Source organism: Pithys albifrons, chromosome 21, assembly GCF_047495875.1.
Source record: "Pithys albifrons albifrons isolate INPA30051 chromosome 21, PitAlb_v1, whole genome shotgun sequence".
In the NCBI taxonomy this organism is placed as follows: Eukaryota; Metazoa; Chordata; class Aves; order Passeriformes; family Thamnophilidae; genus Pithys; species Pithys albifrons.
Window position 1 is genome coordinate 5,742,802 of NC_092478.1, and position 60,948 is coordinate 5,803,749.

Consider the following 60,948-nt stretch of genomic DNA (forward strand, 5'->3'; position numbering starts at 1 on the left):
ATCTGGACTTGGGGATTTTCTGAGCTTCAACAATCCCATTATAACCAAAGCAATGCAATTTGCCTGTAGACAAGCTCTTAATGTCATTTACAGTGATTATACCTCTGTTAAAATTACAGTATTGGTTCAGAGCAATGCCATTATTTTAAATGATCATTTAAAACAATTGTAAAAAAATTGGTCATTCTTTTTAATAACATTACTTCCAATATCTTTTCTTCAAATAATTTTCCTCTCCTCTTTGATATATTGGTATTTCGAAGCCTCCTCTTGTTCTCTCTCAGTGACTGTCAAGTCAGACTCACCTCATGGCAGTGTCACAATATTGTGCACATCAGACTTAGCAGGGATGGAACCAACCTGCTTGGAGCTGCTGGGAGGGATCTGTTGGCAGCTCAGGCTTTCCTGGAGCATGAAGAACACTGAGCTGCTGGCAGGGCCATTCCCATGGCTCACAGGGCTGAGAGCTGGGTCAGGACCCATCGTGTCACCTCAGGGAGCACTGGAAGGTGACCTTGTGTTGGCGAGTTTCCTGCCTGTCTTGGGATCCCTTCTGTCAGTGCTGCTGTGAAAGGGTCTTGTTCTTGGAGATAAAGAGCTCATAAAGGTTTCATAGAATGTCAACTGGATAATTAAATGCTTTTCTATTTTAGGTTGAAGAAGTGTTGAAAAATCATAGTATTAATTTTACAGTAGGAAATAAATGCTCAAGAGTACGTACCATCAGGAAAATGGACCCGTCCCCATTGCATCAGTTCTAGTTGGGTATTACAGACTTGAAAGCAGTTGCCCCCAATTTGATTTTTTTTTTTAATTGTTTTGAGAGCTGGTGACATTCAGGTCTGGTGCTTTTAATTTCAAAGTTATTTGCTAGTGGTTATCTACATGTCCAAAACAAGCCATAATTTATATGTTAACTTTATCTAGTTTGTTTTTATAGATTTTGTCAGTGACTGTTTCATTGCCATTGGTGGGATATTCAAGTGAGACTTCTTTTTGGTCCTGAGCACCATTATCAGCTGTTTCTGTACTTCTTTACAACAGATTTCCCCTCTAGACCTTATGAACTGCAGTCAGTTTTACCCCAAGATAACTCCCTGTCCCTGCACAGGCAGGATTCACAGCTGGCAGTTCAGGTGTCTGTTCTGCACCACCTGTGACTGGTGCCTGGCAGGGTGGTTGGGACCTCACCAAAATGGATGGGTTTAACAGTAAGGTTCCCATCATCTAACCTGTAGAGTTGGATTATTTACTGTCATTATTACTATTATTATTACTATTATTTTCTGGATTTTCCATGTTCCTTTTACACTCCTTGCCTTCTCTAAGGATGGATTCTCCATTACCTTGCACTTGTTCCCTGCTGTTACACTCTTTCTGGCAAGTTGTGCTCACACCCTACAGTCCCCTTGCCAGAGCAACTCTTCTCACCTCTTGGAGAAACAGATCTTCTGGCCTTGAACCCTGCAAAAAAGAATATGAGATCATCTTAGCTATAGGTACTTTGATATTCAATACTTGAAGATTTTAGGAGATAAAGAATAAAAGTTTCCCTTTCTCCTCTCATAAGTCAAGAGCACATTGTTACAGCTCCTGGTTTGGACGTTTTGTGTTGCTGGGACGCTGGACACAGTTTGATAAGAGAATCAAATTTGGAATCGACGCTCTCAAGGCATCTGTTTGCACTTGAGGCAGCTGGCTCTGGAACCCTTTGCGGGGATGTCCATGGGAGGGAGACAGGGAGCCGGAATAGGATGGGCTCTTCATCCCGGGAAAGCGCGGCCAGGGCGGGCCCGGGAGCGCCGGGCAGGGAACTGGGCTCTGCGAGCCGCTTCTGCCAGGGAATCACCAGGACATGAATTACTGCCAGGAGAGGAGTGGAACTGAGAACACGCGAGTTGTTGTCAGCTTCGTTAATGAGTCACCGAAAGAGAAAAAAATCTAACCCGTATAAAATCAGGCACTTCTTACACCATCAACTTGTCAGAAGCGTGAGACCTGAATAAATGCTTTTCAGCATCTGAAGAGATGATCCCTCTGCGGTGCGCTCGGTTTCACCCCCTCTTTAAACATTTTCTAATGCCAAACAAATGCCGTTTGGGTTTATGTGCTCAGACTAACAGTGACATCCAGTGGCTGAGCGACCCAACCACGGGAACAATCACTGCGGATGGAGCGGCCGAAGGGATCAGTTACGGTGATTTAGATCAAATGGAGTTTGTAGTGAATATGTAATATGCCATCCTCGAGACTTTGTGTTACAGACCAACCCCTTTCACCTTGGCGCTTGTTCTCTTGGGAAGATGGCAGTGAAGCTGCAGTGTCTGGAGGAGAGATGGCTTTGAGTTCTCCTGTGGTGGTGGAGGCTGTAGGAACAAACTGACTCGTGGTTGAAAAATCTCCTTTTATCTCTCTAAACGAGTCTCACCAAGTCTGTAAGCACTCTGGGCATGAGCAGAAGTGATGGTTGTTCTGAGAGCTGCCTGAGCACTGGGGAACATTCAGGGCTGCAGCTGCAGTGCTGATAGAAGATGTGGAAGATTGTTTGATGTGCTCCTGAGTTCTCCAAAGCCTTTAGAAGGAAAACACATTCAGAAAAGGTGATTAGAACTGATAAACATATAGACTCATAAACACTGTTGGTGTTTTTCTTTTCCCCTAGAGCATCTGATCAGGGCGTGTGCAGAGTGGAAGGTTTATTTATTACTTAAAGGTAATTTCTTACTGGCCTTGGGCCCAAAGGCCGCAGCTGGAGCCACCACTGCCAAATCGGACTTTTGTGGCCATGGGCACATCACAGGTGAAGGATAATCCATTTCTCTTCGGGATGGCTGCTGCAGCTCTCCTGATGGCAAACTGCAGCCATCCATCCTCCTCTCTTCCTGCTCAACTTCTTGAGAACCATTTGTGTCTTGTTTCTGGTTTGCAAGTTAAGGGAGATGTTAATGACGTACAATTCACAGAGCTTTAGGACAGTAATTACGACAGCAGTGCCTTGTTCTAGGAACAACTTGAGTATTTCAGAGAAAACTCGCACAAAAGCGGGAACAGCTCCCAGAAGTCTTCTGGCATTAAGCGTACAAATAGCTTGATAGAATAAATGGTTGCTTCTAGCATGAACTGTGCTAATTTTAGACAGGAGTCCCTAATGTGCTTGTCAGTGCTTCCAAATGAATGATTAAAGATAAAAATAGATTTATCATGTTTTCACTTGCTCAGGGCCTGAGATCTGTGGGCAATATGGAATCACCTGCTGCAAATACCCGTGTGAGCCTTTCTTAATGTACTCTGGAAATGATTCCAGTGTCCGTTGAGCACAGCTAATTGCATTGTCACAACTGGAGACATTCCCATCCCAGTTGCAGTTACAGGAAGCACCTGGTAAATTTGTTTTGACTTTGCTGTCTCCTGGTTAACTTAAAAGTGCTGGTGATGTAAGGCCTGTTCAATGCGATGCTTCATTTTCTCCCAAGAGCCTGACAGTGAACTGCACACATGATGAGAAATGTGCTTTGTAAGGCTGATCTGAACATAGATGTTGTCTTTTGCTGTTTGTTTTCCTCTCAAACCTTTGTTTATTTTAGTGGTTTTGTTTATTTACTGTATAATTGAATTTTTGACGACAGGGTCCATTTAGAAAAATTTTTCTCCTGAAATAACTCCATTTCACTTGCATCTGTCTTGTGGCCTAATTTCTAACAAATATATCAGAAATATATGTTAAAATATTCATAGTACCAATAATACAGAAATATTGCCACAATATCATTGGAAACCTTAAACATGCACATTTGTAAATTCTGTCCATGTCACAGGAGTGCAGTGTGCCTGTGGCAGCTCCTCCCTGAGCATCTGCAGGGGCTGACAAAGCAGCCTTCCCAAAATACCTGATGAGAAAATACCTCCATTACACCTGCTCAAGGGCCAAAGGATTTCACCCTTTTTATAGTAACATTATTTATCAAAAAAGTTAACAGATTTTGTATTTAAGTGTTTAATTAGCAACTAAAGAGTAAGGCCAGAAACATCAGTTCATTATTTGTCATGGATACAGAGTACATTTGCCTTCACTATGTAGAGTAATACATTTATAGCAAGACTTTATTCTTTCAAGGTTCACGGGTCAAGATTAATCAGTTGTGACCTTGGCACACAGCTCTTCTCTTCATGAAGTAAAAGCTGAGCAAGGGAATCTGAAACAAGGATCTGTATGTTTATATAGAGGTGGGTCTGATTAAATGGTTGAAATGTAATTGAACAGCAAAAATAACATTCCTTTGCAGAGGGAGAATTAAAGACTTTTGGAAAAAGAGAGGTGAAATATGAGTCATTTTTCAGTGAAGGGTCATTATGAATTAATCTCTAACATGGCTGAGGTTGATGGTTATAGTTCCTTTCCCACCATAATCCTTTCTCCTGAGCAGTTCTTCCTGCTTAAAATATTCAGAGAGAAACATACACACAACAACATTTGAAATGTGAGGTGCTTTGGTGACAGAGTGTTCACTGCCAAACAGAATTCATGTTTGTTTCTGCTTGGCATCTTTATTTACAGAAACTTCTATTTTTTTATCTGTTTTGTATGTTCTGTAGTAGCAAACCAGACTGTAGCAGGGTAATAGGCTTCTGCAGTCACCCTGGCAGTTCCATCCACAAGCAACTCTGCCTGCACAGCCAGGACTAGATTCCCTATGTCTGAACTCCACTGACACTTTCCAGGAGAGCAAAGCTCATGTCTCAGCTATCTGAGTTCACAGGTGTGTTATGACCAGGAGCAACTTTGGTCTATTTCCTGATAGGGACTTTTCAGTGATTATTTATCTAAATAAACTCTACTCTTTCATGCTTCTTTTTTTTATAACCCCCCTGGGCATCCCAGACTTCTGCCCTGCTGCACCAGTGTTGTCTTCCCTTGACAAGAGAGATTGTCAAGGACTGTCTTTGGCAGTTTAAGATTATTTTGTGCTCCTTGTCAGGCTTGGCACGCCAGACAATCTTGACCTGAGAGTTTTGATGATTTTTATTTGTGGCTCCATAAACAAGAAGTCTTTCTAGTTCTATGTGTAATCCTGGCCTGAAAGTCCTTGTGCTGCTCTGGGTCTGGGTGTGCTGATCTGTTCCCACTGTGGTACTCAATTCTCTTCATAACTGTTTTCAATTTGTCCACTCTACAGTTTAGAAAATCTTCACCTATTTCCACAGATGTAAAAGCAATTCCAAAAGGGAGTATTTTTGCTTAGTGATGTAGTTTTCTCTGCCCTGCTCTATTCTACACATTATCCACTAAAGTTTACACATGCCTACATAGAAAATGCATGACTGTCACCATCAAGAGGAATTATTTTGAGCCACAACCTTTCTTCCTATTTCCTTCTGGTTTTATGAGCTTCCCTGCCAAGACTAATCAATATGTAAACCTCAGCACGTTTGTAGCTGGTCTCATCTTTGTATATTAAAAGTTGTATTTCATAGCTTCCAGGTCTTGTTCTTTTATCACAGCTTCCATGATATTTACCTTTTCCTTAACTCCTGCAGGCAAGGGGTTTGTTACTTTAAATATTCTATTCATTTTTGCAGTTATTGACAAAAACTTGCAAATCTGACCCTGCAGGCTTGAAGATTTCTAGGGACATTGAAAAGTGCAAAAGCTTAAAATGAGGCACTCTTTTAAAGCTTGACTGGAGAGAGCCTTCATCTTGATTCATGGGTTTGGAATTGCAGGACTCTTTCTGACCTACTGTTCATCCTCTCTAATATTTTGGGTACTGGAATGGGCTACCGAGGGAGGTGGTAGAGTTGCCATCCATGGAGGTATTTAAGAAGAGACTGGATGTGGCATTCAATGCCATGGTCTAGTAGATGAGGTGCTGTTGGCTCAAAGGTTGGACATGATGATCTCAGAGGTCGTTTTCAACCCAGTTGATTCTGTGATTCTGTGTGATTTTGTAACGATGTTCCAGCCAGAAGAAGGACTTAGGAGTCAGCCTGGCGGGGTTGGTGGTTGCTCTGGGGTAGCCCAGGTGCAGTACCTGCTCTCCAGCCACTCAGCCTGTGCCAGTGGTGCCACTATGAACCTGTTGGGCACTCCAAGGTGTCGGCATGGCCAGGGAGAGGGACAGGCACTGGGGAGAGAACTCGGGGACATGGTCACATCTGTTTGGGTTGCTATTCCCTGTGCCCAGCACTGTGCTTGGCAGCAAGAGCTGTATCATTACACTGATAAGTATTGTTTGAACCTGGACTAGGATTTCTGCTGCCTTTTCATAAATCCTCTGAATCATTTATATTTGTATTAAGGTTTATAATCTTGTTTTTGAAAAAGAGCACTGACCTTTGGCCGATGTCATTTGCTAGACTTCCTCCAAGCGACGCTGTCGGGAATTACAGGGATAATGAGGTGGAACAATTTATTAATCTGTCATCCCAGAGCAAATGGACTACATTTGTTTTGGAGCCTTAATGTAATGGTCATGGGTTAACCAGCTTGTAAAATCTCATGGGCTTTTCTTTCCAGGTAGGAGTAAACTGGAATCTTCCTGACTTTCCATATATCAGGGAAAATAAGGGGTGAAATCTATAATTAGTGTAAAAACTTCATGGATTTTCATAGGGTCAAGAATTCACTGGTGCTTTCAGTGCTGCAATTCATTGCACCCACAGAGCTCTAGAGTGGCTTCAGCAGTACTCCAGCCAGCACCAAAACCTGCAGGTCCAGGAGCTCAACTGACAGATTTCTCACCTGGGTCTGATCCCAGAGCAGTCGGAGTTCTCAGACATCATTCCCATGATTAAAGTCTTCATTGTATAGTTGAATTTTTTAACTATACTTTTATATCCTTAAGTATCTTTAATTGCACAATTTATTGTAATTCACACAAAAATAACTGTGGCATTGACTCACAGCTTTTTAGTATTACTCAGTAATTTGGAAATTATCTCAGAACAGAGTTCATTGTGACACAGGCTGAAGCAATACAATACAATCCATCCTAATACACATTTAAATATTCATTCCACAAGGAGATAATAGTCTTGAAGTGTTGGCTAGCCAACCCTGGAAAGTACAGTTTGCCTCAATCTTATAGCAAATTTGTTAAAGCATTTGGTATTTTTCTGTAGGAGAGTAGTGATGAGCCAATGTTTGATACCAGCTGCTTCCTTGACATTTTTTTCTATTAACTGTCCTGAATTGTGTATGTGGTGGACAATTGTGCACAAGCATAATTCTTACTGTCTCTTCAGACTAAACTTGTAGGTTGTAGATCTAATTTTCATTGGTAATTTAACCAAAATCCCCACCAGAACTTTTGGCATGAGAATATTTTCATGTGTAGAAAGTTTCTGATCCTCTAACTTCTATCATAAGAGCTTGTAGGTCGTGCTTTTGGCTGGTGTGAGACTGAATTTCTTCAGGAACTGCCATTCCCCAGTAAGTGTCCTGAGTTGAGGCAGAGGAGCTGTTTGTGTGTGAGGTCAGTGAGAAACTGCTACTCCACAATTAGAATGCAAGGGCAAGAAATCAGCAAATTTGGCTTTGAATCAATGCCATCTTCATTTAAGGCTGTTTGGCTGTTCCAGGTGCACTTGCTCTGCCCTGAAATGCAAATCTACCATTAGAAAGATACAAGTGTTTTTAGATTAATCAAAATTCCATTGTACTTTCTTCCTAAACATCAAATGCTCCTTTTCATCACCCATCACACACACACACACACACACTTGTTTCCATTGCACATTTTCAGCTAGTATGCACAGAAAGAAAATTTCATTATGCAAACCCCTGCTAGGAGTCTGCTCTGCTGCTCCCAGGGCATGCCCAGGTCTAATCCAGGATTAGCTCCTTCCCAGCAGCTGCTCACTAAACTGCTGTTCCCAGTCTAGACCGCGTGTCCCACATGTTCTTGGCTTGCTGAGTCGGCACAGGAGCAGTGGCTGGCTGGCTCTGGGCCTCTCACTGTGCCCTCCAGATGCAAACCAAGTGTCTGATACCACTTCTGGCAGCAGGACCTGCACAGTCTGGTTGCTTAGGCACTATTAGTCCTTGTACTCTAAATCTTTCATAACAGCTATTGAATACACTCCTATTGTTTCACAACTCTACACCTTCTCCTTCACTGTTTGCCCTGATGCATGAACAGTAGAGAGCAGCAGCACATTTATGTGCTAACAGCCCAGATAACAGACAAGATAAATAAACATATAAAAACCTGGAAAAACTTAATGCAGAGCCTTATTTAATTTTTCTTGTGCATCCAAAAAGCAACAAAGATTTTGTCAGTCTCTTGTGACCTCCTACCTGACATAGTTCTCTTTTAGTTTAGAACTATTTCTTCCTCTTTCCCTCCTCCTCTGGTCTTCTTTTCAGAGGACCACCTTGGTAACTTTTAACTTCCTCATTAGCTAAGCTGCTGCAAGGACAGCAGAGGAAAGAATTCCACAGGGAATTATGTGTGCAGACTTTCTCATTTGAAGAGGTGATTATCCTGCAACAGCCTCTGACCACTCCACATTTGCCATCCACTGACAGTGCTGCAGGAATCATAGTTAAATGATATGGTAGAATTCTACATCATGTCACTCATTCTTCTAAAACCAAACTGCCCTTTGCAGTGAGCAGCTGACACATACAGCCATATGCTGATCTGTCTCATAGTGCAATGTAAGCTTTTCTCCTGGATTTGCATTTTTGAAGGTAAATCTACAGATCCCTTCACCTGAGCAGACTCTTCACAGAAGCTGCAGCCAGTCAGCAGAGTCCTTATAGCCTGACTTAGTGTTTTCCCATTTGTTCTTCCATCTGACTCCCAATATGCCTTGTCTGGTTTTGGTCTGCTGTTGTATTTTTTCTGAGCATATGAAGAACCAGAAAATCACAGTCTTGCATTGTAGTCACATCCACCTCTCATCCTAAAGAAACCAAAATACTCCGTGGTTCATCTGCATTCTCCTCCCCACCCAAGTGACCGAGGGCAGAGCTGACAGCCCTCACAGTCCCCCAGCCTTTCCCGGGAGGGCTCTGTGGGCCCGTGTTTCTCACATGAGCTGTTCCCATGCCATTTTCAATTTGGCCAAGACTGTTTTCCCCTGCTTTGAATCTGAGATGGATCCAAGGCAGTGGCACACTTGCCAAGCCCAGGCTCGGCCTGTGTCATGGCAGATGCTGTGCTGATGTCAGGTTGGAGTGTCACCCACCTGAGTGCTGATGAGCACTCGTGTAGTTCTCTCCCAGTGCTTTCCCAGTGCTGCTTAGGGCAGAGAGAAGGTCTAAGTTAGGATATCGCTGACACCACTGCTGTACTGCAATTAAAATATGGCTTTTGATTAGTAAACAGATGGATTTTGATCTGCATCATGAGCTTGAATGAATTTGTTGCCAGTTCTTGAAACGATTTGTGTTCTTGGAATCAAACCACCAAACAGTAACAGATGTGAGTACATTGAGCTGTCAAGAGCTTAATGAAGTAAAACCGAGATCACTACTCAGTTTCAGAGAAGGGTTTAGGGGATCCCTTTTTTAAAGATAATTATTTAGGACAGCGCACCTGTCATTAGGCTGCAGAAGATACCAAAAATTAACCATTATCTCACATGAATTCTCGCTCTGCCACATGTGGTTGAAATGATAGACAGAGTTGTAGCTCAAAATTAATTGAGCATTCAAATCAGGAGAAAGTGGGAGAAGAAATTATCTAGGATTATTAAAACCAGTTAAAATTGCCAGCACAGCACAGTTTACAGAAGTATGAAACATTCCATTTCAATTATTAGTAGTGTAAAGACAATTTGGTACACAGAACACTGACAGTTAAATCCAGCACAGTACATGCAGCCAGACTGAGACATCTGCTTTCAGTGTGGTGTGGGAAGAGCAGAGCGTGGCCTTGCAGGGAGGTGATGGCAGGAATACCCGGGTTTGGGTCTGCTTGGGGCTCTGGCCGTGGGCAGGTCACTGTGTGGTGACTGGAGGATGACAGCTCCATGCCTGTCTGCTCTGGGCTCTGTGCTGAGACCTGGCAAAGGCTGTTGGAGTGTTTGGAGAGTGCCCAGTGTCACCAGGCCTTTGCTCAGCCGAGGGCTGCCTGGAGTGATGTCCGTACACTGTGTCAGGAGCAGAGGTGGTTTCTGCGCACAGCCCTTTGTTCCATCAGCTGAGTGAAGTGGGAGCTCCATCAGTGGTTACATCTCCCCACTGGATGTGCCAGGATGACCCAGGCCACAAAACTCAATGAAGGCAGCAGCTGCTCCTTTTCCCTGACATAAAAATGCACATGTGGAGTCACAGTCAGAACTGTGAAGATGCCGTCTATCGCTTTTTGTCCCAAGTGGAATGGGATGTAAAAGCTCAGCCTTGGGTCAGGCTGCCCAGAACCCCCCCCACTTAATCCCACAACACACCAGCTCCTGGCAGGAGCCTCCCCTCCTCTCCCTTCATGTGGTGTGGAAGCACCAGCCAGTGTGGCTGGGGTAAATCACCTTCCATCAAGGGACACTGATATTTGCAGTGCTTATCTGATCACAGAATCACAGAATATGCTGAGCTGGAACCACAAGGATCATTGATTCCAGCTCTTAGCCCTGCACACAGGACCATCCCTAAGAGTCACACCATGTACCCAAGAGTATCATCCAGATGCTTTTGAACTGTCAGGCTTGGTACTGTGACCACTTCCCTGGGGAGCTTGTTCCAGCACCCAATCACCCCCTGATCCTTCCAATGTGAACAATTTATGTTAATCACCAGTCTTCATTAATAATGTTGCTGTTGTAAAAATAACATTGTGAGAAATTAGTATCTATGCAGGATTAAAATCTCCTTTTCTGAGTACTTTGCAGAGAGCAGTGTTTCTGTAGTTGTGAGGCTGGCGATCATGGCAGTGTGTGCCCGGGGATGTGAAGGCTCTGATGGTGGTGGTGGGCTCAGGGTGGGGATTCTGTGGAAGTTGCTGTATGTGACTCGTTTCACTCATGCAATTTGTGCTATTAAAATCAATCATCTGGTGCTCGCAAACAAAGAAGCTCTAAAACCCAGGAAAAGAGACACAATACCTGGCAGGGAAAGTGCAAAAATAAGGGAGAAGCCTTTGTTACTCTGCCTTTCTGCAGCACAGAGGATGCACAGTGCTGACCCCAGGGCTCCTCTGCAGAACAGCAGATTTATTATCCCTAGGAGAGTGCTGCATTTTTACAGGAGATTTGGGTGGGTCCATAGGAGCCTTTCATCATTTAGCATCCTACTGATGCCTGCTTTTTCTCTCCACAGGAATCCTGACCCAAAATGATTGTAAATTACCAGGCAGAAATCTTTGATCACTCACCAATTAGCTCCCTTCCTTTCAACACATAAAGCTCTGTATGAGGGAGCTCTGGCAACTTCAGTACGGAGAGTAAAATTTTAATTCGGCATATTGGGAGGTTGGTTACCTGTTACTTGTTCCTGAACTGAAAATTTCCTCTGTGGTTCTTCTTCTCTAGTGTTCTTTTCAATGTAAACACAAACCCAGTGTGTACATATGAATACTGGTACTTCCTACATCTGCTTTTACAAAGACTGAAGTGGCACTGTCGGCCCCGTGCTCGGCTGGAGCCAACACTCTCAGGGATCACAATCCTCACACGTTTTTAGAGCTGCAAAGAGAAAGATGTGCTTTCCTTTCACATGGAAGATTTTTCAATTGTAATTCTGCACAATTTTCATATTTCTAAAGATTTAATTATACTTTCCAAGTGACAAACTTCATTTTTAAGGCTGAGTGTCAATATGGCTTCAGCCAACTCCTAAGGAACTGAAGGCACCTCTAAGTTGCTCCTTGCTCTGAGCTGGGGTGGGGCTCACAAAGTGATCTTGTTTGCAGAGATAGATTTAGTGCTTGCAAAATTTTAATCTTCTATAAACCACTGTTGAAGTTTAGCATATTCTTGTAGTAAGTTTAGGACTTCTACTTTTTTAACTCTACATTGTCTTGCTTACTCCTTCCCAGCGGGAAGTGTCCCACATACTGAATCCAGCAGTGGCAGCCACAGAATTAGATTCTCTCTTCCCCTGTGAAAACATTGCAAAGTTTCTCTTCAATTGTGTTCTACTTTTGTTAAACCCATTCAATGACTTTTAGCTGTAAAATAAGTTTTGCTGACTCTTGGCCTCCCAAAGCAGACATCTAAAATAAACTCAGTGATTATTAGCTTGCTGTGTTACGGGAACTATTAAAAACCAGGGGGGATATTAATGGCACCACTGATACAGCCAGATCTTGTCATGGAAAATAAGCTTTCAAGATAGAAAAAAAACAAACAGCCCAAAACAAATAGTGTCAGGGTAAAGAGAGGAAGTTGAGAAGTCCCTTCCCCAAGGCCACAGGAGATCCAGGAATGAAGCTGGGTGCCACTCTGGAAGCAGGTTCCTTGTGCCCTGCAGAGCTCTGCAGGTGCCTTGCCAGCTCTGAGGGGCTGCCTGGGTATGAGGAGCTGCCTGGGGTATGAGGGGCTACTTGGATATGAGGGGTTGCCTGAATGTGAGGGGCTGCCTGGGTGTCAGGGGCTGACAGGATGCAAAGGATTACTGGGATATGAGGGACTGCTGGAGCGCAGGAGCTGGGGAGAAGCATGGCTGAACTGCCCCCTTCTGACATTTTTTTAAAGAATAAAACAATTCCATTAGTTCTTTCTCTTTCACTTTTTATTTTACAGAAAGAAGCCTTTTCCTGCTAGGATGTCTTAAAGCAAATGTGTTGTAGGGATTTGGTTTTTATGGATAAGTGTTCATTCACAATAAGTAGATAATTACATTAAACTGTCTTTACCTGGAGAGGTTTGAAAATCATAGTAAACCCAACAGCCACATCACTGCCCAAATGACACAGATCACTTACAGACTGAGATGCTGCCTTCTTCCCCCAAACCAAAAGTCCATTCAGAGGAAAGGTGTTACCACCCACCACCTGTCTCTCCAGCTGTCAAGATCTTGAGTCCATTCATTAACGACAGGCAGCCCCTGATTGTCTGTGTTCTGATGACTACTGAGCTGAGCTGACAAATGCCCTCCCTGTGCCAGTGGTGTGGGTGATGGGTCCCACTCTGGGGGAAAAGGTTTTCTCCATCATTTTGGTCCTGCTTCTTTAACTCTCTGTGATGGAACCAGTGCTTGTCACAGGGCACAGGGTTGGCATGGGACCAGCTCTCTGTTGTCTTATGGCTGTGTTATCCTGTGCTCCAAGAACCCAGTGGGTGATCCTGTCCAGTGGGCAAAGCTGAGCACTTGGTTTACACTGGTCTATGCCCAAATGCAAAGCTACAGAGGTCTATTCTCTTTGGGTTTTTTTTTTCCTTAGAACTGAGCCACAAAAAATTAAAGGTAAAAATAGGGGGAAAGTAATTTTTCTAGATTGATTTTATTTATGGTCCAGTTACAGCACAACAGCCCACTGAATACCCAGGAGTCCGATGGGCAGCCTACAAGAAAATGAAATCCATAAGCAAAGGAGCAAGGAAAGAAGGAAAGTAACTTGCCCTGTGGTACAATTAAAAGTGGACCCCAACAATAGCATGTGCTCAGGGAACACAATAGACCAAGAGCTGGTTCAGTCACGATCGCACACATCACGTAACCGCTGCTCTCGGAGCATCCCAGAGGGCACTGTGCACATGGATGACCCACACATGTTTTCACCCTGCCAAGGGCTCACCCTTTTTCTATGGATGAGAACAGGAATTTATTTAAATCCAAAGTGACTCAAATAATTCAGCACAAACATTCCATTTCAAAGCCATTACTCCCACTCTTCCTCCAGCCCTCCCTGCCAGCAGTAGGCCAGGGAAGGTGCTGCTTGTGGTGGGTTTGGTCTGCCATGCCAGGGGCTCTTCCTGCTATGGTCAGATGGCTCCTTGTCTGGGGTCCCCCAGCAACAGCCTGGTGCTGGCTCAGTGGTTGTGCTGTCTCTGTCCCTGTGTGTGCCCACGTGTCTGTGTGTACAAGGGCACAGCAGCAGCTTCCCAAGGTTGTGGGGCAAGAGCCTGTCACAACTGGGGGCAAAATAACTGCAAGTTGCTGATCAAGCCCTGGGACACAGCGGGCAGCAGCAGCCAGAGCAGGAGCCAGCTAAGCAGAAATATTGGCCTACATTTTTTTCTCTGCCTGGTGGAAGGCATGCGAGTTTCTATGGCAACTTGTGTTTTCTGTTCGTCAGGCCTACTGACTCACTTCTGGGGGAGCCGTGGAGAAAAAAGATTGTTTTCTTTCCCTGCCAAATCAAGTGGCTCCTTTCCTGCAGCCCAGAGCACTCATCTGAGTCTTCTGGTTGGAGTTTGTGGCTGGTGTGGCTTTGCAGCATCAGTTTAGGGCCACAAGACAAGACAGCTGAATGTGACAATATCCTCATCCCCTTGAGAAATCATTGACAATGAGTAGAGTTTATCTACATTACAAGAGGACTGTCAGACCAGCTGAAGCCCTGGTACAGTCAGGCTGGTGCTGATGGCAGCGCAGGGCTGTACAGGAGGGCAGAGCAGTGGCTCCTGGCATGGGGCTGTGCCATGGGGCCAGAGCAAACACCTGGGTGAGCTTGTGACTGCTGGTGGGACAAAATTACCAGAGAGGCCCAAAGGAGACATTGCTGAGGGTGGGTTTTTTTGGGGGGGAATCACAGCTGGCACTGACACAGCTCAGCAGGAGGACTGGAGCCATGTGCAGAGCCCAGAGCCATGCAGGGCAGAACATGTTTGTTCCTGAGCACCTTTGTAGCTATCAGTCTATAATTTTTAATCTACCACTACATTCTGATTTATTATCAGCCTTGCTTTAACAGCTCTACATCCTCTCAGAATAGTATCTATTGCTAAAATATCTCATTTATGGCTTTGCAGTGGCATCTTGAGCTTCCCAGATCAAACCTTCCATGGGAATGGGGCAGCATGGACAGGCCTTCCATAGTCTCATCTCATCACCCCAGCTTTTCTAATTGGGAAACTTTCCTGGATAAGTAAGCTTGATTTTCCAGCCGAGCTCAGAAATGCTGAGTAACCATTTTTCCTTAAAATGGAGGGGGTGCTTTGCATCTACTTCTCTCAGGCTCCACTGAAAATTCCAGCTATTATACCCTGGAGAACACTGCAAACACTCGCACAACCAGCAATTCTTCTGAAGTTTTTTCTTTTGCCTAATCACAAACATATGGTACACTTTAGGGGAGATTATCCTTACATTGTTAGCTTTAAAATTTAGCTTTCTTCCAGCTTTCCAAGGTCACAGCAGCTATCCAGTTAAATGCTAGGGCAGAAATAAAACGTTAACACAGCATGACCTTGGTCAATCAGTTAATCTTTCTCTACCCTATTTACTCCAGCAAAATAAAAATCCATCCCCACACACTGCAGAGTGCTTTGAGATCCTGGGGTGAAAGGTACATCATAAGCCAGAGTATTAATTATTGAAGCTCTGATAGTGTGCCTGGTGCTGGAGGGAATGCAGATGAATTTACTCTTCGTGTCTGTCTGTTTGTGCATGGCCCTGATGTCCATCAGTCACGGTGGTCCAGCCACCAGTGGGGCCCCTGAACGACTGTGGTGTGTGAGGGCTCCAACAGCAACAGCACTGCTACTCCAGGGAGTAAGAACAGTGTAAAAGGCTTTGTCAGCATTTGATATAGAGCACCTCATTAATTACCCTGCAAGGGGAGGTCAGGATGCAGTCAGCTCTGAGGCACAGGGTCCGCTGTCACCCCAGTTCATCACACACAGAATGGTTATGTGGGTACATGTGGTAACATGAGTGGGCCAAAGCTCCTGCCTCTTGTTCCCTGTTACTATTCAGTCCTTGGGGTTTTGTGGAAAAACCTAATCTAAAATTACTCATAAATGGGTTTTCTGGCTGTTACATTAAGCTGGATTACGTGGCATAGAGCATTGATTTTTAGATTTGAGAGTGCTGAATAATTTATATGCACGTTGCCTTCTAAAACAGACTGTAGCTGTTTGATGGCTCTGGCTCTTCCTAGAGCAGCCCCAGACAATGGCTGTGGTAGGATACAGTCAAACTTCCAGCTCTCTTACTTTTCAGTGTCTGCTTTTAAAAAGAGGGATTGATTCTAATATAGTTTTGTTATTGAAGTTTTATTTTATAGTGTTGAGTACTGCTATCCCACTGCAAGAACAAAGCATTGTTTTAGAGCTGCTGTTCCTTAAAAACAGCTTTTGTTATCCTTCCATTTTAATATGGCCATATATTACAGTATTGAAATGTTCAATACAAGCATCAGTACATAGAGACAGAAAGGGAAAATTGTCTTTTTATGAACCATGCAGCTGTTTATCATAAATCTAAATAAAACCCTTTTTCAGAACTTCTGTCAAATTGAATTGGCTTGTGCCATTCAAACACTTCTATTTCCACACATGTGTATTGTGAATGCATTTAAAAATAAAAAAACATGTTGGCACAGAAGTTATTCAGCTGGTGTTTGCACTGCCCTTATGCAGAGACTCTGTCTCTGAAGAGCTTAATACACTTCTGTGTGGGTTTAAGTCATGTTCAGATGTTGATGATAGGTTTGTAATTTCTCTAACAGCTTCATTTTATTTTTAATATTGTGCATCTTTACTGACTACAGCAAACAGGGTGGAACGCGTCGATTTTCCTCTCGCACTGGGTCAGCTTTGGTTAACTCATCAAAGGCAAGAAACATCTATTAAGTGTTCTTTTGCTGAGTCCTCAATTTAAATGAACTTGCAGGGAGCAGCAAATATTTTTCCTCGCATTTTCTGTAGCCCAGTTCCTGCGTCCCTCAGAGGTCACAGCCCCCTTCAGAGAGCAGCCTGACGGCTGAGAAACACTGCTCCAGACAAGTCCAAATGCCACTATTCAGCAGCCCTGTAATAATCTCCCCTAAATACACCAACCTCCATCCATCAAATGGTTGACCCTCTATATGAAACCCCTCGGGAATTGGAATCACACAATGCTGGTACCAAACTGCTCTGTGCTTTCACCAAGGCAGTGCATTATCCTCACACAATCAGTTATTGACACCATGTCTGAGGTTGATGTTTGTACCGGGGTTTTTGACAGGGATTGCTCAGGGCTGGGAATGGATGGCTGCTCATGCTGCACTCTGCCCGCAGCACCCCTGCTTGCCCTTGGGTCCATAAAGATGGAGACATGGATCCCAGGCAGGGACTGCAGGGCCAAAGCTGCAGCCACGGTTCTCCACGGCAGGACCTCGAGCAGGGTCAGCCTCTCCACTATGTGGGGCAACATAGTGGGTGTCCTCTCCATCAGCAGTGCCAGCTCTGTGTGCAGATGCCTTGCTTTGAAAATCCAGACCTCTTTTACACTGCACATCCCTCTCGATGGTTCAAGTGGCTGAGGTTCACCCATCCAAAATCTCACATCCTTATTTCATACTTGGCTGCTTCTCAAGCATGTTTTGTTTTGGTTGGGTTGTTTTTATTTTAGTTGTAGACTTGCACAGCTCTTAGTGGGGCTGCATTACAGACAAGGACTAGTGTGATGCATACAGATCTCACAAATGCTGCACATGACAGAAACTGCTCTCCCTGTATTCACAGAGCCACAGACTGGTTTGGGCTGAGACGAACCTCAAACCTCATCCAGTTCCACCCCCTGCCATGGGCAGGGACACCTTCCACTAGCCCATGTTCCTCCAAGGCCTGTCCAACCTGGTCTTGAACACTTCCAGGGATGGGGCAGACACAGCCTCTCTGTCTAACCTGTGCCAGGGCCTGCCTACCCTCACAGGGAAGAATTTCTTCCCAATATCCCACCTAACACGGCAGGAATTGCTGCAGAAAGGTCAGGACAGCACCAAAAGTGATCGCCGGGCTGGATGATCCACCCGGAAATGTTTGCAGGACTGAAATGATATTGTTCTTTGAAACAGAAACAGCAGAAACCGTTTCTTTCACGACGCTCATTGCCATTGCTCATTAGCTGTTGCAGCTAATTATCGCCCGCTCGCAGGACTGCGAGTTTAATACCGGCGTTTTGGGAAGCTCCGCAAACACCTCCCGCGGGTCGCGCACACCAGCTGTGCCGCTGCTGCGGGGGCTGCTGCGGGATCGCTGCCGGGAATGCTGCGGGATCACTGCGGGATCGCTGCGGGACCGTTGCCGGGACTGCTGCGGGATCGTTGCGGGGATCGCTGCGGGACCGCCCGGCCGGGATGCGGCAGCGCGGAGCTCCCTCTGTCGGCGGCTGCCGGCACTGCCGGGCTCGGCCGCACCGGGGCTCGGTCCCGGCGCTCGGGAGCGGCACCGCCGGAACACCGACCAGAGACGGGGACCCAGCGCGGTCTCGGGGGTTCATCTACGCAGGAGAGCACGGACGGGTCAAAATCTCTCGGCAGCCGTCGTGTCCAGGGTTCATCATTCGGCACGGGTTTCAATGCAGTTAAGGGGTGACTCCAAGCCATGCAGAGGCCAATCCAGTTCTCCATGGGCAAGACTCGTGTTTCTCGGCTTATTTTCTGGATTAAACTCTATCGTCCGAGCAGGTATTTTTTCAGGAGCTATCATTTGCAGCAGACTGGGATGTTGTGTTCATTGTTCACGGCTGGGTCAGCCATTGCTCCAAACCCAGGAGCGCTCAGCCTATGGACTTTGGATGGACCTTTCCCTCCTCCTATTCCTCAGTAGTTCCAGCAGCACTTTCCGCAGCTACTGCAGCCCATTCCTCCTGCACGGAGTTTTCCTGCACCATTGCAAACACAAGGTCAGGTCCCTGCTGAGAGACCAGCCCAGCTGATACTGCCCTGCACTTCCACATGGCCCCATCCAGAACTCAAATCTGAACCTGACCACATGCCTGGATTGCCCATGTGAAGACCACAGGATTCAGCAGCGTGCCCTGAAAAGCCAGTCCCAAGTGTAAGCCTCAGGAGCCTAACAAGTTTTTGGGAATGCCAGAGGGACTCTTCGCTCAGGTTCCCTGGGCCATCTCTCTTGGGCTTGTCTGCAGCATTGTGTGCTGTTATAGTAGAAATATAACAAATTGTGTCTTACAGGCATAATAAGCACTGTCCTTATGCCATGCTGAAGCTACTGGACCAGGGATTACTGGGTAAAACCAGGAGGAATCTGGAGAGTGTTTGAGGCTTTGTGATTCCAGTGTTGGCACTTCCCGGCGCTGCCCAAGGGTGGGTGTCGGGCGCTGCTGCAGAGGAACGGGGCGAGTTTTCAGCCATATCAGCAGATCTGTGAGACCCATTCATCACACACGTCCTGCTTAACCACTCTCCATGATTAAATATTTACAATAAGAATATCTTCATCATTAAAACCCTAAATAAAAGGATTACAGAGAAAGAAGAGTTCAGTAGGAAACAGCACTAATTATTTTCACCCTTGTGGGGTTTTCTGCATTCAATACTTGAATTTCAAAATGAAAATATTGAGATAAACTTTTGCTTTCATGTGAGCACGGTTGGGGGGATTTCTTATTTGGTGTGAAAGCTTGAAAAGGGAAAATTAACACTCATTTAATCATTTACATTCAGTCATAATTTAGGCCCTGAGCAACAAAGCATTTAAGCAGGAGATAAAACTTTAAGCAGTCACATATTCCAGTTACTCTGGATGGATTATTCAGAAGCCTGAAGTGAAAAGTTGTTTATTCAGAGTAAGAGAAGGACAGAGTTCCCATGTGCTGGAAGCTGAGTCGTGGAGCCCAACTGGGGCAGACGGTTACTGAGAGGTTTTGATCCTGGGGCACAGAACACAGAGCTCAGTCCCCACAGGGCCACCAGCACCAGGAGTGATGCCCTGGCTCACAGGGATTGCATGACCTTGGGAAAGTCAGGAAATGAATGAGAGTCATTTCTCAGCTGGGGGGAAAAGTCATAGAGATGAATATTGCCAGAAAGCTGAACTCCTTGTCAGTCAAGGGACACAGAAATCCTGAGGATGGTTTAAGCATGGAGAAGCTGTTTGCTGCACAGCTGGAAAGGAAACAAGCAGAAGAGCAGGAAGGGGATTGTCAGGTCTCCAGCACTATTGCAGTTATTTTTCCATATCTGTAGAGCTCAAGTGGGGTTTTATGAAACATCCATCACATCCTTAGTATAGGATACATGTAAGATAGGTGATCCTTGTGGCATTGGAAGACAGGGGAATCTTCAAATGGCAATTTTTCATCCCCTTCAAATCTTGTCTGTTTTTTTCAGGGGGAAAAGGGTGGATATAAGGAAAGATGATGAGCGCCACAACCACTACTGGGTTTTCCTGCACTATCTGTCTATGAATATCATCAACATAATTTTATCTAAATAAATCTAAGCCCATTCAAACTTTATATAATGCCATCAATAGCCCTGAAAACAAAGAAAGACACTTACTGAGTACAACAATCCAGCTCTGTGATTAAAGTACTATCTAAATTCACTGCTCAGAGTGTTTCAGAGCGATTTCCTTTGGGCTTAGCTACAGCCACAACATAGTGGAGATCAGTATCTAAACCACCTGAATATCATTCAATGCCATTTAAAGGACTGACTAAACAGGAAATAATACACAGATAAGAAGATAAAATGCCCCCAGCATTCCCTCAAAACAGGTAAAAAGACAGCTCTCAACCTCTACATGTTCATAAGGAGACAAAAGGTTTAAATTTTTGTAAGTTATATCTAATCTTTAGAGGAGATGAAAAAAGCATTAGTCAGGATTTGACTGAAAGTTTCAGAATGACAAATGGAAACTGAAGAGGCTCCTGTCTCCACAAGTGCAAGGCTAGTTGTGGGTAGCTCCAGCAGTGCCACTAGCAGTGCCACTAACAGTGCCACCTGCTCAGGAGCCACAGCAGCCTTCTTTCCCAAGCAAGCAATTCAGGGTTGCTGTCAGGAGTAGCCCAGCTGAGGAAGAGCAGTGTAACCCCAGCAGAGTGTTCGAGGCCAGGCGGCCTGAGGGGAAGGACAGCTCTGACTTCAGAGCAAGCCCCTCTGCCTCTTGGTGCTGTCAGCCCCTGAGGTCTGTGTCTAGTGGGCTTGTGGAGGTAGCCCAGTGCCTGCTCTTCCCGAGTGTAGGCATAACATGATAGAAACTGGACTTCTTGGTATACTTCTAGCACATATGCAAAGTTTTAAACGCTGTCCCTAAAGCGTTTACAAAGTCAGCCCAGATGACGTAAGTGTTCTGGTTTATCGCTGTCCCCAATAACAGGGTCAAATGATTCAGCAAAAACCTCTCCATATAATCCTCCAGAGGTAGATGAATACACAGTTGATGGATTTTGGATATGTACCCAAGCTGCTGAATCGGCCAGGTCCAAAAACTTGCAATAAATGAATTTAATCAGGAAACATCACTCTGACATGAATGTTTAATGGCACTGATTTATACTTTGAGCTGCCAAAGCCAGGAGCCAGCTTAGCAGTTGAGAGCCCACAGAGCTCAAGGTTTCAAAACAAACAACTCTCCTTGGAGATTAGAGCATTGCAAAAGATGTGAGCAAGCAGGAGAAGGAATGCTTTGCCTCCTGCTAAAGCACTAACTCAGCACAGGACTAAACTATTCAAATGTACCTGTAAATGTTTCTTTCAAAAGCTCTGTTTGATCAAGCACCCTCCATTAGAGCACTGCCTCTTGTATGGCCTGTATACTCCTCTAAGGACTCATTTTGGGGTTTTTTTGTCTGTTTTTTTTTTTTTTTTTTTGTCTCACCCACTAGAACTGGAGAGCCTGTGGCCCTTGAAAGGGCACAGAGCCAGCAGGTCTCTGTGCTGGGCTGTAACCCAAGAGCAGGTCCTATGGTAAGCAGTGAAGTTTGTACAGCAGGTTTGATGGCAGAATAGCAATTCCTTCTTCTGTCTGAGGCAGTTTGTAAGAGCACAGTAAGCTCAAGTGGTTTGTAGGATTATACACAGAGTAAGGTGTTTGGAAAAGGAATGAACAAGCTCCCCAGGGCAGTAGTCACAGTACTGGGACTGACAGAGCTCAAGAAGAATCTGGATGATACTCTCAGGCACATGGTGTGACTCTTGGGAATGAGACTTGGGGCAGGAGTTAGACTTGATGATCCTTGTGGGTCCCTTCCAATTCAACATATTCTGTAATTCTGTGATTGTGGAGTTGCTACACTTGCACACATAGATCTGGTCTGCAACACTGCAGCCCACGCTATCAGTTGGGACTGCAAAATGCTTGTCCCACCTGTGTGTTCCTCTCAGACAGTCCAAGTCATCTTATTGTCGGGATGTCCTGCTTTTTGAAGTGCCAGCTGACCAGTGTAAGCCCTGCAACGTGACAATCGTACAGCAGGCACAGCACAGCCAGCACAAGCTGCTGGTGTCCCACTGGGGCTCTGCTGCTGCTTTCCAGCTGTGTTTGCCAGCTGCTGGGCCATCCTTGGCTCCTCTGCTGGAATCAGACAAGCACAATTTTTGGGTGTAACATATACAGTCATACACAACACATGCAAAATACACCTGAATAAGTCCAGGCTACAAAGGGAAGAACTTGGGAGATGTCAGATTCACTCTGCTCTGGAGTAGCTCTTCCTGAGCTCCCTAAGGCCACATGCGTTGTGGCCAGGGTGCTGTTACACAGGCTGAGCTCAGCACACAGCCCAGGCCACTTCTGAGGAACCAGGCTGGCTGATGGAAGCCATTCCTGATATTAGAACTCCTTCATTCATTGCAGGACCTGGGAGGAGTGAGTTGGTTTGCAGGGAGGATGGACGATTGGAAAGCAGCTGAGAAGTTCCATGAGAAATGAAGCTCATCCCACCATAAGCCATGCCACACCAGTTACTTTGGTCAGGCTTTATCTACATTTACATCTTATCTACCTCTTCTGCTCCTCATTATCTGCATCTTTTGCTCCTGCATAATGATGATACCCTCATTACTATTGAGAGGAATTCAGATAACACAGGGATGAGTTCATGGCAAAGCCCAGGAGGAAATGACTCCTTCCACGTGCAGAGCAGGATCTGATGAGCGTGCAGTACGTGAGGCCACCAGCCACACACTGAGCAAGGACAAGACAATGCCCTGTCTGGGGAACAGGAGCACCTTTAGAGACAGCCCCAAGCTCCACAAAACAGTACAGCCCAGCTCATGAGAGTTTGGGTTTGCCACCTTCCTTAGTCATTCCTCAGGGTAGTTTTTGGTTTGTGAATTCCTTCATGTTTTTAACTAGAATAAAAATCCTCACACGAAAATCGAGGTTTCTTTCAATCCCATTTCTTCCATGAGGAACATTGGTTTTTCTAACCAGTTTCTTTTCCCTTCACTTCAGTATCTTTTTTCCCAGTCCAAAACCTGAAGTCAGTCAGGGACAGATGCGTAGAATGGAAAATTTCTGTGCGGATAATTAAAGTTCAATTTACTTTTGCAAGCTACTGAAAAAGGGGCTGTACAAAGGAAAACGTTGCTTAAGTTACGCAAAAGCAGCTGCACTGCGAGGAGCTTCCAAAGGAGCAGGCACTGCCTGTGCTGACCCTTTCCAACAGCCTCCCTTCTTTCTTTGCTTCTACCCACGGATAGGGCTTGGCTTTTCCCTTCCCTGCAGCCGCCCGCCAGGTGCGGCGCAGGACACGCCAGAGCTCTCAGTCACCCGCACCCGCAGCCTGTGACCCGGGGCAGGCCAGAAAGGTTCTGCAGGAATGGGACAGAACTTGGGAGCCCTGCGGAGGCAGCGCCGCGCCGGGCCCATCCCGCGTGGATCGGAGCGCGCGGTGCCGGGGCGGGGCACCGATCCCACACCGGCCGCTCGCCACGGGACGGGCGTTTAACACGATGGCGTTATTTCTCCCGACGCGAGGGATGTGCGGGGAAGCCCCGGCGGGCGGTGGCGGGCCCGCACGTGCGCGGGGCGCGGCGCGGGGCGGGCGCGGCCCCTTTAAGGCGCGCGGCGGCGCGGGGCGCCCATGTGGAGGGCAGCACGCGTGTTGTGCTGCGCGCCCATTGGCCGGCGCGCGCTGACAGCGCGCCCGGGGCCGCGAGCGCACTGCGGGGGGAGCGCCGGCCGCAAAACGCGGCGCCCGGATCGCGCCGACAGCGGATCGGACCGGCCCCCGTCGCGCCCCGCGCCCAGCGCCCGCCCCAGGGCCGGCCGGGGCCGTGTCCGCGCCCGCCCCGCGCCGCCGGAGGGGCTGCGGATCCGCCCCCGCGCGCCCCGGGCTGGGCCGGCCGCCGCGTTCCGGCCCGCCCCGTCCCGTCCGGCCGGCGTCTTGCGCTCCGCTCCACGTCTTGGCGCCGCCCGCCGCGTAGTAGCGGGGCCGCGCCAGCGCCCGCCTGTTGTGTTTCTGTTGCCACCCGCCATCTTGTCGCCAGCGCTGCGGCCGGCGGGGCGAGCCCGGGGCGGCGCGGGCGGGGCGGGCCCGCGCTCCGGGCGGCGGCGGCGGTGGCGGCGGCTGGGCCCGCGCCATGAGCATCGAGACGCTGCTGGAGGCGGCGCGGTTCCTGGAGTGGCAAGCGCAGCAGCAGCAGACCGCACGTGGTGAGGGGCCGCCCGCGCCGCGCGTGGCCGCGCCTGACAGCCGCGGGAGCCGCGGGCGCGGGCACCGGGAGCAGGAGGGGGAGCACGGGCGCGGGCGATGCGTTGCCGGGGCGCCCCGGCCGGGAGCGGGGGGGAGGGAAAGCCGAGGCGGGGCTGGGGGTCAGTGACAGGGCGCGGGGGGCTCGGGGGCAGCGCGGCGGGGGCTCCGGGCGGGGGGGGGGGGGTGCCCCGGCCCGGCCCCGCTCCCGCCGGGGGCGCCGCCGCCCCCGCCCCGCGCGCTGCGTGTCCCCGGCCGGCGGGGGGGCGGGGCCGCCCGCGTGACGCGCCAGGCCCCGCCCGCCACCACGTGCGCGCGGCCCCGCCCCGCGCGGCCCCCCCAGGGCTGCGGGACCCGCCCGGGGGCGCCCGGACGGGACGGGGGAACCCCCCGGTGCCACCGTGCGGAGTCCCCGCGGCCGCCCCGCACGGATCCCCGCACCCCTCTGTCGGTTCGGCGGCCCCAGGCCCGCCGGGAGCCGCGGCCCGAGCCCCGGGGGCCGCGCGGCGGGGCCACCGCCCGCGCGTGGCTGCGGGAGAACCGCCCCGGCCCCGCTCCCGTGGCGCCCCCGTTGCGGGGGCTCGGGTGAACCTGCGGGAGCGGCGCTTTGTGCAGCCGCCGCCGCCGCCCATTGTGTCGGTGATGAGTCACGCAGCAGACGGGGGATGCGGTGATGCGGGGCCGCGCAGGGCCGGGAGGATTCCCCAGCCCGGAACAAACGCCGGGATTTGGGGACGGCAAGGCCCTCCCGGGCCGCCCTCCCGTCGGGCGGGTGACAGCTCCGGCGCGGCTCCCAGCCCGTGACAGTCCCCTTGGCCCTGCCAGCCCTGTGCTGGTACCGATTCCGGGCTCGCAGGTGGTGGCTGTGCTCAGTGTACAGCAGTGAAACACCCGTGGCTCTGCAGGGCTGCTGGTCATGGCTCTGGTTGCTGGGACAGATTTTCATTACGATCCTGCTGCCCCAAACCATGGGAACGTCCAGTGAGTGGAAGCAACAAATGGGGATTTGGGATGCAGAGAAGCAGGAGGGACCTGGCTTATCGTGCTGGGCAGCCTCTGAGACAAGAATCATGGCTGAGGGGGACATGGGCAAGGCAACACACCAAGGAGAACACACCATGCAGGTTTCCCGGCTCCAGGAGCAGCTCACAGGGCTGTGTGGGATTATGGTGTTACACCAAAGCCCACTGCAGGCAGGAGCTGCCAGAGCAAGCGTGTGGAGCCTGGAGTGCTGGGGGGTACAGTCAGAATGTCTGCTGCACAGACACGTCAAGGCTGAACTGGCCACAGGAGCGGCAGCATCAGTGCAAACGTGGCCACTTCAGGGAAGTCAGCACCAGGAAGATGTGGCACGGGAGGGAGGAGCCCGGCGCGTGACCTTTGGGTGGCAGGAAGATGTCGAGGGAGAGCACAAGCTGGGAAAGACTGGGGAGCAATGAAGTGTTCTGGGTTGGCTTCCTTCCCTGGCCTTCGTGCTCTCCTCCCCCTTCAAATCTGTGTTCTGAGAGTGTTACGGTCTGCATTACACCCCCAGTTACACTGTGGAATGCCAGGGGTTCAGTCTGGCCTGAAAATAAATCCACTTCGGGAACAGCATGAAAAAATGTAAACCTGAACTGATCTAAGGCTGCTGTGTCTGAAGCCAATGGCAGTGCCTGGCCATTGGCAGGAGGGCAGGATGGAGCAGCCCAGGAATCCCTGGTGATGTGGCTGTGAGCGTGGGCTGCGGTCAGTCCGTGGGTAACACAGGGTAACACACCCATGATACCTATGCTGTTGCTTCTTCATACCTGAGAATAAAGGGGGGAAGTGTCTCCCATTAAGCCAGGCATTCATCATCCTGTCTTTATGAAAAAGAAAACTGATAGAAGACCAGAAAGGCTTTGGAGGAAAGGAGAGCAGAAAGTCTCAGGGAGGGAAGACGGTCAAGGTATGGCAGGTCTCCTTCCTGGTGACATGGAGTGCTGCAGGACCTGCACAGGAAAGTGGTGTGTGAGGCACAGCTGGCCATTCTGCTTGCTGGGAGTGCCACCTCCAGCTGGACGGAGCTCATGGGACTGCTGTGTGTGGTGTGGGACTGCGAGGGAGATCCTTATGAGGAGAGGAGATGAAGAAGGATTCCTTGAAAGCAAACAGTATTTGGATCTTCACATTCTTGGACTTGCTGGGAGGCCAGGCCAGCAGCTTTTGTCACTTCTTTGTCATTCTTTTTGCGGTTGACAGTTACTGGGATGCAGCCTGGATCATCTCCAGCTGCTGGGAGAGCGCAAGCCCTTGACATGGCAGTGGGGTCCTGCTGCAGCACCAGGGGCTGGTTGCTGTGAGTACACCCACAGCATCCAAGCAGTGACATCCAGTTCCCCTGTCTGTGATTGCTGCCTCTGCTTGGCTCTGGTTTGTGTCCCAGCAGGTACGAAAGTGGCTTTTCCTGCCCCTTCAGCCTCTTCCACCAGTGGAAAATTATACCACGTAGACTTTACTTTTCTTAATTTATAACCAGAGCAATTTGTCTTCTGTGTGCTCAGCTTTTTGAGGGGCCTTTATTGCTTTTTTGTGACAATGCTTAGGTTTTCTGGGGTGAAACCTGTAACGGGCCACCCTGACCTACCACAGGGAGACCCAGGTAGCTCTTGGTGTGGAGCCCACCCCATGTCACTGCTCCTGGCCCAGGGAATCGTAGAGTGTGGTTAAGACTGTATTTGCAAGATACTAGCCAAAAGCCTATTGAATATTATGTATTATATGTATTAATATTTCAGAAATCTCATTTCAGATTTCTGAAAACAGGAGAGTTGGGTACATCAGCTTGAGCTGTAGTCAAGAGAGTAACAGCTCCCAAGGGAATTGTGACGGGGGACGTGGCAGGGAAAGGGACTTCGGTGCTGTGGGATCCTCCCCTGACTGCTCAGTGTTGCAGTTGAGTTCACACCTTGCTGAAACACTTGCTGGCATGGAAGAACAGGAGGGACACAGCACAAGTGGTTGGTTGTTGTCTCCCAATAAGCTGGGAGGAAACAAAATGCAGGTGACAAGTTGTGTTAGAGGGAATGGTGTGCTTTGTGATGACACAGCTGCCCATACATATCTACAGAATCCTGGCCTGACACTTCCACAACATAAATATTGACTGACTTAAAATAGTAGGTTGTGAGGCTCTTTTTGCTTGTGTGCTCATTGCACACCCAGGTGTGATCCCATGTGTGTGCTGGGGTTTGCTGGATGCTTCCTGCTGGGCCTGTGTGACTCAGAGAGTTTCTTAAAACTGGACAGATCTCCTGTGGATCTGCAGAGAAGTGTATCAAAAATGAAACTGCAGGTGTTTGGCTCCTCATCTGTGCTGTGTGCGTGCACCCAGCAGACCCGTTCTCCTACGTGGTGACAAATGTGCTGTAAATTATGGTATCAGTAATATCATTACTTGGATCTCATTAATTTGTGAGGAACAAACCGACAGCTGTGGGGAGGTGAAGGGAACAGTTGATGTTGTGCGTTTCTATACTGTGAATACCATGGGGATGCAGACAATGGCAGACACATTGTAGGGACCACACACCAGATCTCTGTTTTTTTGGGGGGGTCAGGATGCTGAAGCACTCTTGTCCACACCTGTGTTCATGCTTCACAATGCTGCTGCTGCTGCTGTAACCCTCTTGCTGTAAGGATGTGACTCTCAGGCACGTAAATTCACATTTACATGTAGTAGAGACCCACAGCCTACGGTCCTTCCTCTGTTACGTGCAAGCTCCAGAGATGTCTGACTTGAATTACAGGACAGCTGACTTCTTTGAATTTTGGTTAATCCAAGAATGTTTTGCGATCTAAGAAAAACAAATTTCTTTATAATTGCAAGTAACTAATATTTGTTTTCTTAGGGTTTTTCCCATAGATGCTCATCTGTGAGTGCTCAGTCTGTGCTCACTACTCTCCCGATGCTGTGCAGTTCGTTCACAAAGTCCCTTTCCCGAGCAGTGCCAGCACAGGCAGTGGCCCTGCAGCAAGCACATTTATGGGCTTTTGCTTCTCACCTAACTGCCATTTGGGCACTCAGTTGCCTGGGAGTGATAACAAGGTGTGTGGTGACCAGAAAGGTTTCCTTTGGCTGTGGTGCCACCTGCCTCATGCTGATGGGTGAGGGAGAGAACCTGCTCACACCCAGCATCAGTGTTTGGGCAGTGGGTTGGTGCTGTGCTCAGTGTGGTTCCCACTGGTGTCTCTCAACAGATTGCATCAATATGATGTTGGGATGCATTTCCAGAAACCCCATAGGGCTTTTTGGATGCTGCTGGTTTCTGTCTCACGAGGGTGCACGTGGGTCCCGAGTGGCTGCAAGGCTGTGTGGCCATGTCCTTAGCTATTGCTGGCTGCTGATGGCAGCACACCCACCTGGGTTTCTTTCAGGGGAAATTAAAGCACCTCCCAACAAAGCAGTGTGGAGTTTATCTATTTCTGTGCAGCTCTGAAGAAAACAGTGCCATAGTGACACACTGACTCTGAGAACTGGAGTTTAACTTTGTGAAGAGCCTTCCTCTGTGACAGAGCAATGTCTGTGAATTTGGGGATGGCAGGGATAACTGCCCTGGGAGGGCAAGGGAAACTGCCTTGGTGTAGCAAATTCAGGTGATGGAGGAGACTCTGTGCATGGGCTTTGATGGGCAGATACCCTTGATTCTTATCTCTTTTTCAAGTATGGAGATAGGATTCTGAAGAGTCATCTGCACATTTCCATTAATTTGCTTGTGAAGAGAGCTGGCTACTGTGAGCAGCCTGTGACAACACTCCCTCGCACAGCCCTGGACTGAAGGTGCAGCAGTGAGCCCTGGTTCTCCTCACAGGATCAAGGAATGTTACCTGGAGCTAACATGCTTACCCGACAGGCTGTTAACTGCCAGATCGGGTTTTGCCATCACTCACTGAAGTCATTTCACCTGTCCATGCTCCGTTGCTGGCTGTGTAACACACACTGTGTTTGCTGGCTGTGTAACACACACTGTGTTTGCTGGCCAACTCAAAGCAGCCTGCAGAGCACTTGCCAGCAGTGGATGAAGTGGGGTCTCAAAGTTTCTTCTGAGGGCACATCTGCGCTTTTTGGTCTGTTTTAAGAGTTCATTGTTTATAACAGAATTTATTAAGTCAGCTCAAGTTTACTGTTCTTTTCCGACCTGTACATATTAGGCACTTCATTGTTCTCTGTTCTTGCAGTGTGTCCCCCTGTCCCTGGGCCAGAAGCAGGGACATTGGTGTCCTCATGTGCACGGGAAATGAGTGGGTTGGGTCCCGCCTGTCATCAGTGCCACTTTTTTCTCTGAAGTGTGACACAGAAGCTGTTCAGTTGGACAAATTACTTGCTTATCAGAGCACATGACTTTGTCTCCCTACCTCTTAGAAACGCCAAGGCCTCATGGAAAAGCAGTGCAAAGGGATGGACACCAAACAGTGAGACTTTAGTAAAGGTGATCAAGAAGAGTGGGGCTTGTGTTGTGCTGTTGTCAGCCAAGATTCAGAAGGGGTCTCAATCGTGTGGCTTGTTTCTGGGTCTGGAAGCGCCCACGGCTGGTTGCTGCAGCCTCTGGTGTCAGCAGCATTTGCTATGACTCAGAGCTTGCCTGGCTCAGGCTGAGCTTTGCTGGGCTCCAGTTCTGCTGACTGTTCTTACCTTCCTTTTCCTGGTTCTCCTCTGCAGAGCCAGGGACCTGCACAAACAGAAACCAGCCTTCAGGCTCCAGCCTGCCCTTCCTCTTGACATGGCTGTCCCCTTACAGGATGGCCTTGGGAGGCGGAAATATCTGGAGACTTCTTTCTGTCCCCAGCACTTTCCTGGTAGGAGTCAGGGGTGTCAGCTGTGGGTGACACTCCTCCAGATCCAGTGTGAGTGACACTCAGGGTGCTCCTTTCCGGGGATGTAGCTGTTTAGGGTGTGCAGAATAAGCTCCCAGCAACATTGAATGATTCAGAAAAACACTTCAGACCATTCAGAAAATGACACCTTAGAACTGCCAGTGCCTCGCTGCTCCCAGAGTTGGGGATGTGTGTGTGCTGGGGAGGGACTGTTGAGCACACACAGAGGTAGAATGCTTAGCTATGCAAAGGCACACGCCCTTGATGAATTCTGGGTATTGGTGGTGTCCCTAATGAAAAACAGGAGCATTTAAAGGGCACTGGCATTCCTTAAAGCCTGCTCCTCCAACACAGCCCCAGAAGGCTCAGGCTGTGCCCTGGCTGCTGCCAGACCAGGAGCACGTGTGGCTCTGCCCCACGCTGTTCCCTGTGTCAGCAGCATGGGCTGTGACAGATGGGTGGTGTTTCCAGGGCAGGCAAAAACGAGAAGATATATTTAAACACAGCAGATTATTAGGTAACAAAGTTAAGAGTGCCTTGGTGCTGTGTATTCCTGGACCTTCAGGGCCCTAAAATAGCACCAGGCCACTGGTCAGGAGTGCTGACCCTGTTTCTGTGTCCTCCCCGGGCAGGATTTGCTGTTCTGTCTGGTGGCTGCCAGTGTTGCTCTTGCTGCCTGGGTGGCATGGCCAGGGAGCTGAGGTCCTTGCTCCCAACACGTGGGCATGATAGCAGGGGGAATGGTGTGGGCAGGATTGGATTCCTGGTCTCTTTGTGCCTGGCCTGTGGTTCAGACCCCTTGAGGGTTCCAGGGCTGGTTCACTCACTTGGTTTGTCCTGTCCTCAGTCCCCTTGGTAGGAGTGTCAAGAATAAGTGGAAATCACACATAATTTTGGGATGCACCTTTGGCTTCAGCTGTCCTCTTAGCCCAAGGGCATGCTCTGAGCATTGACTGCTTTCTGTGTCTGGGCTTGCAGGAGTTCCTGTGCTGAGTGTGCTGCACAGGGAGGAATGAACCTCGTGTATCTGAACACACTGGTCACTCATCTGCGATCTATATCTGTGATGAAACATGAGTGAACTTCCTTCATATGGGAAAACATATAGCTCGGGGTGGATTTCTTTCAAAGGGTGTCTGGTTTGTGTGCAAGGTGTGAGTACAAAGCAAGCAGGAGACAAAACTTTACCGCCCAGTGGGGTGGTAACCCTAGAAGGGTTTCTGTCCTAAAAAGTGGCTCAGGGACCGTCCAGGCCTCTTGCTGGGGAGGGGTTAGCAATGTGGGTCCGTCCTGCCTGTGGATGAGTCAGACACAAAAGAACAGTGGCTCATTGGTGTCAGATTTTGGCTACAAAAACACTTGAAATAAACTCTTTAGCTCAAGGGAGCTCAAGATTTGCAACACCAAAGGCCTTGCTGGCAGCTTGTCAGCAGCCCGAGGGCTGCACCTGCTTCCAAGAGACATTTACATAAATATTTCTGATCAGTAGTGTGTGCTTTAACCTTGCTTCCCTGTTCTCCCGCATCCCTGATGAATGAACATTGCTCCTTGTAGGAGTTCATGCTGACTCCTGCTCCTACACAGCAGCGCTGCCGGCAGTGCGGACCTCAGCTCTCCTGGCTGGATCCTCTGCTCTGCTGTGGTGATGTCACCTCCAACCCCCAGTGCAGGCAGAGTGCAGCCCGGGCAGGTCCCACTGTCCTCACCAGACCTCACCAGGGGTTCCCATTAATGGACTCCCTTCTGTTCCCTCCTGTCTGTCTCGGTGCAGTTTCAAGTCTGGGTGGAAGTTGTGTGGTCTGTGGTCCTGCACGTCCTCACAAGGCTGGTGCTGGCCGGCCCCAGCTGCTCTCTCTGCGTCCAAGGCCAGGTGCCTGTGCTGCCCTGGCGCCGGCAGCATGGCCGGACATGCACAGGGAACACCGTGAGTCAGCAGGTCCCCAGGGTTGGGTTTCCTCATGTGCCCTGTGCCAGGGCCATTGCATTGGCTCTGGCTGCGAACCAGCAGCAAAGTGGAGCACAAGATCTGCAGACAAAGGGCTTTTCTGTATTGGTTATTAATGTTTGTTCAGTTGAACCTCTTGAAAGTTGTTGGTAGCTAAGATTGGTGTTTACATCAGGAGATTCCTGCTGGGGTTTTTGCCACCCTGCACTGCTTTGCTTCTTCCTTTAAGGAAATGCTGATAATTACCCTGAAATAATTTGAGAAAATACATAGGAATGCTGCTTTCAGCCTCAGCTGCTGCTAAAAAACCTCCCTCCCATTTTGTAGTCAGTCAGATCTTTTGCTCATTGATCCCTCCTTGTGCTGCAGGAGTTGAATTAAAACTTTGGATGTGAGTCTCAGGCAACCCTGGGAAGTGTGCTGTATGGATATGAAATCCTTCCTGATCACGGAATTCCATGGGTGCCTTTCTGAGTGCGGTAGGGTCTGAGACTGGGGCTGTGGCCCCAGTGCTGGAGCTCGATACAGAGGGTGGTTTCTTCCTCTGTGGGTGCTGGACAGTGTTTACTCAGGCAAATGGGTGCCTGACCCTGCTCTCGGACTCCTGAGAGGGGAGGGGCTGTGTTTGGACTGTTGCTGCAGCTGAACTTCAGGAAATTGCGTCCAGTGAATCTGGTACAGTGTCACTATGCGGTCACATGTACCAAAGGGCATTCAGAATCGGGAATAAGAGTTTCGTTCTCTTTAATTGCTCTCTGTAGCTTTTGCACTACACCCCGTAAAATCAAAAGGTGTGTAAGAAGTTACTCCAGCAGTTGTAGGGCCTCTCAAGAGATGGCGATGGCTGGGCAGCTCTGTGCCTGGGGGGACCCTTTTCCCCTTGTTCCGCTGGTTACGTTCAATACAGTTTCTTGAAGATCACTGCAGGGTTGAACACAGCCTGGCAGTGCCAGGTTGCATACACTCTCTTCTAGCAAATTTCCTAAATATACACTGTCTTTTCAGTGTTTTGGTTGAGCCAAAGCGCTTCTCCTGGGAATAGGCTCTGTTGGGATGGTTCTTGGAGCTTCCTCTGAACTACCTGATAGTGGCAACTGTATAAGACAGGACACCTGACCATCTGCATCCTTCCCCTGATTCCTTCCTTGATAAAGTAAGGGTTTATTTTCCAAATATTTGTGTATTACTCTGGAGAGGTTGATGCAGCTCCTCAGAGGCTGTCAGGAGCAGGATCTGCTGAGACTCACGGATGGCGAGTTTGGAGATATTTGATTAAGGCTGTGTGATGTCTAGATGCCAGGGCCACTGGCGCCACAGGACTTGTATAAATAAATTTTCCTTGTGCCATGTTCACGCAATTAAAACTGAAGCCCTGGATTGCGTTTGATGAGGTTTATTTTGCTAGTCAGGCCACACAGATTTCATTTACTTTGTCTGGTGTTATAAAAACATATAGGAACATACACACATCAAAGCCAAGTTTTTAGGAGCTAGAATAAAATCCACAGCAGTAGGTGCCCTAGTGGGTTTGTGTCAGTGCAGTGTCCATTCAGCTGGGATTTACTCAGGATAGTACAAAGCATGGGGTATTTTAACCCAAGGAGCCTGCCCTGTGTTGGTTCAAGGCTGCAGCTGGGGAAGGTCAGGGAAGCGCCATTGCTCACTGTCGGTCTTTCTCTTTCAGAGGAGAATGAGAATCACGAGAAGCTCCGCCTGGAGAGGGAGCAGGAGCAGAAGAAGGCCAGCAAGGCCAGCACGCCGCGGGCCAACAGTGCCCTGTCCCCGGAGGAGCCCCGAAGCGAACTGCTGGTGCCTATCTCCCCTCCGGCCCCAGTGCCCCCGCCGCCCCCACCCCTGGCAGCCCCCATTTCAGTCATTCCCATCCCTGTTGTCACCAGTTCCCCCCAGCAAGCAGCCCAGACCGCCCTGTCCCCGCCGCTCGTGCAACGCCACCAGCCCCTCATAAGCACTCCCAGTGTCCCTAAGGAATCCTCGTCGGTGGCGCCGGTAATCCAGAGGCCGCCAGGCCCACATCTGCCGGATGGAAAAGCTGCAACCCCGCCACTGGGCAGCCCCAAGCAGCTCCAGCATTACACGGCGCCAGTCCTGGCCATCTCCCAGCACCATGTGGTCCCACAGCCCATCCAGCCCCTGCAGCACCCGGGAGCGCCCGCACCGCTCGGCGCCCTGAAACTGGCTCCGGCCGACGACCTGAAACCAATTGAGCTCAAGAAGAGAATTGGAGGGTGAGTGAACTGTGTGTGTGGAGGCATCCAAGAGGGACCAGGCAAAAATGGCACTGAAACCTGCATCGCTCTGGAGCAGCTCCTGCTTTTGCAAAGCATTATCAGATCAGAAATACCAAGACCCATGGATGTTTTGATGTCTGTTTGGATTGCTGAGAGCAGGGGTTTTTTAGCTTGATGGGGTTTTATTTCTGTCCCTGACTCCACACTGTTGTAAGATTCTATATCAGGATTTTTTTTCCAAGCCTGAACTGTGTTAGGAAGCAAGTCCCAGCCCTGCCTGTCTGATCTCAGGTGGCATATGGTGTTATGTTTGACAAAAGATCTCTGCTTGTACTGGTCAGAGAAATCACATGGCACTGCTGTTTGCAGGAGCTTCTTTGAAAACTGGGATGTGATCTGTGAGATGTTATTCCCAGGACAGGGATCACTTCAGCTGCAATTTCAGTTTCTCAGTGCTGTATGTGCTGTGGGCCTCCTGTTTGCTCAGAATCCTGCAGCTGGAAGGGCTGAAGGCTGTTTAATCTGCCCTCACCCTTGGACAGGACTTGTGGCTCTAATGTTGCTCCAGGTTAGTGTGTATCTGACTTGTTCCTAAGGGCTTTGGCTGGTGGAGACACTGCCTTCTCTGTAGGTGGTTGTTTCCAGATCACAGTACCCAAATACTGTCTGGTATTACTGCTTGTGGACTGGGAGAACAAACCATTCCATTTATTTGCAGCAGTTTTATCTGTTTGCTTTGGCCCTTCAGTTTTCCTGCAGGATAAGTGACCTGGATCTGTTCAATCTTCCCTCCTGGCTGTGCTCTCTGGGCCTCTGACCATTGTCCTGGCTGCCTGCAGCAGGGAGATGACTTTTGGCAGTGGTGTTGGAGATGGTGCACAAATCCCACGGGGACTGAAGGAGTTGTGATGTGTAGTGGACAGAAAAAGGGTTCATAGTGTCCCTTGGGATGTAGAGATTCCAAAATAGACAGAAGGAAACAGCAGAAGTAATGCAGATAAAAGTTTGTGAAGATAAAGGCTTTGGTAAAATGCCAGATTGATTCCTCAAAGTAAGACTGGGATCTTCAGAGCCTGTCTGTAAAACACCTAACTGCAGGCAGGTCCATCAGCCTGTGCTTTAATCAGGCAACCTTGTCACTGCCCTTGTGTGGATTCAGATGGCTGTGGAGAGGGTTTCTGCTGGTACGGTGGTACCAGGGCAGGCTGCAGGAGTTTGGCTGCCCAGGCAGGCAAACCACAAACTGCTCCTGTGCCATCACACTGAGCTTTGTCTCTGGCTGTGGTCCCAGTGTGGAGTGCACCTTATCACTGTGGCCCCCTAGAACTGCTCATTAGACATAAGCACAGTAAAGGTGTATTTTTCAGCCTGTAAATGTTTCATGGAAAAATGCTGTCAAATGTTTGATTTCAAATATCTGACAATGTATTAAATATGATTACCTCAATGTCCTGTATTTTCAGCCAAAGGCAAATAATTATTTTGCACAGTGTATGGAAGATACTTGAAATCTCCACATGTTTGCTGATGCTCCTTTACATTGCTGTAGCTGAAAAACTGAGATAATGTGTTTGGCTTTTTCTGAAAATATTCCGTTGATTCAGAGAGTGAAGTTGAACTGGAACCCCAAAACCAGAAGCTCACTCTGGTTCGTCCTTGAGCAGTGACTGGAGGATTCCTGGATTTCTTCATTCCATATTCATCCTCACCTTTGTTGTTTCTGGCACAGTAAAAACCAGCCCTGTATCATACACTGGAATTTGAAACTGCACAAACCGTGTCCCACTGGAGTGTAGGTGTAGATCAGAACCAGGTCAGAATCTGGGCTCTCTGGAACTGTACAAATACTTAAAATTCATACTTTGTGTCTTTCCCTGTTGGTAGTAGCCATGTTGTTGTAAATACACACACATTACACCTGTTGGTACTTTGTGTGCAGTGCATGCACAATGCATAGTTCATCTCATGCACATGTAAAGGATGTAGTATATCTTGAAACACTAAAGGCAGAAATATATATGTGCCTAATGTTAAACCAGATCTGAACACCTCTGTTGCTTTTGGATATTGACCTGCATCTCCTTGACGCACACACACACTGCTGCAAGCACAGGTGCAATGCAGGAGTTTTCAACCTGACACTGAGCTGATCTTTGTTCTGTTTGGGTTACAGGGTTGGGACCAGGGAAGTACATAATAAATTGGAGAAGAACAGGTGCGTAGAAAGCCAGGGGTTTGGGTTTTTTAAATGTAATTCTCCTTCTTTTTTGGCCTATAGTCTTGTCAATATTTGTTTGGCTTTGGCGGGGTTTTGTTTGTTTGTTTGTTTGCTTTTAAACAAATAACCTGAACAAAATTCTTAGTGACTTTTACTGAATCTTGCAGCATTGCTTTGCTTTCTTACAGCTCAGTTCTGCATTTCTTGCTTCCAGTATGTTCTGTTTAACTGCACCATTGTGTCCCAATCACCCTGTGAAGCCCTGATCCTGCAAAGCAAACCAACACGTGCATAACGATGTGACTCTTTTGATTTAAAGTAATAAACCAAAATGAGGGGTCAGTGTACAGTGTGAATACAGAAAGAAACCCCAGTTCCTGACCCAAAACTTTTATGAGCCTGACGAGCTAAATCAGAAATACAGTAACAGTAGAAGCACAGGGAGATGAGGTATTTCATTTAAGGCTGCCCAGTGTTCCTAACAAAGCTGGACTATAATCTGGGAATGCAGCCCTGCGGTGTCTCAGCTGGGGTGGGCAGGCTCAGTTGTGAGTGCACAGGTGGGCTTGAGGTCTGCTATGCACAGGTGTAGATGCTTTGCTGGATTAAGGCCCCAGTTAAGCTCTCCCCTCTGTGGAATTGGTTTCTGGTGTGTGTCTCACGAGCTGACGACTCACCTGTGTTTTCTTTAGACGTGCACATTTGAAAGAGTGCTTTGAGACATTAAAGCGCAACATCCCCAACGTAGATGACAAGAAGACCTCAAACCTCAGCGTTCTCAGGAGTGCCTTGCGATACATCCAGGTATGTGCTGTGCTCGGGGGGCTGCGAGCTGGGGTGTGCAGGGACTGGAGCCGACTTTGGAGTGCAAAGGAAAACAGGAGAGAAACTCCCCTTCTTCCTCCTCCTCCCATGTGAGCATGGTCATTTATAAACTCCAGGTTTCCAGAACATTTGGGTCTTCTAGGAACACTTGCTTCATGCAGTTTCCTTATTCTAGAAGTTCCAAATTAACCACAGATCATCCTTACCAGCAGTGGTGATGCAGGGAGTAGATAATTTAGATGATCTTAGAGATCCAGGCTGAGTGAACTTCAGCTGCTACTTTTTGAGCTCATATGAATTTTAATCCATGTGATTTGGGGAAGTTTTCTGTTTGCTTAACTAAGAGAGATTTCCGTGAAAGTTTTGTATGTCTAATATTTGATGAGATGGAGATGCAAGTATGGGTCATTTGCTTGGAAGCCTGGAATTTAAGATTACAGCATGAAGCTGCAGGTGAATGGGGTACCAGAGTCTGGGGGAAAGTATAGGTAAAATTCAGTTGTGTTTGCAGCTAGAGCAAAGTTAATGTTCGTGTTTGCTTGTTGGATGTTCATGAAAATGGTTAATGGTAGCACAAAAGAAATTGTAGATGTCTCCTTTGAGTGCCAGTGAAATCAGTAGTATGTAATGCAACTAAAATTCATCTGGAAACTGGAAAAGTTGCTGAATTTATAGTGCAAATGAAGAGAGCCAATAAACCTTGTACTTTTTGACTAGAATAAAGGGTACTGAGGACTGATTACAATGGGCTTTTCCACAGTAGAATGTCATCTTTTCCTCTCTTTCTTCCCATTTTTCTCAGTCCCTCTCAAACACCATTTCATTACGGTGTTCAGAAGTGCTGGACATTGATGGCTCACTTTAGCTTCACTTCTGGAGAGTCAGAAATGCCTCAGAGTTAGATCAGCTCAGCCCTTCTCATTAGTCTTAACCAGCAATTTCCCTCAGAGAGCCTTTGATTCGGGCAATTTCTGATGGTACCTGGACACTGTGTTACTCCAAAAGTGTTGTTTTTGGGGGTGTGGTTGTATTGCAGCCTAATGGGCATTAAAGAGGATCTGAGCCTTTCTTTGGATTTTGGCTGGCTGATGTTTGTGGGGATGAGCCTCCATTACCAGTGAGGGGACAGAGTGATCTTGCACCCCAGGTGTGAGTCCAGAGTTGGGGTGTCAGGAGCAGAGCTGTGTCTGGTGTGGTGGCTGACACCGTGAGAGTACTGATGCACGTGCAGACTTTGTGAACAGACTCTGCTCTGGCAGCATTTTTACTCTGTGTTTTTGGAAGGCAGCTTAAAATTCTGTTTGAGGCTGTAAGTGGGGATGACTGATCCTCCCTGTCTCTCCTCTCTTGCTCTGGCTCTCTTGTGCAGTGTTTGAGCCTTCGGTGGGGTGCAGTTCTGTGCTGCCTACGAGTGTGTGAACTGACAGCTCTGTAAGTCACTGGACTAATACCCTCAGCACCTCCTCTTAGGGAGTATAAAGTGCTTTTATGATGGTCCAGAAGGCATTCACAGATTTAGAACCATGTTTTGTTTCCCGTAAGTTTCTTCTAGGGGTCTGTTTCAGTGATGCCTTTGAATTGCTTTTCCCAGCATCGATCCATCCTGGAAATCAGGATGACTGGGATTGAGTCTGTCAGCCCGGCTGCTCTGGTGTGCCTGTGCTGTTGTGTGTGCCCACCATCTGGGGCTGATGGGGGTCTGGGTTGGTGTAGTTGCAGCATGTTCATTCAGTCAGTGAAGTGAAAATGCAGAGGTTGGGAGGCTGATGGCACAGTATTTCCCTCCCGGTGTTGATCCATCGCGCCAGTGGGGGCTGTGTCTGCACAGCTCTGCGTGACCAGCTCTGCTGTCTGTGCAGCACAGATGATGTAGCTTGTGGGAGGAACCTCTGCTGTGACGAGTCTGGGGTGTGCAGCGCTGGGACAGGGCCAGCCGTCCAAGCGTCCATCAGTCGGTGTGTCGGTGCTGGGCTGGCGGTGGGAGGAGCGGTCGGTCAGCCAGCCTGCGGCACAGTGTGGCGTGGAGGAGAAGGTCACAATGACCTCAGGCCCATTCCAGCCACCCTCCCTCCCCCAGCAGCCAGTGGCTCCCATGCCAGCATCCACCTCCACGTGTACGGGGAGCACATGGCAAGCGCCAGCACTAGCGCCAGCCCTGGATGTTGTGGTGGGACTCCCCATGGGCAGCTGTGAGTGAGCGGCAGCTGCGTGGCCAGCACTGACCCAGCACCAGTGGGCTGGCTCGCTGGCTCACAGGCACTGACACAGCCCAGCCGTGACGCTGTGTAACCTCCTCACTGCATCGCCTCCTCCTCCTCCTCTTGCCAGGCAGCAGATCGTCTCTGTCAGCTGCTCGCCCCAGCTTACAGGCAGCAGGGAGTATCCTGAGCGTGGTTTTCCTTGGCAGCGCCTTCACTGTGAGTCTGCACCTCTGTCACAGGATTTGGTTGTGCTAAAAACTTAAGTGCTGTTTATTTGTCTGAAAATATCCAGATTATTAGAAAGATAATTTGAACTTTCAGCATTCAAAAGTAAAAATAAATCTTTTTTTAATATATTCTTTAACGCAGTTGAATTTAATTTTGATCTGTTTCAACAAAACTAAGGTGCATCAGTGTGGGTATGGGCACTGATTGTGTGCCAAGCTCCATGTGTTTCACTCACAGCCTTGGTGCTTCCCTTGAAAAGAGAACAGGGGAATTGTACCAAGGAGATTTAAAACTAGAACCTCTTACTGTCAGGATAGTCAAGCAGTTTTTCACAGAAGAGAAAAAAAACACCAAAACCCCCAAACCTGAACGAGCCTCGCAGGGGAGGGGCACAGCACACCAGCCAAGGCTCAGCGTAGCGGCTGCTCCGTGCCTGCGGGCACTGTGACAGTGCACTGATTGCTGCAGCCTCCCTTCCTACAAAATCCCTTTCCCTGTTCCAGCTGGAACTCTTAGAAACAGGCTGTGTGTTTCTTTGACTGGATTTAAATATTTGTATCTGCATCAAATCAGATAAGTCAGTAAGTTAAATTCCGAACTTCCCATAGAGCTGTCATTTTAATTTATCCTTGGACCTGGGCTTGTGCTCTGCAACAGTAAATTTGAATCTGCAATTAAACACACTGTTGCACAAAGGAAATGGGGCTGAACGCAGCTGGAAGTTAATAATCCCTTAGCTGGTGATTCAGCTTAAAGTGGTGTGGGCTGTTCTGTGACTCTTGGCTGAGAGGGGTTTCCCAGCGGGTCTCACTGCAGGGTGGGCTCCAGACCCCAGCACAGAGCCCCTGATTAAGTCTGTTTGTTACACAGGCCACCTCAGCCCTTGTTTGTTGTTCTCCTCCACACTGGAGACCTCTGGGACATCTGTAAGGATGCATGGAGTGGCTAAAAACATTATGGGAGTAAAATGCTTTCAGAGAGCAGAGCCCAGTCCCCCTGGCTATCCTAATGCAGTGTACCCTGACAGATACCAGGCAGGATAGGCCTGTCCTCCCCAGAGAGCCCCACTGCCAGAGGGGCCGGCGCTGTGCTCTGACTGTGCCGTGGAAGGGGCTGCTGGGGCGGCCGAGGAGCACAGCCCAGCAGACGTCAGACATGGCTCACAACCCATGCAGCTGGGCCTTCTGATGTGATTCTCCTTGAGGGATTCCTTGCCCCCTAGGAAATGTCGTAATCATCATCTTTGAAAGCTGGTTGAAGCCCTTAAGCAAGACTGTGTCTCTGTGTTCTCAAAATGTGTCTCTCACTGTGGTACCAGAACACTGTCCAGACAGGGTTATTTTCTATTGGACATTTACTGTAAGATGACATCCAGGTGATTTGCTCACCATGTGACATGACAATGGCCAGCATGAAGCAGCACAGCCCAGCACAGCAGTCTTGGGTCATGCTGCAGGTCTTGTTTCTTGGCTGATTTCCACAGTATAACTCAAACACTGACTGAATAACAACATGCTTCCAAAAGCTGAGCTTCCCAGGGTGTGCAAAACACAAAGAGCAAAATTCTTGGAACGTGGCGAAGCAGGGCTCTGCTGTGATCCAAACTCCTTCATGTGCTGCTTGGGTATGACAGAGCTGGGGCTGCTGTGGTGACAGATGTTGGCTTGTGGTCCCACAGAGCTGTGTTGACTTGGTTTGTGAAACAGAATTTGCTTAGAAAATCACAGAAGTCATCTGCCAGCCTTTCATATGGTATTAGAGACAGAATGTAGCTGTGGTGAACCAAGAATTTACAGTCTGGCTGGTTTGTCGTTATTGCCTTTGGAGGAGGGAGCAGGAAGGGTGAAATTTCCTTCTCCCACAGGAGCTGGAGTTTGCCTTGGACCCCACATCCCACTGATTGTCCTGGAGCAAGCCCGTGGACTGGCACTGGCTGAAACCTGCCTCTGGGACCTGTCTTGCCAGGAATCATCCAGATAAATTTTTGATACAAACCAGTCTTTTGATTTTTCTGGTTGGTTGTAGATGTATACGAGTGGCATAGCCATTTAAAAGTTACAGGGCTGCTTGTGTGAGCAGTCGTGCTGTCACTTGAACTGCAGCCCAGCTGGCCAGGGAAATATTTCACCAACGTGAAGTAGTCTTCATGATGGAACCCTTCCGTTTCCAAAGCCAGACCAGGCTGGGCTGCAGCACCCTCCCAGCTCCTCACAGGTGGTGGAAACAGCCCCTGACAGTTTCTGTGGCGTGATTCCTTTCTCAGCAGCTAAAAATGTGTTCAGGCTAAAAAATAACCCTGGTGTTCTGGACTCAAGGAAATAGACATCTCTTTAGATTCACAAGTAAATTGCTGCATTGTTCATTTGGGGGAAGTATGCCTAATTTCCTCTTCTGATTACAGATGTGGCTTCCTCAGCTGAGCTGGCTCCACCTGCTTGGGCTGTAGCCTCAGCCAACCTCCAGCTCTGTCTCTACTGTCAGATCAAGGGTGTTTTCCTTTGTCATATGTAGCTGCCTTGGATTGAAGTTAAAGCAGGGACAGAAGTTCACGGGTCTCAGATCATTGAGAAAATGGCTTCAGCAAACTCAAACAGTAAAAGACAGAGCTGATGCCTGACCTCTTGCCAGGAGTAGAGACCCTTTGGGAACTGACTGACTTGTGCTCACCAGTGCTGGCAGTTGTTTATGATGTAAGTTGTTTATCCTGACCTATCTCTCCTGGCCTCTCAAACTGCCTGAAGCAACAGGTTGTGCACCTAAAAATGATGCAGTTGCCCATCTGTGCCAAGAGTAATTAACAGAATTGAGCCCCTTCCGGGCAGAAAGAATACAAAACACTGTCCAAGGATGCCTAAGTAGTGTGTGTAAAAATCATTTGTGATGCCCTTTTTTAAGCTGATCTTGTGGACTCAGGAACAGACCAGATAGTGGTTAAATTTACCTGTTAATAACCACAGCATCAGTTCATCTTTTGGTTTGTTCTTATTTCTCGATCACATCATTGGTGCCTGAGCACAGTAATTCATCTCTCTCTGCATGTAGATGATCGGAACAAGAGCAGCGGATTTTTGAGTCCCGTGGCAGTGCTTGAGTTGGGGTTTGGGTGTTCATGGGTGCTGGAGGGCTCTGCAGCCATGCCTAGATCCTGGTGCAGGGAGGTACAGACACAAACCCACATGTCTGACATTGGTGTTTGGTTGTGATTAAAGACCGGGCTCATTTGCATTCAGGCACGTTCAGGTTGGATTATTGATGAAAATACACAAACCAAACTGTGTTGCTGAATCCAGTAAAGTTCCCCACCTTGAAGAGGATGACTGTAACGATTATTTTTTGTTCTGTGCCAGCTATGAGGTGAACATACTGATCTTCTGTAAAAGTTGTTTAGTAAGAGTTTGGTCCATCAGTACCTGCCTTGCCTCCTTCATGTGAGCAGCACTCACATGCCAAGCTGTGCTGCATCATGTTGTTTACCTGACCTCATCCATTGATTACATATTGTCTAATTAGCCAGAATCTCATTGCCAATAATGAAGGCCTCCAGCATCCATAGGCTGTGGTTGTGCAATATGTCATGTGTAGATTTCAGAAAGTCATGAGTAATAAAACCTTTAACAAAGTAGCATTTAGTAAAGTAAAGTGAATTGGAACGTGCTTAAAAATGTGAAACTGAATCCCCTGCTGTCCCTGCAGTTGCAGCGGGACCTGTCTGCAGGGAGCCTCATCCAGAAAGCCGTCGGGGCATTTTTATTTGCAGGATTGGCCACAAAACATGTCATGCAACAGTGCTTAAAGACACCCAGAGTTTGGACCTTGTTGAGTGAGTGGAAGCTGTTTCTTAACCTTTGCCAGAAGGGATGGTGACTTTTAAATATTTCACTTGTGACTCGTACACAAGAGTTTGGAGAGGGTGAATGGAATTGTAAACCCATGGATGTCTGTAATTGTGAGAGAATCCACGCCTGTCCCACTGCTGTCATTTAAATAGTAGTTTGAAGAAGCACTTGGGGGTGTAAAAACCAAAACAACCTTTAAGTGGAGCACAGGGTTTAGAAATGCTGGTGTGGGTTGTGTTCAGGGGCTGTTGCTTGTTCTGGTTGTCACCTACAGTCAGAGCTGGCACAGGAGAGGAGAGAGGGCATGGGCCCTGAGCAGTGACAATTACATGGCCTGTTTTTATGTGTGACATTGCAGAAGTCACCTGCCTTTAAACTCAATGACATTACAACTGTGTGGTTGGCTTTGTGGGTTTGCTTTTCCCAGAGGGCCTGACTGGGAAGAGGTCTGACCCCATGGCATGTGTGACAGGACAGTTTTGGTTCCTGTTCTCTTCAGCAGAGTTTTGTGTTGATACTCTATAGAAAGTTACCAGAAGTAGTTACTGACCAATTGGAAGTACAAATAGTTTCAAGAAAGCAATAACCATGGTGCAGAGTGCCAGAGTTCAGCTGTGTTGTCCAATCTCTGCAGCTGTGGATGTTGTGGCAGCCAACATTGTCAGCTACAAAATAATAAATGAGGGGGATTCTGTCACTGTCATGCAGCAGCAGGAAGTTGGTGTCAGCTGGCATGTCATTGTTACTCTGATGTGACAGGAATCCTAATACCACGTGCTTTGGAGAGTGTGGAAATACAAGTAAGATTTTTGCAAGGCTCCCTGTCTCAGTTAGTTATAAAAACTTAACAGTGACTCTGATGGTGCCTGTGCCTTGGCCTTGCCCTGCCAGTTCTGTGGTTCCATACAGACACTTCCCTGGGTGCAGCTGTAGTTGCTTTATTGTCCCTTTCTCTTCACTGTCAGGCCTGTGCAGACTGGGGAGCTGGGTGACCTTGGGAAACAGCAAAGCTGCTTCCACACAGGGTGATAGTTAACACTGTAAACAAATCAGAAAAAAATGGATTAACTATTTTTTTTAATTTATGCTCATGTTTTGTGTCATTATGGGTTGAAATATCAAATTGAGGTTTAAAAGATCCCCTTCACCTGGGCTTCATACTGTTTTTTTAAATCCCTTTTAGAGATGTTCTGCTCATCCAGGGGCAGCCTCTGTGGCACCCGCAGGAGTAAACGCAGTCCCCAGTCTGATGAGGAGGGTGTCAGGCAGGAACTGTTGGTCCCATCATGCTGAGACATGTCTTGATGTGAATAAAGAGGCTGCTCAGGTCATCTGGAGACAGCATTTAGGGGAAATTATGTCTTGGAGAATTCTGGCTCTGGTTGAAAGAGGAAGATAGCTGACAGGTGACCTGTTGTCCTGTCCAGAGTAGGGGCCAGTTGTGTGCCACCTCTTGGGCAGGTACCTGATCATTCATTGTGTTTTAAGGGGAGCAGGAACTGGCTCTCTGAGGGTGATGATTGGGCAATTTCCTGCAGCATTAGGAAGAGCAACTTATATTTTGCCTCTCTTCTCAAAAGGCTGACACCTTTGAAAGGACAGTGTGTCCAAAAGGCACACACCTGCAGTGACAGCATTGCAGGTTGGGTGGGTTTGCACAGAGCTGTGCTTTCAGAGCAGCATGTGGTGATCAGAGCTTTCCATCCCCAGCAGCTGGCACCTTCTTGTCCTTCATGTTTAGGAATTTCATGGGACTTCATCTTTCTAAGGCAACCCCTCAGCCCAGCAGGGGAGCTTCAGCCTTGGAAGCACCTTGGTGAGCAGCGCTGGCAGTCTGGGTGCTATGGCAGCTGCTGTGCCCCAAACCCTCCAGCATGGAGGGCAGGTTTTCACTCAGGGGAACAGCTTTGCCTCATAGCCTTGTACAGGAGTTGGTTTATGCTTAACAGCTGGGTGTTGTGTCCTCCCATTGCCACCGTGGCCATAACAATGAGGGAGGTGGGTGGAGAGAAACCCTCTGGTGACCCAGATCTTCTCTGTGGGCCATGGGTGGAGCCACCAGGACATGAGTAACTGGCACTGACCTCCTTATACAGGTAAAGAAACGGGGAAGAGAAGTGGTGCAGCCCCGATGGCACCCTTCTCTGAGTCACCCGGACCTCAGACCCACTGCCATGGTGTGGTTCTTGTCTGTTGGGGAGGATTGTTCTGGTAGAGCCCAAGGCTGTTGAGACCGCCATCACCTGCCAAAACACTGTTTTGGGAGGTGTCCTCCTCTCCCAGGAGAAATTCTCACCTTTTTGCTCTCCAGGCATGGTTCAGGTGTGCTGCTCACCTGTACCCTCTGCCTGTGGGCTGAGCCAAAGTGTAGGAGCATGAACAAAGGGAGCGCCGTGCCCGGGACCCATCCAGAACTCTGTCTTGGCTCCTGTGATGGCTGCTCAGAGATGCCTCCAAGGCAAATACGGAAGCACTGCAGCAAATCAGTGTAGTGATAATGTGTCTGCACAGAAATCTCCTCATCCCTGGCAGAGAGGGCCCTGGCTGTGGCTCTAAGGCATAAAACCACCTGTTGCCCTCTGGAGCTGCTGTCCGTGTGTCATCATGGAGGGTTGGGAAGAGCTTCCAAGTGTCCTGCATCCAGCAGTTGTGTCATTAATAATAATCCCTCCTTGAGATGCAGCACACTTCATTTCTGTTTGCAGAAAATGATGGCAGTTATCCCAGAGGCATATTTCCCGCAAATTATTTTAATTTGCAAATTTTTTTTTTATTTGAGTGCTGCAGAATTAGATTTGGAATGATGAATTCCAAATTCTTAATTTCTTGAATTATTTTCATTTGTTTGAGGTTGTTTCTTGAATAAGAAGCACCACAGTATTTCAGGGTGTTTGAGGCATCCAGAATCCCCTGGAATTATTAAAAATGTGTTGCTTGTTTGCTGAACAATAGAGACTGGTTAAAAAAATGAAAATAAGAAAAGTAAAACACTCAAGCAAACTTAACACCAAGTCATTGCAAAACATTCTTCAATTCTTTTAAATTCTGTTATCCTTGGGAGTTGGAATAAACCAGATCTGCTGAACTAAGGGCAGCCAGTGTGGGTTTGGTGACTGGTGTGGACATGGCAGTGCTTCTCCCTGGTTTGTTGCACTGTGTGTTCCAATTGGTTGCTGCCCTTTTTTGTTACTGTGTTTTTTCCTGGGTTTATTCTTTGCCTTTCTGATTTGGATTCTTCCTCCCCTCTGCCCCAGTGACTGTTTGTACTTTGTCCAGAGTGTGGTGCTTCAGGAGGCGGCTCTGCCAGGCCCATGCAAACAGCCACATTCCAGCTCTAGTTTTGATTGCAGATTATGGCCCAGTGTTTCTTTTTATCAGGAGCCTGAAGCAGATTTCTCAATATAAAATGATAAATGTAAATACCAACACGTGTTCTCATTTCCTGTGATTGCTCTGCTCCAGGCGGATTTCCTACTGTGGACAATATTTCTGTCTAGATGTTCATCCCTGCCCTTGCAGCCGGGTTGAGCAGTGGTGAGTGGTGCCCACCCTGCCCAGACCCACTGCCCTGGGACCTCCTGAAAGCAGGTGCAGCATCTGCAGCAAGAAATGTTCCCTGAAGTCCCTGTGCTTGTGCCTGCATGGGGATGAGGTCACCTCCTGGAACACAGCAGTGCTCCTTGGCTGGTGTCCTCATCCAGGGGTTGAGCATATGGAAGGGCTGGGTGACGAGGCTGCTGGTGAACACCCATGGCTCGGCTGTGGGGTGACAGGCGTTGGACTGACAGCAAGTGAGGGTCTGTGTTTCACCTTGCAGGCTTTGTTTTGGTTTTGGTGCACTGATGGGAAGTTTGAGATCTTGGGAGGCTGAAACCAGGGCACGAACCCTGGGAGCCTGAAGTCCTTGTCTGCACCTCCTCTCCCTCAGCACACAGGCTGTCCTCTCTCCCAGTTCACTGAGGACTGGTCACAGTGGGACCTTCGCTCCATTCCCCAGTTCTGAGCATGATCTGTTAATGTCTTGGGGTTTTGTGTTAAGCGCAGCATGATTTTATCTTGTGTCTGGGGAAAGCAAGACCGTGGTCCTGTACTGCAGCAGATGCTGCAGTCGAGTGTAGCTGTGGGTGGTGACTGTAGCAGGGTGGTGACGTCACTCTGTGGAGATGCTGTTGTGTCCAACCTGTATTTTCCCATTATCGGTGGTACCAGGCCAGCGCATCCAGCAATGCTGCAGGATCTCATCTGTGGGAATAAAGCAGTTGTCATGGAAACCATGGCTTTGGTTCCTGTGGCAACCAGCCGGGGTTCCACATGACTGCTTCCTGCAGACTAAGGGACTGGTTTGCATCAGCGGGAACAGGGATCCAGGGGATCTGGGAGATGTGCAGTGCAGGAGTGGGACTTGTGCAGTCAGGGTCCAGCAGGTGCTGTCACCTTGGTGACTGCAGGCAGTTGCTGCGGGGGGTGGGGACACCAGCCTGATGCCAGGTGAACTGGCTCTGTTTGCCCACTTTCGTGGGGTTTGCTCCATTGCAGCAGGTTGGGTGGGGTTTGGGACAAGTGGCTGTTACAAGTGCTGGGCTGTGAACAAACTGCTCGTCACACCTGAGGAACTCCACAAACAACTTAGCAGGATTCAAAGTAGGAATGCCCAAAACTGATAGAACTAATGGCAAACCCCCAAGTTCTGCAGGCAAGTGTGGTGCCTCAGCCAGCTGAGTCTTGGCAGCAGGAGCTTGTTTGGGTTCTGTTTGGGGCTGTGTGGGGATGGCTGGTTCCTCAGCACCCCTCTGGTCCTGGTTGTGGAGTCAGGCTGGTGGATGCTCCTGCTGTGGATCTGCTGCACTGTGGCAGTCCCTGCAAGGGTAAGATCCTTTTCGTAGGTTTTGGCTTTTTTCCCATTGCATATAGGAATCAAAGCTCTGTGTGACAGTGGAGAGCCTGACTGGCTGGGTCAGTGTTAGAGGTCCTGCAGGTCGGATGGCAGCTTGGGACCTCCCCTGGTCCAGCAGCTCCCGCTTTGTTGCATCAGCTACAATCCCTGGAGCAAAGAGTTAAAGAATCTGGCTTGAAATTGCAAATTCCTCTCCTGAGCTCATTGATGAGGGGTTTTCAATCAGTGAATGCTGTGTAAGAGATGGCAACAGCTGAAATATGCTTTGGAAAAGCTCATAATTGGAAGTGTGTTTCTAAATTGCTAATATAATGTTTATGAGGGGAGCTTTGTAATAAGGCCTTTTAAACCTCACTAATGCCAGCCACAGGGCCAGCAGCATAGGGAAGGTGTTTGGAGGCATTATTTCCAATCTTGACATAAGAGTGAGCAATTTAATTATAGACAGCTATAAAATGGAAAATTCTTTGCAGTGACAAATGACTGTCGCTACACTGCGACTGCAGGAGTTGGTGTCTGGTTTGTTTACCAAATAATGCCGGGGAGATGCACACAAGGACCAAATAGTGGCTTTGAAACAGCTGGGAGAGTGGGCACAAAGGAGGGAAGTGTTACTGCTGGAATTGTGTCAGACCTTTGCTATTGCTGCAGGTGTCTGGTCTCACTTCAGTAATCCAGGTGGGTAAAGGCTGCCTGGGACCTGATGGGTACAGGAGGAGAATCAGATACTCTTGTGAAGCAAAAGCAAACCCACTTGTGGATTTTATTTTGGTTGCTGGTGTTTAAATAAAAGATGAAGGGACTCACCACCACTGCCCTTGTGTCCTTGTCCCCATTTCTGCCTGCACGTGAAGCAGCCCTTGCTCTGCTCAGCGTGGTGGTACCTGGCAGGGGAGGGTCAGGCCCTGCTCCCCTGCAAAGGACTTGCTCTCAGCTTCAGCTCAGAAGAAGAACTGTAAGTGCTCAGAGTGAAACATCAACTCCATTCACCAAAGCCAGCAGCTGATTTGCAGAACTTCCCAAGCATGAAAAGCCATGGGTGGATTCACAAGAGTAAGGAAATCCCCAATTGCTTCCCCCTCAGCAGGGTAGAGTTTACTGACTCTTCTACGTGTTGCTCATGTGGAATGTTTTTAGGTGCGTAGAGGTGAAAAACAAGAGCTCTAAAGTTGTAGCTTCTGTAGGTTCATCACTCTGCAGAGTAGGAGTTGCCTGGGCAACCAGAGCTCCCAATTGCTTAACAGGAAAAAGAAATGTTAGAATGATTGCGGCACAGACGTAAGGAGGAGGGCCTGTGCTAGAGCTTGGTGCTTGCCAAGAGCAGTCTGGGATGGGGTGGGCTCTGCTGCTCTGCAGAACTGGTACTGCTGTGGTGAACATGGGCTGTGCTCAGCCAGGTGTCACCCCCAGCTTGGGCTGCAGAGCGCCCCACTGCCCTGTGCAAACAGGACAGAGCTGCCAGGAGCACCACAGGCTCCACAGCTCCTTGGGCCCTGCTCAGCCTCATCCCTCTCTAAGGAAGTGGGAAAACAGAAATGCAGGTAACTTCAGTGACCTTTCCACCATGAAGGAACAGGATCAGTATTTCATGAGCCACATCAAGTGTGTGTCCTTGATTTTGACAGACAGCTTAGCTGTCATCCCATGTGCCAGCACCAGACCTGGGCCCTCACCATGGCCCTTCCCAGCTATGAAGGTGGGTCAGATGGCACCTTGGGCCCTACAGCTGTCCCAGTCCTCTGCCTTAATGAAATTTCAGACCTTGAAAGACAGGTGGTCAGGCATTTATAAGAATCCTTTTATCAAAATCTGATTTTCAATGATTGTGCTGTGTGTAGTTTCAGGCACCCCTCTGCCCATTTCAGCACTAACATTACATTCATATTCTGTTGGAAAATCCCAAAGGCTTGCGTTTGGGGAAAGGCTGTTTTACTTAAAGCTGCTGTGTTTGTATTTCATAGGATCCAGGGTAATAGTGCTGACAGAAATTCCCGTTTTACAAAAAACCTGCTGGGAGGCAGTGGGTGTCACTAAAGGTGTTTGTTATGTGGGGGCAGGTCAGTGACCACAGTCCCAGTGACTAAGGTTTGACTGTCACTGTGGACTTTACTGACTGACAGGAAATCCTGGCACCTGATGTGGGCAGGATGATTTGCAGAAAATAGTTTGTCATCAGGGAGATGCCAGAGAGCCATCTGTCCCCAGGGCTGCTGATCCCAGGGGACCTGGGGAGACACTCAGCTGCCCTCTTCCATACTGACTGCAGTGGGAAGAAGGACAAAGGCAGAAGGGTCCTTGCTCTCTGTCCCTCAGTGAGTGCTTGTTTCTGCAGCAGGGCTGGGGCCATTCCTGCTCCCAGGCTCAGGTCCCAGCATGGGGCACTCACTCTGTGGAGCCTGGGAAGGGGCTGCATCATCACATACCCGCAGAGAGCGGAGCAGTGCTCGGAGGGAGCTGCAGGAGAGGCGGGAAGGCCCTGGCTAATCACACCCAGTTCATTATTAGGCCACAGCAGCTCAGCCTGGAGATCCGTCTTTACCAAGTGAGCCCCAGTGAATTGCATCCCAGAACAGTTTTTGAAAGATTACCAGTGCCAGCAGGAACTTCAGCCCATCTGCTCCTCCAGCCTCCCTGGCAGCTCCCCTTGGAGAGCTCCCAGCCGTGAACATGCTGAGCAGGATCCCTGGGAGCAGTGAGGGGCTGCCAGGAGCTGGTGGCTGGTCAAGGGTTGGGGCTGCCAGTGCTGAGGGAGGCAGAGCCCACGGGGCCAGGCTTAGACCACACCACATCCCAAAGCCTGTGGAGTGGCCAGAAAGCGACAGAGTGAACTCCCTGACTCTGTTGGCTGGGAGACTACTGGTGCTTCCCAGGGATTTGATTGCCTTCCCAGTAATTAAAAGTTTGTAACTAATTACCAGCTGCCCTGCTCATATCTCATAGTCGTGCTTTCCCAGTGCTGGGAGTCTCCTCTCACAGCAGGGAGTGAAGCCAAATCTCCTTGAATATGCATGTGCTGTGCCCGCTGCGGTGTGGAGGCTGCGGTGTGGAGGCTGCGGGGATTTCATGCTCACTCCTCCTGGAGAGCTGTTCCTGTTCTGTCCTCCTGTGCCCTGCAACTGTGGGCAGATGCTGCAAAGCAGGGCTGGGCTCATATCTGCACAGCAGGTTTAGCTTCAGCCTTTCTCCTACTTGCCTCTTACCTGATCACATAGTGAGGGGGAAGACATTCAGATGAGTTATCTTCTTGCATGTTTAAATCTGAGCCAGAAGTGTGCACTTTTCTTATCGCCTTCACTTTTCCCGTCATTGCTCTGTGTCACACACACACACCCCTTTCCCAGGGGATCAGAGCACACAGCTGTTCTCTGGGTCATGCAAAATGCTTTGGCTGCACTCAGTGGGAAATGAGACTTTGCAACTAGTCTATGGATTTGGGCCTCAGCCATGCAGGAATCTCTGGGCTACACACCAGGGCTGGTGCAGAGCCAGGACTCCGGGAGTCCCTGTCCCCCTTCCCCACTGTCCCTATGACCTGTAGTGAGCTGCAGGTCTGCAGGGCTTGACCAGAACAGCACTGTGTGAGTTGGTGTGTCTGCTGCTTGCTTTGGTTTGGAAAGCAGTGGGAGGGAGAGAACTGCCCCCTTTGCCTGAAAACCCTGTATTTTGAGGGGCTTTTAGCCGAGCTGAAGACAGCTGGGCCGGGAGGCAGAGGAACTGTCTCCATTGATACACCTGCAGCAGTTGTGCCCTGCTAACACACTTTGTTTGGCTGTTTTAAAAATACTTCCTTTATTGTTATTACCAGGACAAAGGTAGCAGCAGGAGCTGCCCTAGTCTGTCAGCTTAGGCTGCATTAAAGGCCTGGCTGAACAGACTTTAAAGTCCTTCCCAGCAACCTTCTGATGTACGTCATCAGCAGAACCATTGAAAAGGCATGAATGAGGTCAGGTTCTGATTGCGCTTGTCCTGGAGAACTTTAGAAATAAAGAGTATGTGTTCAGAAGACCATGAGGCTGATCCTGTGCCAGCTGTGGGGTTTTCTTTTTAGCTCAGTGCTTGCCAGCAGCAAGGGAATAGGAGCATCCATGTGTGGCTGCTATTTTCAGGAGTGTGTGTGGGATTTAAATTCCCAGTGGTGAAACTTAACTGCAGAAAATGTACTGTATGTGGTTTTAAGATTTCACTTATTTTGTCTGTTTTATGCATACAGAACATGCCACCCTGGGCTGGGGGATGGGTTCTCTGTCCTGTGTGCAGTGCTATGCTGCTGGCTTAATAACTCTTAAACCTGTACTTGGGTGAAGACGAGCTGTTGTTTTCTGCTGCATTCTCAATAGCTGATCCCCCTCCAGTCTGTGTGGTTTATATTTCCCAGTAGTAACAGTGGGCAGTGTGGGACATCTCTGTGTACTGTGCTGATGAGCAGCTCCCCTGATCCTGCCAGTGAACGTGGCAATTCCCAGTGCCGAGGGGGCGTTAGCAGGAACAGAGAACATGCACTGTTCTTTCGTGTTTGACCTCAGGATTTCCCTGTGATGCAAGGGGTTGCTGGCTCTTCACCATCTCTCCTGGGTTAGGAGCTCTTGGTATGGTATGTGTTGCTCAGAAGGTCATCCATCAGTACTTGTGCTTTTCCTTTCTAAGTGTTTCAGCTTTTGGGGCTCATCAGTTTTCCCTCAGCAGGCAGGAATTATTTGCCCAGAAGCCTTCAGGTGCCGGCTCTTGTCCTTCCCTTTCTGCCTGAATTTGGCAGATGTAAATGTGCTGAACATGTTTTACACCAACATAACTGACCATATAAAAAAATTGAGCTGTGCATGGGAGTGACCAAATTAGTGTAGATTATTCTTGTCTTTGTTCACATTTTATTTCCTTTTCTTCCCGCTGTCTTTAGACTTTAAAGAGGAAGGAAAAAGAATACGAACATGAGATGGAGCGGCTGGCGAGAGAGAAAATCGCTACCCAGCAGCGACTGGCAGAACTGAAGAATGAGTTGAGCCAGTGGATGGACATCTTGGAGATTGACAGAATTATTCGACAGACAGTTCAGCCAGAGGATGACCAGGCATCTACCTCGACAGCATCAGGTACCCATGGTTTTTCTCTTCTTGTAATCACTGCAGAAGGTCACTGACAGTTACATAGGGGTGGTGGGGATCTTCATTTAGCAGCATCAAAGTTTCTTTGCATTCAGAAAAAAGTAAAAGACTTTCTAGGGTTTATAATGATTGATGTTGGTTAATAATACACTACTGCTCGTGTGAAGTAAACTGAAACTCATGCATCAATGTTAGGTAGATACAAAGTGCAGGTTTGTACTACCTGCCATTTCCTCATGTGAAGATAAATCCCTGCTTTTCAAACTTAGATTTCCTCTTGCACAGCTCTGCAGCTCTGCTCGTTAGAACTGGACATCCTAAATGTGTTTGTGTGCATATGGGAGGGTGTTCAGCACATAGAGAAGAAGGATTTGCTACAGTAAGGATCACCAGAGCACTTAAACAACTTAATGAACCTTCATGTTGCATGAGGATTCACAGTGAAGATGAAATGACACTAATGGATATCTGACATGTGGTTCCCAGTGAGAAGTTCCTGTGAGATGGGACAGTGCATGCTTTCTTCCACACCAGGGATCTGCACCAGGAAGAGTAGGCAGCTGGTGGATGTCAAGCTTTCCAGAGATGTGGAGGCTGTAGCAGTGCATAACCATTTGCAGCAGCTCCTTCAAACCAGCATTTGCTCTTGGCACTCCAGGCAGACAATACCAGGGGTTCCATGAAGGGAAAAATATGAGGTTTCTGGTTTGGTCAGGCTTGTTTTCAGGATTATCACCTCTAAACATACAGGCAGGCTCCAGGTGTAGGCTGTTGGAAGTCGGGAGTAGCAGAGCTTTGTCATTAGGAGTGTTGGCTGTTCCCTCTGCAGTGGCCTCTGCTGAAAGCGACTGCTTGAAGGTGCTGCAAACCAGAGCTTGTGAAGGGGAAATGTCTTGCCTGGTGTTCCTGCTGCTTCTGTATCTTCTGGGGTTTACATTCTCTGCTGCATGGCTGGCTCTAGAGCAGGCAATGCAGAGTGTTTGTCTTCCTGATCTCTGCAGGGCCATCATGTTCCTGCTTTTCTTCCTTAGTTCCTGTACTGGACCAAAGTCCATTTCCCAGAACCACATAAGGGATTTGCTGCATGTTTCTCCATGGCTGTTTCCTTCTTGCTCTGGGAGCAGAAAGGGTGGTGCCAATTAGTGGAACAACTGACTGGGAAAGGAAACTCTGTTCCTCTTCTCAAAAGGAGCCCACTTTAGCTCAGATAGAGCTCAGCTAGGGGCTTTCCATCGACCTCTGCTCACAGTGGTCCCCTTGCCTGCTCAGAGATCTTGCAGCCTGTTGGGAGCACCCTGCTCTAGCTGGAGCTTTGGGCTGTCATGCCTGCCTGGCTCCAGGTCCTTCGCCCGCAGGCAGTGAAGAGAGGGCTGTGCCTTTGTACTGCCAGCCCATAACCCAGTGATGTCTCCTGCTATTGTCCCTTCCGCTAGTGCTGCATTTTAGGGAGTACATGCTCTGCTTGCTTTTTTTATGGGAGTTTTTTCCTGTCATGTTTTCCAGAGGGTGAAGACAATATGGATGAAGACATGGAAGATGACAGGCCAGTGAACTCATTACCAAAACTCACCCAGCGCCAGCACCCAGAGCTGCTGAAAGCCGTCCCCCCGAATGCTGCTCCCCCACTCCCTGCAGTCCTGCCCCCACACCTCTCCATCCAGCAGAAGCCCCACACCCAGCCCCCCCTCCAGACACAAGCACTGGTCCCGCCGCAGGCGATTGTCCCTGCACAGACTCACATCGTGGCGGCCTCGACCGTGCAATCGACTGTTATTGCCCACACCGCCACCACCCACGCCTCGGTCATCCAGACTGTCAACCATGTGATTCAGGGTCCACAGACCAAGCACATTGCTCATATTGCACCTTCCACATCTAGCCCCGTGCAACTCACCACTGCTGCTCAGCCCATCGGCCACATCACTGTGCACCCAGCCACCATCAACCACATGGCCCATCTGGGCCCGCAGCTGCCCATCTACCCCCAGCCTGTGGCCGTCAGCCAGCCCGTCGTGAGCCACATCGCTCACACCATCTCACACCAGCAAGTGAACGGAACCACGAGCCTGGGTCAGCCGGCGGTGATGGCCAAGCCGGCCGTGGGCACCCAAGTTGTCCATCACCCGCAGTTGGTCGGGCAGACGGTCCTAAACCCGGTGACTATGGTGACCATGCCATCATTCCCGGTGAGCACGCTGAAGCTGGCCTAGAGGGCAAGGTCTTTGTTGGGAACCTTTCCTAAGGAAACTCCATACATTCCAACCACGTCCGACTCGGCAGGAGGAAGGCACAGGAATGCCGAGCGGCTGGAGCCAGGCTGGGCTGTCCTCAGCTGCCCAGGGCCCAGCCTGCCGCCGGCGCTGGGGCTGCTCCGCACTCGGATTTGCTAATCTGAGAAACTTCAGAGACAGTTGTTCATGGTGATTTTTTTTCCTTTTATGTGTAATGAGTGAACTATGGATATGATGTTCTTAAGACTTTTAATTTTGCCCTCTTATGTGTTGCTTCTTTGTAGAATAAAAATTGCTGATCTCTTTATCGAGACATTGCGTAGAATGGGAAAAAAATCATAGGAATCTATATTTATATATATGTGTGTATGTGTGTGTATATATATGTACATACATATATATATAAATATAACATTTGAAGGCCTTTTGTAAGGTTGATTATTTTCCAGGATTATGAGACAAAATTAAATTTTGGAGGAAGAAGATAATGTCCTCTCTAAACAAGAAACTATAAGAAAGATGGTTTGGTGGACCAGGGTACATTTACAGTGACAAAAAACCCAACAACAAACCACAAGTCAAACCATTTTAAAGGTGTTTCCCATCAATATATTACATTTCAAAAACCATCTAAAATCACTGTGACTTGTTATGGCATTTTAAGAAAATTCTCTGTCCTGTCTAATAAAAGGAAAAAGAATACACAACTGGACTTCATTTGTTGCCGTTTTATAAATTACTTGATTTTTATAGCTATGTCAAAAGACCTTTTCTTTCTATTATTTTAATGGTTGACAGTGCTTTGTTTGGATGTTTTGAGGGGGTGTGGGTTTTGTCTGGCTTGGTTTGCTGATGCAATAATTGATTTTGTAGATCTCTTTGCATGGCATGGCCCGGGTCAGGGTCCCTCCTGCCAGTCCAAGCCCCCCAGGTTTCTTGGGTTCATTGTTTGTCAGAGACAGATGGTTTGTGCTGGCAGCTTGCAGGGTGTTTGTGTGGCCTGGTGGGTGGAACCTGGGACAAGAAGACCAAGAGAAATGAAGTAGATTTGCTTTGTGGGATAATGTTGTTTGTTTATTTGTTCTGACCTGACCACACTTTGGTGTGGGAGTCAGTGGGTTTGGAAAGGGATAAATGGCAATGTGGTTCCCTTCCAGAGCACATGCAGCTCTGGCAGCTTTGGTCCTTTGGCAGGGAGAAGCAATCTCTCCCTGTGCAGGATAAAGGGTTTGCTGCAGGAGATTGGTGTGAGAGCTCATATCTGACAGTGAGATGTGCACCAAAGAACCCTTGTCCCTTGGGACTCTCCTGTTGCCCCTTCCTGGTGATTGGGGGAGACCTCTCTGAGGTCTTTGGCAAATCCCATGAAGCCAGGAGAGGAGGAATGCTCTGCTGGTACCTGCCAGCCTGCCCAGGAGGACGCTTAGGGCGTGTTTTGTTGCTGGCTGAATGTTCTGGTCCTTGCACCATGTGTAGTTACTGCTGTGAATGATCTCCATTCTGTCTTCCACTCCTTTTAAAACAAGTGTTCCACAGTCCTTACTGCAGGCAAAATTCCTGCTGTAGCCGGTGACTTCTCCCCGGGGCAGGATGGGAGGGTGGTCCCAGCATCTGCCCAGGAGCTTTGGGAGAGAGAGGAGATAACTGGGGCTGAGCTGTCACACCTCCCTGCTCTGCCTGGCTGCATCCAGGGTGTGGGCAAGGTCCTCTCTGGGAAAACAGGATCCTTAGTCTGCCCAAAGACCTGTTGATTCCAGCAGCACTTATGCCTGGTTGAGGAATGCTATGAGCTGTGTCAGGGGTTTAATTGAGAGCACTTGCCCATTCCATACCGTCCCTGGTTGAAACTGGTCTGGAAGCAGGAGAAATGACTTCAGAGGTCAGGGGTCGTTGTGCCTTCTGAGCAGGTACGGCTGGGAGTTGCGTAAAGTCTGTTTGTGAAGCTCCAGTTGCTCCACAGTTACTGTTTGTTTTATATTTTTTCTTGCATCCTTGAGTCCAGGAAGCTCTTGGCTGTGTTGCCAGCACAGCTTCTGCAGAATGGACAAATCTTAAAGGATTTTTTATCCTAAAACCACATCTAAGCAGATCATTTGTTCTCAGTCTAGTGCACCATTAACATTGGGAGGTTCCCAGAGTCACCAGGGCTTGGTTGTCCCTTATCCCTGCAGCTGCTTTCCTGTGAAGGCTGTTGTGTGCCAATATTTGGGAGATGAGGATATTGGTTATGAGGTCAGTTGCTCCTTATCAGGAGCTCCTCAGCACTGTGTGCAACAGGGTCATCTCCCTCCTCAGGAGGGACCATGTGGCTTTACCTTCTGCAGCAGTGTCAGGAGTGGGGAGGATGAGTCTTTCTGCCTGTTTTTTTACTGTTCCAACTCATAAAATAACAAAATCTCCTCATTGCAGGAGAAGGAGCTGGATTGGGAATGGGGTGGGCACAGGAGGTGGCTGAGAGCCCCAGAGCGATGAGCTTTCTTGTGGGTTATTGAATGTGCTGTATGAACAGGGGATGCTGCTGACCTCGTCTTCTACTCCGTTACAGTTCAGAGGGAAGAGTGACCCTGCCCTGCCCAGTCCTGCATCTTGGCCAGTTTTTCTCTCCCCTTGGAGCTGTGCCATCCTGTGAGTCTGATCCCCTTGGGGAACAGCCTGTCCCCCTTGACCAGACCATGAGCTGCTTTGCATCTCTTGGGTTTTCCCATTCTCAACTGTCTATTTTAGAGCTACCAGAAACATTTCTTTGGTATCTTTCTTTTAAAGTTTGCAAACTTCTTTCTGTTCTCTGTGAAGAAGAGCAGTCACAGCCCTTCCTTCTTCCCCACCTCTGTAATTCCTGCTCAGAAACTTTGGATTTAACTGATGCTCTTAAAAATCCTGTTCAGTACTGTATGATAAGGGGCACTTTAGGAATGTCTCGCCTCCTCTGATATATGTTTTCCCTATGGAGAAAGCTATATATAAATGTGTATGTACACTTGGGGATTCAGAAGATCTCATTTCTCCCCCAAAAATTCAATAAATACGAAGTTTAGGAGAAATCTCTTCTATTGTTAAGTAATAATAGTTTTTTTTGTATCCGTACCATAGAAACAATAGAAAATGGGTTTTCTACGTAGTAGTTTGAGAGGATTTTCTGTCCTGTCATGCCTGGCCTGGATCCTTTTGGTCAGTGGAGGCAGTTCTGCTGAGGGCAAGTAACCTTAGAGCCCACACACTCCTCACATTTCATGCCCCACTGACAACAGCCAAAATAGGATCAGAAGGTGGATCTCTGCTTAGAGCTCAGCCAGCACAGTTGGGTGTGTTTGAGATTGAGCAGATCTACACGGTCACAGCCCCTCAGATGGCTGCAGTGACAGGGGGGAATCTTGTCTGCCCCAGCTTGGGAGCGGCACTGCAGGACCCCCACGGCTGCCAAAGCCACCTTCCATCTCACCTCCCAGGGAACTGCAGGCAGAGGGGAATGAACCCAAACTGCTGCTTTAAAATGCTCCTGGGAAGAGCTCCTAATGCTGACACTTTAGATGCAGGAATGTATTTGTGACTTCACCACTAAAAGTTAGCCAGAGCTGTGTAGTTTATCTTAGGAAGGGAAATGACCCGGTTTCCCATGTTCTCTGCAGTCACTTGAGTGGGATCTGAGAGGCAGCAGGTCATGTGTCCCTGGGGTCACCTTGGGAGGCAGCTGGTGACTCACCTCACAGCTGGCAATCAGGGCTGGAGCCAAACTGCTGCCTTCGGGCCTTTTTCTGCACGTGTAGGTGTGTGTGTGTGTGTGTCTGTCCATGCTGGGGCTGAGTGCTGGGTGTCAAAGGCCAGAAGGGGTGTCCGGTGTCACCACTGAGCCCCTGGCCAATGGCATGGTCGGGTTTTGGTTTCTTGAGCAGAGCTGGACAGAGAGGATGGCCCTTTGCAGAGGCGTCTGCTCTCGGCAGTTGCACGCTGTGTGTCCGGGTAGGAGCCTTTGTCATCTGGCCAAAAGGGACCAGCTGGGGCCGGTGCTGCTGTTGGGCTCCTTGTCTCTTTTTCTTTGTTTTACTTCAAAGTGGCCTTCTGTAACAAAAGAAGAAAAGAAACAAAAAAATGCCTTTGGGTGGTTTCGGTCGAGGTGAGGTGTCGCTGCAGTGTTGGTGTCGGTGTGGTTGTCCGTGTGCACGCCTGGTAGATTCCTGTAGACATGCAATGCAAGGCTTATCGTGTCTGGTTTTCGTATGTAGCCTGTGTCTCCTTGGACTGGTTTGCATCCTGAGGGAGTTATTTCCATTTAGAGAAAAAAAGCGTGAGAACTGTTTGGGATTGGGTGGGTAGGAGGGGCTCTGGGAGCCTCCCCGTGTGCTGCGGGCAGGGGGGGTGTCCTTTGCCCCGGCGGTGCTTGTTCAGCCCTGGTGCTTTCTGTGATGTATTGGGTGTCCCCAGCAGGGTGAGTGGCCTTGGCCAGATGAACCAGTTGACCTCTGCTTACCTGAGCAGGACATTTTCTCAGCCTGTTGGCATTTAGGCAGATGCTTAATTAGCCAAATTAGAGATGTGGCTGCCCTGAGCTGGGACCTGGCTGCTGTACAGCTCTTGGAACTGGTGTGGAGGTGGGGCAGCTCTGAGTACTTGCATGTGAGGCTCCTCCAAGACTTGTCATCTGTTTTTTTCTGAACAGTTATTATTTTGATTCTAAAAACCATTGGGATGAGGAGAGGAAACCCCTCATCCTTATGGCGTTTTCCATTCCTTGTTATCATTTTTGACAGATTAAAATGGTTTATAACACTATCTTTAGGTTACTTCCTTCCTGAGTCAAACATCAGTTGTTAGGAGCAGATGTTTAGAGTTAAGGAAAATGTACTTAGGATAGAGTCAGTCATGGCTTCTGTCTGTCCCTGTTATACAGAACTTAATAATCCAAATTTGAACT

The 60,948-nt window shown here is 48.6% G+C and overlaps 1 protein-coding gene across 1 annotated transcript; it reads left to right on the top strand.

The window, feature by feature from the left end:
- Positions 1-24,264: 24,264 nt before the first annotated feature.
- MNT (MAX network transcriptional repressor) lies at positions 24,265-56,751 on the top strand. Its single transcript, XM_071575028.1, has 6 exons — positions 24,265-24,441; positions 33,943-34,504; positions 36,681-36,722; positions 37,418-37,529; positions 53,604-53,796; positions 55,312-56,751. The coding sequence occupies exons 1-6, from the start codon at positions 24,369-24,371 to the stop codon at positions 56,016-56,018; spliced, it is 1,689 nt and encodes a 562-aa protein (XP_071431129.1). The 5' UTR covers positions 24,265-24,368; the 3' UTR covers positions 56,019-56,751.
- The last annotated feature ends 4,197 nt before the right edge of the window (positions 56,752-60,948 follow it).

Bases quoted from the DNA above. Each gene is read 5' to 3' on its own strand.
- MNT (XM_071575028.1), top strand. From the start codon at position 24,369: ATGAGCATCGAGACGCTGCTGGAGGCGGCGCGGTTCCTGGAGTGGCAA. The intron at 34,505-36,680 runs GTGAGTGAACTG...TTTGGGTTACAG, and splicing joins CTCAAGAAGAGAATTGGAGG to GGTTGGGACCAGGGAAGTAC. The intron at 53,797-55,311 runs GTACCCATGGTT...CATGTTTTCCAG, and splicing joins ATCTACCTCGACAGCATCAG to AGGGTGAAGACAATATGGAT.